This window comes from Brienomyrus brachyistius, chromosome 1, assembly GCF_023856365.1.
Source record: "Brienomyrus brachyistius isolate T26 chromosome 1, BBRACH_0.4, whole genome shotgun sequence".
In the NCBI taxonomy this organism is placed as follows: domain Eukaryota; kingdom Metazoa; phylum Chordata; class Actinopteri; order Osteoglossiformes; family Mormyridae; genus Brienomyrus; species Brienomyrus brachyistius.
In genome coordinates this window covers 11,819,973-11,880,500 of record NC_064533.1, presented here as the reverse complement: position 1 = coordinate 11,880,500, position 60,528 = coordinate 11,819,973, and the positions used below count along the sequence as shown (strand labels likewise).

General features: G+C 47.0%; 3 protein-coding genes across 6 annotated transcripts; 2 read left to right on the top strand and 1 right to left on the bottom strand.

The window, feature by feature from the left end:
* The first annotated feature begins 478 nt into the window (after positions 1-478).
* On the top strand, positions 479-10,466 carry nedd1 (NEDD1 gamma-tubulin ring complex targeting factor). Of its 3 annotated transcripts, none has more exons than XM_049012708.1 (15): positions 479-616; positions 1,283-1,426; positions 2,708-2,802; positions 2,893-3,009; positions 4,335-4,475; positions 4,704-4,933; positions 5,243-5,447; positions 7,084-7,279; positions 7,807-7,935; positions 8,054-8,107; positions 8,241-8,404; positions 8,872-9,055; positions 9,250-9,385; positions 9,467-9,533; positions 9,649-10,466. In XM_049012708.1, the coding sequence occupies exons 2-15, from the start codon at positions 1,291-1,293 to the stop codon at positions 9,751-9,753; spliced, it is 1,959 nt and encodes a 652-aa protein (XP_048868665.1). In that variant the 5' UTR covers positions 479-616; positions 1,283-1,290; the 3' UTR covers positions 9,754-10,466. The 3 variants fall into 3 exon arrangements, with proteins under 3 accessions (XP_048868665.1, XP_048868664.1, XP_048868666.1); XM_049012707.1 differs by having other exon boundaries at positions 1,280-1,426; XM_049012709.1 differs by having other exon boundaries at positions 493-672; positions 1,280-1,426.
* A 105-nt stretch (positions 10,467-10,571) lies between these two features.
* On the bottom strand, positions 10,572-19,750 carry LOC125741146 (serine/threonine kinase receptor associated protein). Of its 2 annotated transcripts, none has more exons than XM_049012710.1 (10): positions 19,515-19,750; positions 19,143-19,321; positions 18,822-18,957; positions 18,098-18,179; positions 17,917-17,989; positions 17,726-17,825; positions 17,013-17,150; positions 16,711-16,847; positions 11,757-11,906; positions 10,572-11,469 (listed from the first exon to the last, which is right to left on the bottom strand). In XM_049012710.1, exons 2-10 carry the CDS (start codon positions 19,252-19,254, stop codon positions 11,408-11,410), a joined length of 990 nt encoding a protein of 329 aa, XP_048868667.1. In that variant the 5' UTR covers positions 19,255-19,321; positions 19,515-19,750; the 3' UTR covers positions 10,572-11,407. The 2 variants fall into 2 exon arrangements, with proteins under 2 accessions (XP_048868667.1, XP_048868668.1); XM_049012711.1 differs by having other exon boundaries at positions 19,528-19,750.
* Positions 19,751-20,364: 614 nt separating this feature from the next.
* On the top strand, positions 20,365-34,435 carry etnk1 (ethanolamine kinase 1). The gene is made up of 8 exons (XM_049010431.1): positions 20,365-20,661; positions 23,751-24,010; positions 25,137-25,277; positions 25,495-25,637; positions 28,156-28,239; positions 28,948-29,108; positions 32,002-32,075; positions 32,380-34,435. Exons 1-8 carry the CDS (start codon positions 20,515-20,517, stop codon positions 32,447-32,449), a joined length of 1,080 nt encoding a protein of 359 aa, XP_048866388.1. The 5' UTR covers positions 20,365-20,514; the 3' UTR covers positions 32,450-34,435.
* The last annotated feature ends 26,093 nt before the right edge of the window (positions 34,436-60,528 follow it).

Genomic DNA, 60,528 nt, shown 5'->3' with positions numbered 1-60,528 from the left:
CTTTCGCATTCTTTATAGTTACTATATTTATCCCACAAGTTAAACTAGGGTTTTCTTTGTAGAAGCGGATTTCTGAGTATATATACATTTGCACAAAAAACTTTAGGCTATTCATGATCTGCTTACAATATTTACAACAATATTATACAAAAACATTTGAACGTACGCATTACCCAGGTTCACAAAAAAGTAGAAGGAGCAGATTGATGATATGTATGGATATTTTTCTAAACATTTCACCATATTTATTTTACCTGGCTTAATATTATGGTTTATTTTTTTCGCATAGAAAATAAATTCTGCTCTCCTTAACCAAAACACAAAACTAAACACGATGACATCCCCCCCCCCAACACACAAAAAAGCAGCAACAACAACAACGCAAAAAATGTTAGAAGAAACTACTTCAGGCTTTATGAAATATGAATGAAGCGGAGCTCTACGCGGATTCTGTTTGGCCCTCCTGGGTTGCCGTACTTATGGTCCTCCCATCAACAGGCGCGGAAATTCTTGCTGGGGTCGGAAACTTTGGTGCTGAATTGAGAGTGGCAGCGGTAGGTCAGTCATAAAGTTAATAATAAAGACAACCGAAGCACGCCTGGAAATTATTAAAAAGGTACAGTAAAATTTATTTAATTTGACAGAGAATCATTCCGACTTTACTGAAAACAGGTAAATATAGTCTATTTTTGCGACGCTCTGTTAGCTAGCAAGCTGTACCGGTAGTGAATCAGACCTAATAAACACCCAAATAACACGCACACGGGAGCGGTACGTTTAATGATATTTGGCAAATTGCACCGTGTATTAGACTTATATTTGGGATCTAGACAACTGGATTGTTATCCATGCAGCGATTTTGTCTAGACTACAAGTTTTTCGGACAACTAAGGTTGTACTAATTATATCAAAAACTGACTTTGGCTTGTTTGGTTTCAGTCTGTGTCTGCAGAGTGACTTGTTTTTGCATGATCCATTGTTTTTTGTTTACCTAATATTATTTAGTGGTGTTGAGCTGCACAGTAAAAAATAGTATTATTGACGCGGTGCACCTGTATAGAAAGCTGGTTATTTGTTAATCACAGGTTGTTTCACATATTTTTCAGTTTTAGTTTTCTGGTTAATATTAGTCGACTTAGCCAGGCGTCTCATTCAAATATATAAAATATGCTGACTACCTAGAAACAAAAAGCAGTTTTTTGTGGGGATAAAAAGTGACTGAGTGATTTGAAAGTACGAATGAGCTGTCATCGATATGTAAGAACTGATGTTATTTCAGCAGCCGTATTGATGGAGGACGTCACGCGGCTTGTGTCGTCGGGCGACGATGTGAAGGTCTGGAGCTCCGCTTCCATGACTGTTCTGGAGCAGTTCAACCCTCACAGTGCCCGACATCCAGTGTCTCGTGTGTGTTGGAGCAGCAACAGTATCCTTCCTTTAGCTCCATACTACATGTTTTCTGTTTTCTAAGTAGGTTTAAGACCTAATCACATAAAACAGAAAAGGTCACTAACAAACGATTTATTACCCGTATTTGCAGATATTTACATTCACACAGTTAATAGACGCTAGGGCTGCACTACATCGCATCAGGTTATCGCCTCGTGATATGTGAAATTTCCGTAAGAAATACTGCGATATTTATAAAACAAAAGGAGATGAAACACCCCGAGAATAAACTATAGCCGAAAAGAATTTATCATCTACCAGTAGAATGTGTCAGGTAAATTTGTGGTGTTGCCGCCAGTTGTGTCAACAGTCGCAAAGCTTTGCAGGCAAAAGCGAAATGATTATTGCGCACGCGCACATCGCGATAACAACGGATGAAAAGATGTGCAGTCCTGCTGTTGTCCAAAGCGACGTGAGGCAAATGGGACATTGCAAACATATATGCTGTCACGGAATCAACCAGGCAAACGTGAAACTAAGCTGAGCTTCCAACGAATGCCTAGGTACAAGGGTAAGCAGTAAGGGAGTCAGAGCGCAACATCCACAGTACTTGACAACTATATAGCAAGAACCAAATAAGACTATTCAATGAGCAGAAGCCAACATATGAACATACAGGGTATGTAAAGAGGCATTGGGCTAGTGGAGAAATCCATAGAACAGATGGGTCTTGAGGCGTTTCTTGATGGTGGAGAGACAGTCCGAATACTGGACATGGTTCGGCAGGTCATTGCACCATCGGGGAACCACATGAGAGTCATCTGGAGTGACATTTCTCACGTGGTGGATGGAGCTCCAAGCGGTGTTGGTTTGCTGACCAAAGGTGGTGAGGTGGTACATGGATCTTAAGGAGCCTTTTGATGAAGATACCAGAATCACAAGACACAAAAGCAAATAATATAATCAAAATGACAAATTTTCAGAAAACAGATATGCAAATATGTCTTAAATTGGCACAAGAGGAAAAAATGTGCAAATGACTGCAAAATGCAAGCAAAATAGTATAACTGCGACCAGGGGCGCCGCTAAGGGGGGGAAAGTTGGGACAATTCTAAGGGCCCACGCCCTTTAGGGGCCCCCAGAGATCTGAATGGGTGTGGTAGGGGGGCCCAACCTCATATTTTGTCATAGGGCCCAAAATTTCTAGCGGCGCCCCTGACTGCGACCACGTTGTTCATGTCTCTTGGTTTACCCAATCTGGTTAGTCGGTTAAAATGAGCTGGTAAGATTGTGTTAGTTGCCATGACTTCCAATGCAGATCGGTATCTGGTGACCGCCAGCAGCAGTGGGGACAAGCTGGTGGTGTCCAGTTTGAAATCATCCCCTATCCCTCTGGTTGAGCTTGGAGAGGGGGTGAGTATACAGCCAGCTGAGGGGGGGGGTTAACAGTGTGCATTAGTTCACTCCCTCTGTGGCTAATCCTGGCTGGTTTCTGTTCCCCAGAGGAAGCAGACCCGCATCAGCTTGAATTCCACCTCCCAGTTCCTTGTGAGCGGTGGCCTGGACTGCAGTGTCAACATTTGGGATCTGAAGACCAAGAAGTTGCACCGCTCCTTGCAGGTACCCATACTCCTGCATGTTTTCCGGAACCGTCAGAAATACCCCCTAAGAGTAGTGATTCATGCTCCTCTGATGGACGGTCTGCATTTACTGCTGCCAGTCACTCCACCTTGGCATTCTAATGGTTAATCTGATCCTTAGATTAATCAAATTTAACACTATAAATCCCCACAGGTAAATTCCACTTCATGTTACTACTACAAATAATTATCAGCGAGATACATTAGATAATTCAGTTATTAGACTAGTATTTAGAAGCACAGTAATGGGCTTGAGTTTTGTGCGTAATAGAAATGATTCTTTGTCACGTGTCTGAAGGAGAAAGTCTGTAAACAGCACCAAATGGCACAGAATTGTTTTGTCCAGTTGTGTAATACAGTAGTAGCCAAACTGGGGGACACTGGTGGGGGCGTCGCAAGATGATTTCCAGAACACGTGAATAAAAATGTTAAAAATAATGGTGGGAATGGGTAGAAACCTCTCCAGTCAATATTTTATTGAATTGGCAAACCAATATTGAAATTTATCATGAATTTTTAATCGTTAATGCTGAAAAGCTTTTCAGGTCTTCGTTTAAAGTAAAGACTGGGGCTGTAAAGGTACGAGTATTTGTTGGGTGCCATTCAGTTACATCATTTTTGGTTTGGAACCCGCAATGGAACTAATGAATATATTTCTTGACACAAGTGAAACCTAAGTTCACAAGTAGATGTTAAACATGGAAAACATTATGCTAAAGTTGGCTTTGAGTTAGTTACAGCTAGTACTGGACAGCTCAGTGACCCTCCCACATCACTTAAATCAGTAGTTCGGGAACGTTTTGGTTTCCCAATAAATTACACCAACACTGGAGAGAGTCAAAGATCAAAGTTGTCTATTGGCTCTATTGTACCGAACTTGGATATGTTGCTAGACACATATACAACATGCTGACTCGTTTGAGACAACATCATCTGAGTGTGTACGACCAAAGCAAGGCAGAAAGAGCCTCTGCAAGTTAGATTCCTCCGCGTGGTTTTTAAGGCCAGGAAATTCAGACTGGGCCAAATAATAACTAGAGCTAAGGGGTGTTTGTATAGATGTATGACCATACTCAGTAGTAGCGAACATATGATATACAGGATTTATATTTATTTTTAATGTGCAAATCAGCATCTGTTTGGTTTTGTTATTCAAACATCTAGTTGCGGTCGCGAATCTCTGGCACTGTTATCTTGGGGGTCGTGGACTGAAAGGTTTGGGTATCCCTGGTGAAATAAACTCGATTTTTTTACTTGAAGATTCACTTCCTTTTGTGTGAAATTGTCTCAACCTGCCCCTTCCAGGACCACAAGGAAGAAGTGACCTGTGTGTCCTTCAATGGCAACGACAACTACATAGCCTCCGGATCCACCAGCGGCGATATCATCCTGCACAGCATCACCACCAACCTGTCCAGCAAGCCGTTTGGTCATGGTGCTATACAGGTGAGAATTCTATGCCTCCATCCTGAGCCTGAAGAACCTGACCTTTGTCAAACTCCACATGGGCATCAACCCCAAATCCATCATAAACAGACTAGAGCAGGTAGACAGGAACAGGTAGAGCAGGAGCGTAAATGATGCCTAAACTCTAGTTAAACACCTAGAAATACTTCATGGCCCAATCTTCAAGTCGGCTACCTGGAATCTGAGCTTTTAAATCTCTCTCTGCAGCCCATCCATGACCTGAAGTACTCGTTTGTGAAGCGGTCACTTTTGGGCACGGTGTCAGACAGTGGCGTGGTTGTGTTGTGGGATGCCAACACGCAGAAGGAGCTGCACTCATTCCCGGAGAAACACAAGGCCCCTGCTTCCGGGCTTGCCTTCTCACCCACCAGCGACCTCCTCTTTGTCACTGTGGGTCTGGACAAGAAAATCATCTGTTACGACACCTCCAGCAAGATGTAAGGCTGGGGGGGGGGGTCTTTGTTCCTGGTTCTTGGGTGTCTTGTTGTGTGGAAGTTAATCAGCACGAGCTGAAGTAGTGGCGAGCTTGAGCTTGATGGATATAAGTGAAGGATTCAGCAGATCCTCTTCATACCGTAAATTTTTATAAGGGATGGAAAAGCTCACCGAATACAGGCATCGAAGGCAGGAAGAAGGAAGGTCAGGTGTCTGGGTGATTTTGGCCCTACTTCCCATCTATGGAAGTAGAAGACTGGGTGCATTCTGTAATCGGCTGCCTACAGTCACATGACTTGGTATGCCTACAGGGTTTTGCGAAGCATGCGAGCAGAGTCCCCTTTGACGGCCATTGACTTCATGCCAGACGGAGCGGGGCTTGCTGTGGGCTCCACTCAGGGAAAAGTGTATCTGTATGACCTCCGGAACCTCAGTGCACCCGTGAACGTGGCCATCGCGCATAAGACCTCTGTCACCTGCCTCAGCTTCCAGCACATCCATTCACGTCATACCAAGGTAGGACCGCCTACTAATAATGGACAAAATGACACTTCATGAACCTTTTGATGTATTTTTTGACTCTACTAGGTGGTGGACTCTGTTCAAAAAAGGGCACGTAGCATTCCCCAGCGCAAACCAAGAGCACCATCTAGTGGGGTCAAAAAATACAGCAGATGGTTCATGAAGCATCATTTTGACAATCACTACCGCCTACCTACCATGAAAGGAAACCTGGAAACTTTTGTTTTAAAAAGCACCCTTCCCAATACACCTACCCCAAAGTATTTTACATATACATGACCAAACACGCAGGACACACTGTGCAAGCATAAAAACTCAGAAGGTAGGCATAATGATAGGCAGATAATGCTGAGTTCTGGTCCAATGTGATCTGCTACGGTTGTCTGTTGACCTTCCCAGCTACAGCCTGCCATATTAATGAAGCAGGAAATCATTGTGGAAATCGAGGCTTTATTTTAAGATCTTGTGGCCTTGGTGTCATGAAGCCAATGCACCAGCAAATTCCAGAGAATACTTAGGGTCATGAATGGGTCATGTATAAAATTGCTAGGCTGTTGGTTGCCCATTGCTTTGGAGCCCTTGCCTTGAAGGAATCTCCATGATATTGCCAAGGGATTAAGTGTTACGGCATGCTTGGCAGTGTCTTCAGTGATGATGACCACTCTGTTTGCTGCTAAATTATCATTAAAAGTGCTCAAGATATTGCTAACATGTAAATCTGAGAGAAAGATGACATCAGCTAGGCATGACCATACGGGTTCAATGAGCTCTGGTACCTATGAACTTCACAGGAAGGGTATGCAGAGGTTGGGTTTCAGTGCACTTTTGGCTAGTAAAATGGTGCAATGAACAAATAGTGATGAGCAGGTGGAAAGAAGTTGTATGAACAGGTGAGACATTCACTTTCTCCATAAGAACTTCCGGGTCATTTCGTTTGGTCCATTATGGTGTGCGGATGCATTCCTGGCATAGTTACTGCCCATTCAGAGAGTAAGATAATGCCACTGAATACACAGCAGCTGTGAGTACTCGTGTGTGTAGCCTGTTCCAAAATATCGCCGTTCTAATGGGACTGGAATCTTTCACAGGGTATGAATGGTCACTTCCTGGACTTTCTAGTGAGCTTCTCTAGCCAGCTGATGAATTATGGGAGATTCTGGAGAAATGCCTCCAGCTCGGGTCTCCCCGAGGCTGTGTAAGAACTGCCATGTAAGAAAGGCGTCTTGCTATTGCAGTTGAGAATCAGGCTCTTGTGTAACCCATGGCAGTGTGTCCTGAAGCTGTTTTGGTAGCCCGAGATGGTCAAGCAGCCTGCACAGACACTGTGTTGGTCTTTCATTTATTTTTGAGCGTCTTATCTTGCCGTACCAAAAGGGTTGCCAATTTTCCCATAGTCCTTGGCCCGGCACTTCTTCATTTCCTCCACATAGAGGTGCTGTTGACCTATACTCTCTCAGCCTGCCGTGTGTGTCACATGACCAAAGTTCGGGTGTGTCTTCCTCTAGCATTGACAGTGGGAGTTTCTCATTCTCTTTGTAAACATGAAACCAAATCTCCCTCCTGAGCTAAAGTCAGTGGTTTTTAGGAGACTCGAGAGGCTGATGTTTCATCTGAATCTGTTTCTCCACAGTCGAGCAAAGTGGGATCCAGCAAGACGTCCTCCACTGTACCCAGCAAGAGGACGTCGGTAAAACTGGAAGATCCTGCTGGACCTGATCCCACGCCTGTCCCTAGCCCCTCTAGTGCAGCGTCGACGTTTTCCATATCCATGGTGACCCAACATGGCTCCCAAGCCGTGTCTGACCAGCACATGGCAGAGAAAGCAGGTCTAACACCAAGTAGATATGCTTCATACACTGTATCATACGTCCATCCCATCCTCTAGTCCAGTGTTTCCCAATCCGAACCTCGGGGACCCACAGATTGTCTGGCAGGGAGCTCGGAGGAAGCAAAAATTGTGGACTGTCTGGCAGAGAGTTCAGAGGGAGCAAAAACGTGCACCGTCTGGATCCCTGAAGACCGGATTTGGAAACGCTGCACTAGTCCATCGTCACACCTTTTGAAAAAGTTCCCTTTAGGCCACATGAATCGTGAGTTATTTAGATTTATTTAGTAATAGAGCTGGCCCTGGGATTTGCCCGTCTTGTTGCGGGTAATCGCATACTCCTGCAGTCGGTGACTCACCTATCCCAGCACGCATTAGTCAGCACTCACACACATCATCTCGTTTTTCAGCATGTGGGTCGTTGGAATGCCGCAAGCCAACTATCCATTCGTGTTAACAATCAGTCTCCCGTAACCTGTCTATTTAGGGGGTGACTTGCAGCTTGATGTGTGCCGCCTCTCCCTGCAGATGGCGGCATGGATGTCATGCTCCGCAAGGAAGATGAGGGCCAGCAAGGTGGGGACCGGCTCCCCAGCATGGACAGGTTTAATAACGTCGGCCGGAACAGCCTGGACATCTTCTCGCCAGTGCGAGAGGGTGAGGCCAGCCGTCTGCTTCTCTCAGCTCTGGAATGGAGATGCCGTCCCTTTTACTGTGTCTTGGTCCCTACAGTTTCTTTTCTCCTGGTTCTGACCCCTTAATGCTTAATTTCCAGACTACAAGGCCCTCAGGCTGAGTGTAGACCCTTCAAGTGGAAAGAAGAAAGATGGTGTGTATATACTATAATGTTGAGAGAGAGAGAGAGCGCAGTTACTTTGATCCTCAGATGGAAATTAGGGTGGGCCTCTGTTGGTACTGTCTGCAATAATGTGAACGCATTTCCTGCTTTCGTGTACGTGCAGAGTTGGACTTCCTGTCACAGTACGCCAGAGTCACTGACCCCCGCAGGACCCCCCTGGGCACACCAGGGAGCATCGGGCCCAGTTCCGTGTTCCAGACCCCTCCTCCAATCAGGGAGGAAGAAACCTCACCGCTAGTACTGCCGCAGATAATGGAATGTCGAACGGTCAGTGGGGAATTTCAACGATGCCTTTTTACATTCAGCATTAAGGGTGGGCCATTGGGTCCTGCAGGCTGGGGATTTAAACGTGTCGGCGGTAGACAGCCATTGCCCTTCTGAGCTATGACTTTGAGTAGGCAAAACCTTCGCCCTGGCGTTTCACCTCCCAGTCAGGTGCCTGTTACGATGCCTCTTCCTAAACGGGGTTGAGTCACCCACTGAATAACTATGGCCCTTCGGATTGTTTTTTGTTATACCCGGTCACTGAGCCGCCCAGTTATAGACTGAACATAAGTGTCTCTTCTGGTTGTTAGTGATAATAATGAAACCTGTGGGATTCTGACTTCAAAAACTGAGACAGCTCTGCTCTAAAACCTGTCTGAATTCAGATTGAGAAGGATTGTCGCACACGCAATGTGGCCTAAATCTTTGGTGGGGCCGTTCACTTTTTTTTTTTTTTGCTTTTTTTGCAGGGTGATAAAGATCTGAGTGAAGGTCTCACGTTGGAGCTAGACTCGCAGGCTGTGCCCGGCAGCACGGGGCCCCCAGCACGTACTCCTGAGGCCACCCTAAGGAGTGGGAGGGAGGGCGTGGCCCCGCTCCGCTTCGACACACCCGTCAACGGGGCCACCCCTGCCGCTGCACGCAAACCTCCAGGTGAATCTCCCCCTGGCGGACCCACCCCGGGCCCACGTGCACACCAGAGGCTGCCTGGAAATTTGCCTGAAGCATTAATACTTGAGGCACTCCTTAGTATAGTGTGAAAGTGTTTTTGTTTGGTGCACAGTGAGGATTTAAGGTGGGGAACGCATCAGACTGAACGACGTGGTGTGTGTGTGTGTGTGTGGCAGGTGTGGAGTCTGTGGCCTCCTCCCTCACTGAGCGAATCGCAGAGAGTGTTGGCGTTGAGGGGGGCGGGGCTCCACTCTCGGCCCTGCAGGTGCATTTCATCCGCAATATGATCCACGAGGCTCTGGAGGACTTTAGGTGAGTCTCCACCACCCCGAAGTCACCACCCACACATCCGTGCAGATGGTGAACTCGCGCCCCGCCCTCCTTACATTCCAGGGATGCCTGTCACAGGGACATTGTGAACCTGCAGGTGGAGATGATCAGACAATTCTACATCCAGCTGGTGAGCCCCCCCCCCTTCCCCCCCCTTCTTGTCTCCTTGCCATCCTCGCTGATCAGCTGTGACTTACCTGTGTGTGTGTGTGTGTGTGGCGGGGGCCATTCCGACTTTCTTTCAGAACGAGATCCACGGCCTGATCGAGAGATACTCAGTGACCGACTCGCTGGTGGAGGAGATCGAGTGTCTCAAAGAGGAGAACAAGAGGCTGAAGACCAACTACTGAGTGGCGAGAGCCTGTCTCTCTCAGCATTAATCTCCGGACCCCCCCCCCCCACACGGGCAGAATATGCATGACGTGGGTAGGGGTGGTGTTCATCCAGCTTCACCTCTGTGCTTTGAGAAGAGAAGGGCTTTTCGTTTTTTTCTCCCTTTCCTCTTTCCTCTTGTGGATGGTCGGCGGCCATTGTGGCGCCTGTCGTTTAGTGACTCACGACTATAGCAAAGTGCCTTATCACTAACACCAGCTTACCGGAGCACCTGTGCTGAGCCTGGGTGAAAGCGCGCGGTGGCTGGCTGGTGGGAAGGGCGGGTGTCGCCCCAGGAGAGCTCTGCTGCTCCACCCCCCACCCCCCCAATTCTCCCAGCCTTACAGGTTATTCAGTATTTTACTTTGAGTTAGCACGGTTTTTACAGGTGCATACCAGCTCCCTGTTGGAAGGGAGCCAGGGCGACATAAATTTACACCTGCGAAACAAGACTATCAAACACCCCCCAAAGGGCTTTCCTCACTCAGTTTTCACGGGTGTCCTGGTTTGCAAAAAATAAATAAAAAATGTTCTAAACAGCAGCTAATTAGAAGGTCACGCACCTGTGGGATTGGATGTAAGGGCTACAGACCTGAAAGTTTGAGAAATGTTTGCGTGTGTGTGTGTGTGTGTGTGTGGGGGGATGGATTATGGACTTGCAGCAATAAATTATCAGGTGTGTATGACCTGGTTTTTCTCTGAGTCCCCTTATTTCACATGCATCATGGGGGAAAAAAAAACACTCGTGTTTCCTAGCAAGGGTGAAAGGATTCATCATTAATGAACGACGCCCAACTACAGTCAATGACATTTTTATTTAGTGGTATTCCAGTAAAATGGCGAAAGGCACACCTCACAGAACAGACGGCGCTTTGGGAAACACGGGACGCAGAGCTCTGCCAGTCACTGGTTCAGCTAAATGTGACGGTCAGACTTGCGGGGGTGGGGGGTTGTGCGGAAACGAAACTCACGGACGAACAGAAGAATGCAGGTAACGATATTTTAAGAAGCAAATCCAACTGCAATGGCAACATAGGCAATTTTTTTTGTTTTTGTTTTTTTTCTTAAAGGAGGGGGGGGGGGGGGGGGCAGGGTAGCTAAGAACCAAAACTAATCCTGCATTTTGTGCCCATTTAAGTAAATTTCCTAGTAAATTTCTCAATAAAACAAAAACATCACAAAGCTCTTCTATGGCCGGATAAGTTTTCCAAATACTCATGAGAAGACGAGAGACGACGGGCCCCAGAGTGCAGGGGACAGACCGATCGTTTGACCTTCACCCAAACAAAAAAAAAGTAGGCAGCTGTGTCAGCGTTACGCTCACAGGTCTACTACTTTCCTCCGGTGCAGACTGTCATGGAGCGTGCCGCTGTGACTCTGTGTGTGTGTCCTACATAGTGTTTTCAGCGGTACTCAGACTCCCAGGTGAGCTCAACACAAATTCGGCCCCCGACGAGGAGGAACGGCCTCGTATTTTTCTGAGGGTGGTGCCATTTCTTTCTTTTTTCTTCTACTTCACCAGGCCCTCCCTCCTTTCCACCCCCTGGCTCACACGCTTTCCTCTCCACCTCCTCTCTGTCCTCGGCATGCGACTGGCAGGGTGTTGGGGATGGGGGGTGGGGATGCAGGGGGTCAGGCCTTGATCTCAGTGGCGGGGCAGTACAGCGTGTCGGAGTTCTCCGAGACCAGCTCCTCTGTGGATTCAAAGCCAGGAGAGATGGTGAATTCCCAGCCAAACTAAAAAAGGTACATCTCATTCTGTCCAAGCACTTTCCTCTAATAAACCCAACCCATGTTTGTCTCTTCTAAATAAAATTACAAGCAATTTGTCTCAGGGCAAGTTGGACACCCACATGCCTCATTTTCTCTTTACGTAACACTCACAGACACCCGCACATAAACGTCTTACTATTTGCCGTCTACACCCACAGTAAAGTTGCCTGGTATGTACCAAACAAACGGCGCAGTGCGGGACTCTCACCTGGGAGGACGCACTTCCAGAGTCCGTAGGTCTTGCCCACCGCAGTCTGCCACAGCCGCAGGGTTCCGTCCTCGGAGCCGCTGGCGTACAGCTCGCCATCCGGGCTGAACCGCACACAGTGCACTGGCCCAAAGTGGCCCTTGTACGACTCTGTTGGAAAAGGAGCAGTACTGGTGTTTTCGACCATGTCCGCGGAGGATGGGGAGCCCCTCGGTTAATAATGGTGATGCCTGGGCTAATAGGACCACAGACACCCAGGGGGAGCAGATAGGATCAGCTTTTGAACTGCTAAAATGTGTAGCATACGTGTGACTTAGCACAGCAATGGAAACTGTAGACCTGACTGATGTTTCAGTTGCTGTTCATAATGGCTCATGATTAAAAAACCACCCCACCAATGTGTTTCCGATTTAAATTTACAAAATTAAAAAAAGGCCTGATTACTTTATCCCGCTTCACACTGGCCATCCACCCTGGCGGTTATTGGTAACAAATTGCTGTTTTCTGGAGCATCACGGGGAACACTGCGTACATGTTTAGCAAAAGAGAAAACCTGGGAGAAGCGAGTCGACTCGCCTGATTCCTTAACGATGCCACGGGGGGGGGATGAACTGCAGAGGCCGCAGTGCCGGGAGACTTGCTGTGCTTCCAAAGGCACTGGCTTTGTTTAATATCTGGCGTTGCCTCTACTGCTAACCTGGGATCTCCATGATTGGTCAACTCTCCCCCAACCATATTTTTAAACAGTCTTTTAGGACTCAACAATAACATAATCGGAGCCAGAATACAAACCCAAAATAACACTCATATCACTAGGGACTCGTAAGATGTTATACAACAACATTTAAAAGTGATTTCACAAGGTTTCTGAAATGGCCACCTATTGGACTCCCTTCATGAATCGACATTCTGGTCCAAATATGATCTTTCTTCACTCACGTAAATCTGGCTTTTCATTACAGAAAACATTCCTGTATCATGCCACGCCCCTTTCTGCAAAAATCCTGGATCTCAAGACGTGGGGTGGACCTCTGCAGAAATCACTGATTTCACAGACCAAATCAATAAGTACTTGTTCCACGATGGTGGATAAGGACGATGCATCAAAATCTAATTTACTCTAACCCTTCCTCTTCAATTTGTGAAGCAAGAGAACCACAGCTGTCTCTTCGACTTTGTTGACCTGCTTTCTGATGTCACCATTCATTCTGAAAACCCTCAGCAGAACGAACCCCTCAGTTCTGACGTTTATTAATAATGTGAGAAAGGTTAACTTTACTCCTGCTAAAGGCAAAGACTAGATCATGGGTTACAGTGGCATTATGTCTCCTCTCTAAACGCCATAACAGTCAGAACTAGCAACCATTTGCTGTGGTTAAACATTCACAAACATTTGCCTGCCTGGACCCGTTCATACAAAGTTTTCCTTGTCATTACACTGAGAACGACTCTACTGCACATATTTGTGGTTATGGATCAGCGCTGGGACCAGTAATGTTACCACTCTGCATTCCTCTCCTTGGGAAGATCATATGAAATTCACTCTCATTCCCATGCTGATGGGGCACATATCTATGAACAAGACAAGGGATGGTGGGCAGGGTGCAGTAAGGTGACAAGCTACTTCATTTACAGAACAATCTGCTTCTCCTCAGCTCACCACTGACTAACAATTCCCAACGCACCGGTCCGGGACTGTTCCCTGTTACTCTAGTAGGCTGGAAAAAGCTGGGGGTTTTGAGTGGAGTTGGTTAATTTCCAAAAATAAACAACATATTTGTAAGCCACGCCTCTTTTTTTACAGCCACTGACAAACCTGTGTTCTAATGATCGCATGTGGGGAAAAAAATAAATAAATGGGAAAAATTATTAAATTTGTCCTGCCAACCAATCTGCCGCCCAGGATTGTGCACCAGCCAGAACTGAATTGAGAACGACCCTGAATTTCCGGTTCGGCTTGCGGTTGGAAACAGGATGCAGAATTGCGATTCAAATTTAAATGTAAGGAAGCTGAATTAATATGGAATTGAATTACACAAACATGTTAATATCGCCAGAAGTATTGCGACACCCCTCCAAATCATTCAGGTGCTATAAGCAATTCCATAGCCACGTGAATATAAAAATCAAGCACCTAGGCATGCAGACTGCTTCTATAAACATTTGTGAAAAAATGGGTCACTCTCAGGAGCTCAGTGACTTCAAGCATGGTACCGTGATAGGATGCCACCTGCGTGATAATTTCATTCATGAAATTTCCTCCCTACTAAATATTCCATGGTGAACTGTTAGTGGTATTATAAGTGGAAGCAATTGGGAACAATAGCAACTCAGCCACGAAGTGGTAGGCCACGTAAAATCACAGAGCGGGGACAACGCATGCTGAGGCGCACAGTGTGCAGAAGTTGGCAACTGTCTGTAGAGTGAAAAGCTACAGACCTCCAAACTTCATGTGGGCTTAAAATTAACTCAAGAACAGTGTGTAGAGAACTTCATGGAATGGGTTTCCACGGTTGAGCAGCTGCATCCAAGCCTTACGTCACCAAGTGCAATGCAAAGCGTCGGATGCAGTGATGTAACTCTAGGGCAGTGGAGACATGTTCTCCGGAGTGACGAATCACGCTTCCCTGTCTGACAAGCCAATGGACGAGTCTGGCTTTGGCGCTTGCCAGGAAAACGGTACTTGCCCGACTACATTGTGCCAAGTGTAAAGTTTGGTGGAGGGCTGATTATGGTTGCTTTTCTAGGGGTTTTGCTTGGCCCCTTAGTTCCAGTGAAAGGAATTGTTAATGCTGCAGCATTCTAAGCTATTTTAGACAATGTCATGCCCCCAACTTAGTGGGAACAGTCTGGGGATGGCCCCTTCCTGATCCAGTATGACTGTGCACCAGCTCACAAAGCAAGCTCCATAAGGACATGGATGAGCGAGTCTGGTGTGGAGGAACTTGTCTGGCCTGCACAGAGCCCTGACCTCAACCAGATAGAACACCTTTGGGATGAATTAGAGCGGAGACTGCGAGCCAGGCCTTCTCATCCAACATCAGTGCCTGACCTCACAAATGCTCTCCTGAAAGAATGGTCAAAAATTCCCATAAACATATTACTATACCATGTGGACAGCCTTCCCAGAAGAGTTGAAGCTGTTATAGCTGCAAAGGGTGGGCCAACTCCATATTAAAGCCTATGTATTAAGATAAGAAGAACTTTATTTATCCCGAGGGAAATTCTTTAGCCGAAAGTTTAGCGAGTCTTAATAAATAAAATAATTACTATATCTATACTAGTACTATAAACTAAAAAACTAAAAAAGCAATGCAAAATGCAGAGAGCACGCCAGGCAGGCTGCTGTCCGGGACGCCGCAGGAAGGAGATCATGAATGGGACGTCATTAAAGCTCATGTGTCTATAAAGGCAGGTTTCCCAATACTTTTTAGCAATATAGTGTACACAGTATATACTATACCACTGTTATAAAAATGTCATGTTATTCCAAATGAAAGAACATTTGACCATTGTTTTGTGTGCCATGGTGGATCTTCTCATAGGAAAAGTTGAATGTCCACCCCCCAAAACTCAGTTCTGGCTATAATGACTAAAATTTCCAACCAACCAGATGTTTTTTAAACATCTGAAGTCAAACTAGTCCCTAACCTTTCACCAAAGAGTCACATATTGTGACAGTATACCTGTGTCACTCAAGTCTGACTTGATGGGATGGAAACCACGTTTTTATGGCAACTGGGATGGAAACCATAGAAACCAAACTAATTTTCTAGATTTTGCACAACTTGTCTGCAAATATCTTGCTATACCTGCTTTCTGTACCTGTCGAGAGAATCTTTTGTGAACTATAGATTCAGAATGATGCAATTTAAATAATAAAGCCTTTTGTTGCCTGAACAATGAGTCATGTGCAGTGGAATACATCGTAACTGCATTTACAGTCCTCTCCATTTGTTCCCCCCATTGTTAGAACCAAAAAACTCGTCTTACATGCTCATTACTCTCCCAGAGCTGCTGAAATTCCTAACGCCTTTATAAAGGCCCTGCTCATTCCTCCCATCTAGCTCGAGGACAGTATCTCGCTCGGTGGGTTTTGGGTCAGTGCCCATGTCTGAAAGGTCAGGGGTTCAAATCCAGTGACTCACAGAGTATCACCCTTGGGCCCCTGGGCAAGGCCCTTAACCCCACCTGATTCAGGGATGCAGACTGGTCCCGCTCCTGGATAATCACTTAATCTGTAATCTAATCTTGTTTTCAATATATTGTACTCTGTCGAAAGATAATTTGTCGATATGGGTTTTCCAAATCAGTTCAGAATTCAGGAACAACTTTTTAAATGATATGTATCCGGTAATACTCATACTTAATCCTTAGTGGTATTTTATGGTTTAAAAAGCCTACAAAACCAAAGATTCTTTTGTTCAAGATCTGAAAATGTAATGCGTGCCTCAGACCAGGCTACCAACAGACACGAACATCACCCTTTCGGTGCTATACGAGAAACTAGAAAATATGAATACATTACGTACATCAATATCTCTTCAATGGTTTCAAAATGTACATGTTAATAACAGACATTTAATCTCCTAGTCTGGTATTGAAAGTTCTGGTACATGCTGAACTGATATGTCTAAATGCCTTCTTGATAATCTTACAGAGTTGATAACACATTTAATGTGAATAAATCCTTTAGGAAGACTGTGACAGTGTCTGTTAGCTGATATAAGGGCAATTTAACTTCTACTGAAGAGCTACCATTTTGGTCCACTGTGGCGATACTGTATTTTCTGATGTCTACACCGCCATGATTTCTTGGCCATGTTCCAGCCGTTCACTTTTTGCTTATCCTCCCCAGTAACTGAGTTTGAACTTCCAGCCCAGGAAACCCATTTGGACACGTACCAGAAGTGACCCTGCGCTCCGACGCAGCCGGTTAGGACAGGATACTCACCGAGCTCCTCCTTGGTGCTGTAGTCATATTTGTAGAGCTTGAAATCGTCGCCACCAGCCACAAAGAAGTCCTTCTCGGGATGCAGGGAGGCGGAGTGGATGGACGTTGGGGCATCCACAGTCTTGATCAAGTCAAGGCTGTTTAAAGGAGTGGAAGAGGGTCACGACCCTCCCATCGCTGTGCAGAGCTGCTATAACAAACCGAGGCCGAAGAGTTTCGCCCTTTGATCTAGTGCCTTCGTAAATGACACACTCAGCAAGACCTGCCAAACTAGCATGGCGGACGCCGCTCCTCCTCCATACCTAAGCGCATCGTAGAAAGCGATGGTTTTCCCATAAGTGATGACCAGGATTTCTCCATCTGCGATATACTCCATGCTGCTGACAGCTACATCAAAGGCAAGGGTTTTCACCGTCTCCATACTGCTCCTGTCCCACAGGCTGCGGACACAACGTGGCGGGAACACATCAATCATCAATCAATTTCCAAAAAAGGACCAGTTGTACGGTGCTTCCCAATCCAGGCCTTGGGGATCCTCAGACGGTCTACATTTTTGCTTTCTCCCACCTACCAACACATCTGTACCAGGTATTCAAAGTTCTTAATTGGCTGAAAAAGCAAAAATTTGTAAAAGCAAAAATGTGGCCTGTCTGAGGATCCTCAAGGCCTGGATTGGGAAGCACTACTCTAGTAGCTCGTTATTTAAAATAATGGCAGGTTTCTTCAGTCCATTCATTCATTTTTCTGGGTGTTTAGCAAACATATGAACCAACATATTTAGGTTTAAGTTATGCACCTTGGTCAATGGGACAACATTAGAGTTTGTTCTGGTACTTCACTGAGCAACCCTGCGGTCCCTTGCCTCTCATTAGCTTCAGGCTAATGTTATTCCTTCAATCACTGTCAGGTCATCTGTATACACAGTTATGCACCGCCGCATGTGCTAGTCACACACTTGTGCTTGGCACAGGGGCAGAACGTCCCCAGTACGTCCTAGGGAGGACAAGAAGCTCACCGCACTGTTTTGTCCTCCGCAGCTGAGAGGATCTGCTCGTCACTGTTGCACCACAGAGCTTTCTTAATGGCAGAGGTGTGTCCCGCAATCTCCTGTGGATCTAATGGAAACCAAACCCGCAATAGTCATCTACAGGCCCAAACTCCCACACAAACAAAAAACACGGTAGCTAAGCAAATGAGCAGACCTACCAGCTTCAGGTTTGCTGAGGTCAAAGATGCGTAACACTTTATCGTTTCCCCCTGTCAACAGGTGGTTACTATCCTGAGTGCAGAGAAAAAAACAGCGTGTCACACGGGCTGCGTGTAAGAACGTAAACAGAGTCAGTCACCTGGCACATCCTAAAATGAGCTGACCGATCCCGCAGCCTACCTGGGTAAAGTGGACAGACTTAACAATGTGCTTGTGCGCCAGCGTAAGAGTTTCATCCCCGGTCACGGCGTCCCACACCTTACTGCGTCAAAGAGCGAGAAAGGTCAACTTAACACACATACTGAACGCGTCTTGCTTATGCAAGCTGGTGAGGAAGGAAGGCATTCAGTAGGTGTGCATGAGGCGGGGTGCTATTTTGATACATTTCCAAAGCTAGATACAGGATGACGCAACACAGTTTATATCGATATACTTTTATCGTACGTTAAAATCCTCCTTCCCAGTTATAAGCAATATGAGACCTTCAGTTGTGGCATTACCCAGAATTCCAGCATTCACAGCAAAAATGAAACCTCTCACTTACTGCCTCATGGTGGATTTAATGGAGGGGAAAGGTGAGGAATCATTGTTATATCTCACATGTGGGATTTGATTTAAAACTGAACATTTAGAGCACTACATAGAATTATTGTGTACCTCTGTCTAAAAATAACAAGATATTGTTTCTGGTCCACATTGCCCAGCCCTATGTGTAGGTGACTTTAGTTACACAATCAGGTCACAGCTAAACTGGAATTGTACTGTACCAGGGACACATGAATTATTATAAAGGAGTTATATTATTAAACAACAGCTGTATTTAAGTGTAACAATGTTACATAATTTACATGATATAAAAATTAAATTAGCTTGACTTGGATGGTGGAGGACTCTGTATTCTCACGCTGTAAAATCTGCAGCTGCAGTAGCTGCCTTCGTGGCCTCCTTATTTAAAGTGGCCCCCCAAACAGCACCCTTGTGACCCAGGAACGTCCCGATCCAGTCCCCTGTGTCCCCCTGGCGCAACATGGGTTTGCCATCTAGGGAGAAAAAGCAGAGAAGGTAGGAGTACCGTGTACCAGAGGCTAAAGTTACTGAAATGCTTCCAAGAATCAAAGAAGAGAGCTATCAATACACATGAGACTGTAATCCTCTGATCTTGACAACACTACCGTGACAACACTTACTAGGTCATTAAGGCCACTGCGACGTTATGGTGGCATACCTTTACAAGCGCTTATCAGGAAATATCCATAAGGAGTTATTCCGCTGAACGCCAGATCCACCACTGGTCGGGTATGTCCTGAACATGTAAGCGGAGTCTGCCTCATAGCCATAATCCTCCAGAAACACGATCAGGGCCGAATGACGAGAAGCGAGGGAAAAATGGATGCTGACTGTGGCCTACGGTGTGTAACAAATGCAAAAATAAAAAAATAAAAAAACAGAAATCAGATTAATTAAAATATACAGCCTACTCGATTATATAGTGTTAGATTATATTAATATTATAAATGTTATAATATTATAGATCAGTTTGCGAGTAGGACGCCACAATTCACACACGCGCCTGTCACTGATTTTAACGCAAACTCGCCTGGTAAACTCACCACCCTTCGAGGCTCTACAGACCCGAGAGAAGGAAGAAAATGAAGCTGAACCGATACAGCCGTATCCCCGAAACGGGGTCGAACAACTTCAATCCCCCAACAAAGCGATATGCCACTAGCTACAATAAATGCAACTTGTGTGGGGGCCGAAATTGGGTGATAAGGAACTACACCGATCTGACAGGAAGTTCGGTGAGGACAACAATGCCGCGCCGACCGGAAATGGGGCACGCCGTACCAGTCCGTGTAGAAACACGGACGGTGGTATGGAACAAGGCAACGCGGAAAGAAAAGTTCTCAAGTACTGTTACTGCCATTCATTACTCATGATAATGTATAGTAAATATTTTCAAGAAATAAAAATTATTGCCCCTGACTCTGGATGCAACCGACCCAACAACAATAATTCATTTGTATAAGTTAGTTTAATCCTAAAACGAATCTACACATTCTTGGAAGTAAGCATTTGCAAGGCAAATCTGTAATAGAAATAAAAATCAGAAATTCAATGCACACTACAAAATTCACAGTAAGTTTGCTCAAACCTTTGGTACTCAGTGTAATGGTGAACTGTGACAAACTGACGACTTAATCATGTCTAGTTTCAGGATAAATGGTTGCCCTATAGGAAAAATATGCGAACGACATTGGCAAAAACTACATCAAAACTGAAAATGAGGAAACTTGAATTTTAATAATAAATAGATGAGGGAATAAAGAAATGAAAATAAGAACGAAGAATGATGTCACAAATGCGCATTCTTTTCGTGGCGGGCAACGCCTCGCCTGATGCGGTGAGTCACGGAGGACCGGCATGCACCGCGGCTGTATTTTATACAGGGGTGGAATTTTCCAGGAGGTGTAGCTGCTGTTCGTAAGAGGCGCGTACTCAACGGCTTTCCTCAGGACTCCCGGTTCATTGAAACGCACTCGTGATCGCTAGCAATCCTTTCTCGTCGAAAACAGTCCTTTTTTGACTTTCTAGCAATGGCTACCTATATCCACGTACCAGAAGGAGCTCCTGCTGTCCCCAAATTAGATGTCACTGTAGACGAGCAGGATTTCAGAGCAGGGGCGCTGAAACTGATCAAGGAACTGAGACCCAGTTGGAAGCCGTCAGAGGTCAAAATGAAGGTAGTGAACGTTAATTATTCTCCTCCACACATCTCTCATTATGCTGCCAAAGGTGAAAAAGCAGCCGGAGCGTTGTTTTCTGACAGAAATTGTTTCGCTGCTACGCGCTTTAGAGGAAGGCATTGTGTCGAGTACTCGAGTACATTTTTTCGGGGCTGCGTCAGTTGAAGGAAGAGGAGAGTAGGCCCGTATCGACGCAACTAATCCGGCTGCCTGGGTACCGAAGATGGGGCCGTCGAATACGCGACACACAAGTGCCAGTTTCCTCCTATTAGTATTTTAGAATGAAATACCCTGTTTGTTTATTGAATTCATGTTTTATCGAGCCGCTGTACACTTATCTGTATGAGATACGGCGTTTCGCATGAAAATGTCGTCAGCTCATCCCTACAGTCACGTATGCGTCGCAGTGGGCGAGAGCCCGAGAAGGGAACCGGAAAAAAAGCACTTCAGTGGCTTATCCTCGTATTATATACGAAAATTCAAGCATAAATAAATAGTTCGTCATATAACACCGTAAATTATGTTTATGATTCATACTAATGTAGTTTTAAAGGAGCGCTTAAGTATTGAAGTAGGTCAATATTGGGAGGGGGAGGTTATCAGATACGCTCCCGCGGGGGATAAGAATGACTCCGTACATCTAGTCGCAATACTGCTATCATTTAAACACATGCAAAGCTTGAAAAGTGTCAAACTCGTGGTAATTTATTTTTACATTTTAAAAGCGAGCATTAGTGGTCCTGTATGGCTCGGTTAAACTCGTGGCAGGGGTATGCCGGGTGAATTGAGGTCGGAGATGGGTTGTGTGTGCGCTGATTGTGTGACAGCTGCATGCATCTTAGTGTCGCAGGTATGCTTGTGGGGATGAGGCACCGGCGTGGCTGCAGCCTGTTGCTTGTGTCGTGATTTATGTTGGAGGTCACTTTACGGGCGGTTTGTAGTCATTTATGGAGGGGTTGGGACATCGCGCTTGTCTTTCATTCAGGTCTTACACAATAGAGGTGTCAGGTCCATGCCATTAAATATAATTGGTAAGGAGTTAACTGAAAAGGACGGTTAATTTGGCCTCCTTTCATGTTCTGCTGTGGTGCTTCCCCTGTGAACTTTGCTGAAGTCTAGTGAGTTTTCAGATGTAAAATAAGAGAAGTGTTTACTGTGAGGGAGTATGTTTAAACTGAGTACAACTAGTTTGTCCTCAGTTTGTCAAACACCTGGAGAGTTCAAGTACATAAAACCATATTTAAGACCAAAATTTAATCTTGCATTTTTACCTAACTGGCAAGAATTTTTTGGCAGCCGTACTTTTTAAAAACAAGCACAGCGATTACCAGCTCAGCCGTAATCTGGTAATAGTGTTATCCTTGTGCTACACTTGTATGATATTGAAGACGTAAGCTGGACTTAACGCTGTGGGAGTGGCGAAAAGCAACAGCAGCTCCCAACAGGTTTAACCTGAATGCTTGAAATGCCCTTTCCTGAATGTGGGGGTCAGTATTTCTGTTTAGCATCCCATTGAACCGTATCTGATCTCATGACCCGAGGAGCAGTCAAACCTCCAAGACAACAAACAAAAAAAACTTTAATTGCTTATTTCTGTCATGTGTTCAGGAGTTACGCGGTCTCCAGGGCTGCCAATGACAAAGCAATGTGTGGGTCTATTCTGACTGTGAGTCTGCATACTTTAGGAAGTGACAGTTTTGTATCACTCTGCAGTACAGCCTTGCACTTATCATATGACCTGAGTGAAGGCGCTTTGCATTCCGCTTAGTGACGCACTGAAAACGACAATGGCTCGTATTACCGAGGGCTTGGCAGTGACGTGGTTAATCTGGGAATTTAAACACAAGCCTGTTAAAGGTGATGTCCGAAGCCATTTCCTGTGCCGTGACCTGGATGCTGGTGCTCTCACGGTTTGGCTCCCATAGTCTCTGCATTCGTGCCTGGCATGGGCTCGCCAGCGTTCTGATATCCTCCCAATGCGGCCTTGAGCCTCATGACTGTGCCAGTCACGTGACCCTTCGCTGTTGCCTGCTAGAGTCCATTCCTGCCCTATGGCACATTTGTCAAAGATGAACACGACGGGCAGAATCAGCACATGTCGTGCGTTGTTGGCACCCACAGAATAATATTCCTAGACGGTTGATTTTTGCGTAGTGTCGTAGCACGCTCTATATGGCGATAAGGGCTGGAATTCCTTCCCTCTCAAAAATGTACCGTTTCCTGTCAATAAGATTCTTGTCCAGTGAGGGGGGTTAATACACTACCCTCATAGTTCTCATCCAAACAAGCCTGTGGGATTTGCCATGACTGTGGCTGGATGTGGAGTTAAATCTACAGCTGATCCAAGTAATATACTGAAGAATTAGTTTAGTGGGTGCTACCACATAGCTTCATGCGGGATGTTTTTGTGAAAAACCATATGGATCAAAATAATAATAATCGATACTTTATTGATCCCCATGGGGAAATTGTGTTTACGCCTCCTGAACTTGCTCTTTTTTCATAGAGTAAGTTTTTTTTTGCGAAGGGCTGCCACCCATAGCGGCGCCCAGGGAGCTGGGGGTTAAGGGCCTTACTCAAGGACCCGCAGGCTGAGGCTGGATTTGAACCTGCCACCTTCTGATGACAGGCACACAGGCTTAGCCCACAGAGCCACATCCTGCCCCCTGTGCATACAGGGGGAAGGCAAACAAGTTTAAAATGAAGGACATGTCCCCCATCAAATCAAAGTAAAGGGTTTTGTTTGTTTTTTTGTTTTGTTTTTTTTGAAAGTGGTAGAAGTAGAATGTCATGGCCAGTAGGGAAGGTGACTGGCAGACACATTGCAGTAAAAAGGTCAGCCATGTTTCAGCCTGTTTCTGAACATTTATTAAGCTGCTCTCCTCTTGTAAAAGTAGGCAAATGAAGGCGATAAAAATACTACGTTCCACCATGGGTTACAATGTAGTTATCTGCTGTGGTTTCAGGATTTAAAGGAGTGGTTAGCAGCATCTGTAAATAGGAAAATATGAAGGCTGCACCACCTGTTGGACTAATGCCAAACTCTTTTGCATTTTTTTTTTCTTTGTGCTCTCTCCTCTGTTTAGTCTTTCACCGATGGAATCACCAACAAGCTGATTGGCTGCTATGTGGGCGGAGTCATGCAGGACGTCGTCCTGGTACGCATTTATGGCAATAAGACGGAGCTGTTTGTGGATCGCGATAACGAGGTGAAGAGCTTCCGGGTGCTGCAGGCCCACCGGTGTGCCCCTCGCCTCTATTGCACCTTCAACAACGGCCTGTGCTACGAGTTTCTGCAGGGCACCGCCCTTGATCCCCAGCACATCCGCAGCCCACCCATCTTCAGGTATGCGGACTCGGTAAAGGCCCTGCCGGGTTTGAAAAGCAACAGTCGCATAAAACCAAAGACACACTAATTTACCTTTCGCACGATGCACATCATATTTCACCATGTGCTAATGTCCACTGACGTCTGGCAGCGTGATGTTAGCGTCAAACGCTAGCAGATTTAAGCATTTGCCCGAGTAAATTTGCATTACGTTCCGTTTCACTGTTCTATTGTAATTTTAAGTAGGTGGTTGTAAATTTTCAATTTCCCGGTTCTCAGGAATGCGTCGTGATGCCTGACACTATTAATAATGAATATATAGAATATACCCTTTTTCCTCCAAATAATCCATGCATATTGACTCAGAACCCCGGTATCTCTGTGCATTTTGACCAGTCGGACTGTGGTGACACAGCCAACCCGGTCTGGTCACGCTTTCGGCCTTGGTATGCAGGGCCGAGGCAGCCCTGGTACAGCTCACGTACTTTACAATGCAAAACCGCCAACTGGCTGTGCGACTTGGTTCTTGGTGGCAGCGGACAATCGCCATAAGAGATCCCAGCTACTTTTCCCAAGAATTCTGCCTGTACAGACACGCCTGCCTTCTCATCAGCGCACGTTTATTGCCACATGGATTAAAAAACGCCTGCGGCTACACTCATGTTGACACGTGTAGCTCTGATCCTATAAAGCTTTGGAGAGACACACAGAGGTGTGGTTTGCTGCACACACACTTACACACAGTCGTGTAATCATACTGGACAGAGGTTTTAGTAGAAACATGGCTCATGTAATCGATCACATTTTGGGGACCGCTCATTCATTTGTGGGAAAAATGCTAATTCTAACTATGACAACCTTAAAGCCTACCCAGCCCTAACCATAACCCTAAGTAACCAAACAAAATACAAGAGTTTTTGCATTTTTAGTTTTTTCATTGCAGTCACGGATTTTTATGAAATAGTTTTCCCTCCTGGTCCCCATAAGGTAAAAAAAACAAGCTGGTATTCATCACGTTGTGGGGACATTTGGTCCCCACAAGGTAAGGTATACCTGGACCACACACACACACACACACACTGCAGTGCACTGCTGTGCTCTCTTGAGTTCTGTGTGATGACGTGGTGGTGTTTTCCTCCCTCAGGTTGATAGCCAGGCAGATGGCCAAGTATCATGCCATCCATGCCCACAACGGCTGGGTGCCCAAGTCTGACCTGTGGCTGAAGATGGGAAAGTATTTCTCCCTGGTGCCTACTTACTTTGAGGACCCAGCCAAGAACCTGAGGTACAAGGTTTTTTGCCTAGAATGCAGGTAGAATGCAGTACGGTGATTTGAGGGCACAGATCTGCTGGGGTGTTGTCCCAAACGGGCCTTTCTGTTTCATCCTGCTCTGAAGAAGAATGTTTCTCCATATAAGACCTGGAGTAAAATCCATCATAAAAGTTGTACCGTTTGCGTGACCCTTATGCTCTATTTAGCCGCTTTCTGTAATGTCTGCCAGGTTCAAACGGGAAGTTCCCAGTGCCATGCAGCTCCAGGAAGAGATGTTGTGGATGCAGCAGAACCTGTCAGTGTTGGGCTCACCTGTGGTTCTCTGTCACAACGACCTGCTGTGTAAGAACATCATCTACAACGAGGCCGCAGGTGAGGCTCTACCTCCCGGGACTCCGCCCCTGTCCACACCTGCCTCGCGCTGCCGAGCCAGGTCGCCGGGGCCAACCGCGGGCCCTGCTGCTGGAGGGTTAGAGCTGGCGCCCCGGATTGGCATGTGATGTTGTGAGGGGGTGGAACATCCTGTAGGGTAAGACTGGACAGAGGTTTTAGTAGAAACATGGCTTTTTCACCCTTCACCTGCTCTTAGCTGTGGGCTTCCTGTTTTCTTCATTACGGGAACAGAGACTACAGTGTCTGGGAACTCATGCAATGCTGTGGTTACACTAGCTCCTCACCTTCTGTCAATAAGGGGAGCAGTTTAAGAACCTGCTCTTGTAACATTAAGACTCTGCTTTCCTGGGGGAGCCTGAATTGCTCCTGCTAAAAGTTGCCTATTACAAGTTTAAAACATTGGCCAATCATGTAAATGATAATGGAAAATAGATGCAAGGGAGGGAGATAAAGGGGATGGGGGGCCCCCTTGTAGCAGGTGAAGGGAGAAGGGTTACCTCAGATGTCTTGTTGCTGGGACTCGCTGCTCATGGTTGGTGCACAGGGAGAGTCACAGTTCGGTTTGGCCTGATATGCTGGCTTGGCCATTCGTAGAGCCTGCCAGAAAAGTCCACATCCTCCTTAAAAAACTTCACTGAAGGGCTTTTTCTTGTCAGCAATGCAGTGGCAGGATTTCAATGGCTGTAAATTATTATTTGTGGCGCTTTGGGAATGTTTGTATGTTTTTATTTTTTTTATATATTTTTTTTGTGTAATGCATTTGACCACTAATAGCTCTCTGCAGAACAATGCAAGTCACTCTTACACCCATGTGGTACGGTCCTTGGCTTGTTTTTTGTTTTGGGGCGCTGGAGAAAATGGGAGGGGGGGGAATGTTTTGAAGATCCAGTCAGTTTTGCAGGGGGTTGGGCGGGGAGGGATCGAACTCATGGCTCCTTGTGTCCAGATGTTTTTCTCTCCTAGGAGTGACACCGCCGCCTGCTGGAAGGGTGAGATGGTTCTGAGCGGCCACGCCCCGTTTCCGTGCCGCAATCTAACCGGCTACGCCCAGCTCAGTGCCAGATAGAAACCCGACCAGGCCCAGTTCGAACGAGACTTGCGCTGGTTTAAATCCCTTTTTGTTTTTGACTGCTGTTTTCTCAATGCGGTTGTGCAACAAGCGAGGGCCTTGCTTGCTCTGTCGGCTGAGGCTGCTTTTGGCTCCTAGTCAGGTGACTCAAATAAAAGCTGCAGTCAAATAAGTTGTAAATCCCTCAGGCTGAGAAAACTGAAACCTGCGGCAGTGTAGCCTGCACAGGAAGCCCTTTGCTCATTTTCATACGGGCAGTGACCTGAGCCGATTGGGCGCCCTCTCGGCCAATAAGAACGCAGCACCGCTGGGGGCGTAAGCTGAAGGGACGGGAAGTGTGAGGCCATAGCGAGGGGAGGGGTGGGTGCGGGGAGGTGGGGAGGGAGATGCGCGGCGTCTCTGCAGTGAAGCTGTTTGTGTTCTGTGTCAGATGTGAGTGTGCCCAAACCTCTTCATCTGCTGCACAGGGCTATAGCCACTGACTGGAGGTGTTCTGTTGTGTCCCGCTAGGACCGCACCCGGCCTGGTAACCACCTCACATGTCTCCTTCTGTAGACCAAACATGGCAAACTTGTAAAGCCTACATTCAGCCCCAAATTCGCACTGACACCCAGAGACACACAGTCACAGATTAAGCTGCACGATTTGTAATTTATGTAGGAGCAGAGAGTAAATTGCACATATGGTCTCTAGTCTCATATTTAAATGTCAGAGAACAGCAAAAGAAAAGTAAATTTATTTAAATAAGGGGGGGGGGGTAGATGGAGATTCTGTCCTCCAGAGAAATAAATTGCAGCAGATTTTTTTTCCCAGTACTTTTTCTCAAATCAAAAACTTCAAATCTGAGGGGTAAGACTTTGCATTTTGAAAACACCCTTTTCACATTAACAGTGCAAAGTCTTTCTTCTGCTAATTGGTGCTGGACCTAATTTTCTACTAGAAGCCACTGTCTGGTTTCCTCTGTCTCCATTCTGCATGCTTCATCGTGGCATTGCCAGTGTAGCCCTTGCTTATTTGGAATGCTGCTCTGTTTTAGTCGACAGGTACACCCTGTGAGAACATTAAACGTAAAGCCACCCAAAGTGTGTTAAGCATCTTGCTTATTGTTTCCTCCTTACGCCTCTTCTTGAAGGCCTTGCCCTCAGCCCCGGCTGGGTTGGTGCCTTTCCTTTCCTGGACTTTGTGTGTCCGGCATGCTGTGTGTGACTTGCCTGTAGCCCATATCCTCTCGTTAATTACCCTTTTCCCACAGCTCCTCTTCCTCTCAAAATGCAAACTCTTGCCCCAATTGGAAACTGCCAAGTAGAGCATCAGTGAAGAGGCATCACACTCAGTTCGCACACACAGTATGAAAGTTAATTTCTGGGGCTTTGAAGATCACGCCCGTGTCTAGCGTGTAAAAGATTCTCATTTGTTTGTCCGCACCAGGTAACGTAAAGTTCATTGACTATGAATACGCTGGCTACAGTTACCAGGCCTATGATATCGGGAACCACTTCAACGAGTTTGCAGGTAAGTCTTGTTCTCTGTCCCCCGCCTCCTTCCTCCTCTAACTCTGCCCCCTGTTTGCCTACTTGTGTTACAGCTCCCCACCTCATGCTATGTGGAAAGGTCATATTCGTTAAATCCGAGCCTTGTAACGCTGCCTTGTTTGTATGGTAGCCTTGGCGAGAGGCCTGGGATGAGTCTAGCCACACAATCCTACCCATGTTCTGGTCTTTTTCCCCCCCTTTTTTTAACCTCTTGGTGTGGTACCACTAACTTTATTTTCTCTCCTCTCCCCTTTCCTTTTTCCCAGCTTGTTCAGTTTTTTAGTTATCGTACCACACTCATAAAATCAACTTGTCAACCAAGACAAGCTGTTCTGCTGCTCTGGAACATTCTGTTCCTCATTTCTGAGGTGCTGAAACCTCTTACCCAGTCTGCATTTTTTTTTGTGGCCTTTTCCTGAAGAAAAAGCTTTTTAAGGAGTTTCTGTTTCACATTCTGAAGGTGTCCTTTTAACTTCAGCCGTTTGGCCCACATTTGGCCCATCTGTTAAATGTTCAGTCGCGCGTATGTTTGAACTACCTTTTAATATTTGTGGTGTCAGTTTTGATGGCTATTCTGATGTGAGACCAGATTGTGTACCAGTGATGTGTAGGTGATTTAAATTTTTTTTTTTTCTTTTAATTTTTTTAAAGTGATCCTGCCCCTTTAAGAGGCTTTTGTGTTTGACAGGTCTCAGCGAGGTGGACTACAGTCAGTACCCAGTGCGAGAGCTGCAGGCTCAGTGGCTGAGATCTTACCTGGAGGCCTACAAAGAGTACAAGGGCCTTGGAGTGGAAGTTTCTGAGGCCGAGGTAGAAGTCCTGTATGTGCAGGTTAATCACTTTGCCCTGGTGAGTATGTCCAGTATAGCTTATGCGCTGTTCCCGCCTGGTGGTTCAAGTGTTATTGTAGGTCGGGGTGTGTGTGTGTGCGCGTGTGAAATGGCCAAGTGAGCGCTGCTGCAGTAGATGCGAACACGGTAGCCCTGTGCATTGCTGCCTTGCAACAGCAGAACTGACCAGCTGTCTAATTTTTTTTTTTTCTGCCCCAACTTTTATTTAAGAAAGAAAAAGAAAAGCCCCCCCACTCCCACAGCTGACGCTGGTTTAGACTAGCGGATGTGGTTTTGCTTCCTGCCCCGTTCACTGAGTTCTGTGCTATAGCTGGTGTTCATGCACAGATCGTTGAGCTGGAATCGCAGGCACTGTTGCATGATTGTAAAATCCCACCTGGGTCTTTGCCTGTGCTGGCTGAGCATGGGATGAGTAACTCCTGTTGGCGTTAGCTAGTGGTGCGCCGGTATGGGAATTTTTTAATATTAGCGATGCAATGGGCTAACCTGTTAGCTCCACAAATCTGTGGTGAAACGGATGTTAGTGACGTCATGAATGTGTGTAACCGCCGCATCACATAATACAAGCAGGGAGACCTCAGCAAGGTAGTGCACGCTTGGGAGACTATATAACAAAGTTCTAAGTGGTGAATGAGCTGATAAAATCCATCGTCCTCCGCTGTGCAAATCGACTGAGAATCCAATGCAATCAGCTGCGTTATTTTAGTAGTTAAATATTTAACTCTGGCGCTGCTAACTTTGAATATGGACTGAATTCTAAATATCGAACAGCAGTATTGGCAAAGACTGACGTATTATCATCCAATACTGACATGGTTAGCTGTTGGTTAGCTCTCTGGACCAATCATTTTTCATCCTGTCCTCAGAACATTTTTGTGTAATAAAACTCCCACGGGCGCATGTGCCTACTGTGCTAGGTGTTGGTCTGTGCTCGGCGAGCTTTGGGTTGTTGACCTATGTGGGTTGCCGGCCTGTGTGAGCGTGTTGGACCCTGTGGGCGCTCCAGGCGGTGCAGGCCCTTTGAAGTGCCAAATGATGGTGCCTCAAAGGGAGGTTGTGCTTGTCTTTGATGTTCCTCTGGTCCACCCTCTGCCCTTTTGCTCTCACTGCTCCAGCACTTTCTGAAGTACAGGCAGCAGGAAGACACAGGAATAATCTTTAATACAAGAAACTGATTAAACAAAAGTGTATGTGTGTTTGTGTGTTGTTTGGGTAGAGGATGAATGCCGTGTGGCACATCCATGCAATTAAAGGTTTGGGTTTTGTTATCCATTGTGATGAACTTCCTTTTACTTGTAAATGAAGATGAAGATGAAGCACCCTTGGAAATCACTGTGCTGTTTTGTCCCGCTGAAAAATCAAGGAGAAATACTTTGAAAAGAGCACTTTAATCTTCTTGCCTCCACGATTAGACCTTGAAAAGAATACAGGCACAATGTGAGGGGGGGGAAGAAGCAATTGTAAATATCTTGCATGAATGCGACAATAGCTTTGTTGCAGAATGCGGTCTTCTACCAATTATTTTTAATTGAAATGGAGGAAAACAGTGCGCGTTTCAAAACAAGCACGAAAGTCTTTGGGTTGCACAGCACCTGACCTAAGCAGCTGGCTCTATACACAGACACACACACACAAAAACAATAGGTTTTAGTTTTTTTTTTTTTTTTTTGCTTTTGCATTGCTTTTAAATGTATAGGCTACACCAAGGGTTGTGGAGAGCAGCAAGTTTAATTCTGCACTGTGGACTGCATACTAGGAGACTAGCAGTGAAGCCAGTGACTACTGTTTGCCGTTTTAAAAAGTTAGCCATAAAGAATTACTTAACCTGTCACACTTGACTGTTCATAACTGTAATCCTTTGTGGTTCCTGGTTAGTACGCTTTTTAATTAGTTTTGGGGAGTGCTCAGAGGTTGGGAAACCTTGGTGTTCACATCGACGGCAGCATTCGGCTTGGCCCGGGGCTGTGCTGTCCATCTGGTTTTGCTCTGCCTGTGTATGTTGACCGGCTTGCTGCGGATTGCAGTCGTATGACCCAAGTTTGTGGCTGTGGTGACGGTTGCTTTTAATTTCTATCCAACATGGGCTTTTTGTGCTCTAAACTCCACTTTATTTTTTTCTCTTGTTCTGTAGTTGAGGACAGTTACTGGTGAGAAATGCCAACTATGTTGGAGATTGACTTTCCCACGTCGGCGTATGTCTGACCTTTTTTCCCTGTGCCAGCATGCATGTTGCACAGCTCTGTTATCTGTGGTTCTTGTAGTATTCTTCATAAAAAAAAAACACAACTAGATAGCTGTGTAACACTGGCTGAGCCACTTCACTGTGGTGGCAGTTTGAGTCTGTTCACACGGCTCCTTTCAGCAGGTGGGACCGTCGCTACACAACCATGTCTTTGCAAGTCATACCTACCTGGCCTGGCATTACATGCCAGATACCATGTTTTTTAAAAAAAAACGCATCTTTTTTTTTGGGCTGCAGAGTTTTCAGCACCGCATTCAAGTTAATTCTTGTAGTTTTTAATGTTGTAACAAGAGTGGTGGGAAAACCTCATACTATCTCTAATTTTATCTGTTTCTGCAACTGTGATGCATCATTCTTGCCCAGTGGTTTTAGCTGCGATGATCTTCACCCAGATATGTAGAGGTGGAACTGAATATTGAGAGGTGATTGGTTCGGCCACATTTCCCCCGAGGACTGTTGGGTGAACCAGTTTTGCAACATGGTGCTTGTTATTTCGTGTGATGTAGGCAGCAAGCTTGCGGCTGCACAGCCCACTGTTGCTTCCCAGCGGGTTCAAGCGGAATTCGGGTCTGAGCGCTGGTCAGGACTCGCTTCCAGCCTGATGTTTTTATTTATAATTTTTTTTGCTTCTCTCTCTCCCTTCTTCCAGGCTTCTCACTTCTTCTGGGGGCTGTGGGCTCTAATTCAGGCCCAGTACTCCACCATTGACTTCGATTTCCTGGGGTGAGTCTCTGTCCTTTCGAACACGCCACAGCACCTTAATGTTTAACTTCAGCGCATTCCAAGGCAGGGTTCCAGCTAAGCTTGTTAGCGCACATGATCTTTCTGACGTGGCCGGGGGGGGCTGGTTGGCAGGCGAATGGCTTCGCTGAATGGGGGAATGTTGTCTGCCATGTTTGCTGAGCTTAATTCTCACTGTTCCTCCCCCCTTCAGTCAGCACCCAAATCCATCTTGTCATCAGGTATTTAAGAGGTGTGGCCATGTTGGAGGTGTTGACAGGCCCTGTGCTTACTTGCTTTTGCACAGGTACGCCATCCTGCGCTTTGGGCAGTATGTGAAAATGAAGCCGGAGGTGACTGCGCTGAGCTTCCCCTAATGAGACTACGACAGCTCCACTCTGCTGTTCCACTCACTTGTAGGGCTCCCCCTAGTGGATTTCATGACCAACGTGCGAATGCTTCCCCTAATGTGACATGACTGCATTCGCTTACCCTGTTCCCTGTCGCTGCCCCCTTCCTGTCATGGTTCGTCCTGTTGGTTTTCAAAGCCATGTGATGCACTGCAACCTCCCTGTCCCTGTCAGTGCAGGCAGTTTCACTCCCGGCACCCCCCCGCCTCCCTCCAGCCCCCCCCCCCCCCCCCCCCCGGATACAATGTGAAATGGCCAAGTGAGCGCTGCCTCGCTGTGCGGACCTGAACAGACTGGGTGTCAGACCCAGCATGAAGGTAGAATGAAGGCAGGGTTGGTGTTGCACTCTGGTCAGATGTTACGACGCAGCTCGGTTAGGATTTTATTTTTAAATCATCCCGTAAACGACATTTCTCTCATGTCTGCTTCCTTAGAATTTTTTTTTTCCTTTGCTGTCATCTTCAGACTGGCATAGCTGTGTTAAGACTTGAGATTCGCAGACCAAAGACTTGTGAGTTTCATTTTTTTTTTCCCTCCTCTTCGTCCCTGAAGTTGCTCGTGATTTGCCGAGTGCCGCCTGTTTTACCAGCAGCCTGTACCAGGCTCTCTTCCTGTCTCGCGACTTTCTCTTACCCTGGTGCTAGGTCGAGAACTCTTCACCACGGAGAGATGGTCTATCGAAGAACCTACACCAAAGCTTTTTGGTTTTTTTTTTTTTGCTTGTAAATAGTGCACATAGTCCATTCTATTTGAAAAGATAATGTATCATTTGTACCTTTTGAAAGTGGGTTTTTTATATAAATATACACGGTTTGAAGTGACTCTGTTCTCGAGCTCCTCCGTCTGGAGACGGAGGGGATGCATGGTGTCTGGATCCGGTGCCTTGAGGAGCGAGATCGCCAGACGGCCTTTCCGCTCTCTGCGGCAGCGCCGCGTGTGACGCGTGCAACGCTGCAATAACCCCCGTGCCCAAAAAATCCCAATCTGACGGACTGTATCCCCACCTTAGGGATGTCCCCTTTGCCTCTGTAGCCGCCTACATTGTGCAGTCTCCCTGTCCAGGAGGCTAAAAGCTGAAGTGCGTGTGAATGGGCCGAGACGGCACCATGCTGACCTACCAGTCCTTGCGTTCGGATCACATTCTTTACACGCTATGGAAACACGGCTCATGTTTATGTTTTGGAAGCTTTTTTTTTTTTTTTTTTTTTTTTTTTGGGAAATGTTATATTTTTGTCAGTAACTCGTATGTTAGGTGACTAAAGTTCCTTGCCCACCTTCCCTGTTTCTGAGAAGAAAACTTACTTAAACAGGATGAAAAGGATACCTGGGAAAACTGATGTTTAATACAGCGTCTTGCAGTGTCCGTGGTTCCACCAGTGGCAAACCGCTCGCCACATTCCAGAAGGCCCCGCCCCCTTTTTAAAATCAATAATGGGGACCTCCGGCTGACGCCATCCATCAAGATTGCGGCATAGTTGCCACCCTTGTGTGTGAGGCTGTGAGCGACGCCCATCCCTTTCTGAGAATACATTATTTTCATGAATAATGTAGTGTAGCCCAGCCTTCGATGCGGTTTCTTTATGTATACAGAGTTTCGTCTGTAGGGATCCGATTCTGCTGTACTGGGACTTCATTAAATCCCCTAACTGCACATATGGCTGCTGTTTGTGCTGGCTGGACCCACATAACCTCAACTTCAGATCTCGTTACAACAGTAGTGTGTATGTGTATTTGTGTGTGTGTGTGGGCATGTGTGTGTGTGTGTGTGTGTGTGTGTATATACAGAAACACACATTTTAAAACATGCAATATCTGCTCTGTCTTTTGTGAATTACTGTAAATAGGAAATTTTTTTTTCCCTTTTTTTCTAAAACAAAACTAATATAAGCAACCTTGATGAAGCTGTAAAAGTGTGACAAGTGCTCCAAAGTGAAATAAAGGTTTTAAAAGGTCTCCTCCTGCCTGTAGGCTTTCTTTCCCACCTCCACACACATCTCACCCTTGTTTATCTTGTCCACTGTGCGTCACGAGCCCTAATTGGTAGAATTAGGGATTTACAAAGGTTGTTTTATTTTCTAATTTCCTGACGTTGTTTTTACCCAGCGACTTGCGTATTCTTCACTTGTTTACTCTAGGACTGCATTTTTCTTGCACAGTTCTGCATTAATTCCAACCCTCGAAGGCTCGGCAGTCACAGGACTGTCACTAGTCTACACCCTTAACGCTTCCTTATCTCTGATGTGTAGCAGTTCTGTGGGAGTCGCCATGATTTTTACGGACGGATTCCTGCCTTGGGCACGTGGAAGATCAGTTGGTGGATGGGTCATTTACGGATTTCTAACCCTTCTGCATTCCAACAGAGACCGGTGTCTGGACCCTATCACCAGACTGCGTCTGTCCTATGCCAGCACTTGATGTCCTTCTGCAGTCCATAAACATGCAGTTAGGTTAACTGGTGTATCTATCCATCCATTTTCCAAACCGCTTATCCTACTGGGTCGCGGGGGGGTCCGGAGCCTATCCCAGAATCTATGGGCACGAGGCAGGGAACAACCCAGGATGGGGGGCCAGCCCATCGCAGGGCATACTCGCACACCATTCACTCTCACACGCACACCTACGGGCAATTTAGCAACTCCAATTAGCCTCAGCATGTTTTTTGACTGTGGGGGGAAACCGGAGTACCTGGAGGAAACCCCACGACAACATGGGGAGAACATGCAAACTCCGCAGATGTGTGAGGCAACAGTGCTGACCACTGCACCACCATGCTCCCCCCCTGGTGTATCTAAATTGCCCATAATAGTTGTGTATATGTATACCCTGTAACAGACTGGCATCTTGACTGTGGCACATACTGTAACCTTTGTGTTTGATGACCTTGATCAAGATAAGTAGTTGGAAGTCAGAAGGATGAAAATATTCTAAAAGGGGGGGGCAGGTGGAACTTCCTACATTCCTTCCTGTGCTTCTACCTAGCTTGGCTTATTTACTCTGGGATCTCATGTTTACCATCCATATGGCCGGTTTCTTCTATTCAAACAAAGGTGGTGCTGTTTGTGGTCCAGCGCAAAGAACGGAACCTTCTGGATCCCTGTGGGCAAAGAGCACAGGCGCACACGGACAGGCGGACGCCCACAGATCCGCCGGGAGTCTCCCAGCCAGCCGTCTGGCACGTAATTTAATCTCCTGCCGCGTCGTATGTATGGGTTCGCTTCCATGGTAACTTAACCAGGGCACAGAGCAGGTGGGCGTGTGTGGCGAGGGCCACGAAGGTCGAAATGTGCAGGGAGTTGCTGCAGGAGAGGGGACATGTAACATACTAATCAGCTTAAACGAGCTTCTTGCTCCAAACCAGTTGTCTGCATACAGAAGGGAATTCTGGGATAGTGGGAGTGGCCAAAGTGGTGCCCGGAGTATAACAAAAACCATGATTTTTTTTTTTTTTTTTTGTGATATGGGTAACATGATGGTGGAGTAGGTAATACCCAAAAGTGTATCTTTAAGGCTGAGGGGGTTCAAGCGACCCATGCTGTTCGTAGTGAAGTGGCTTTCCTCAAAAGAGGTGCACTTGGGTGAATTGGTGTTTCTGGTTTGGCCAGAGAGAGTGTGTGTCCCTTGTGTCGGACCAGAATCCCATCCAGGATGTGCCCCCCTCTCTCTGTTCCAGCCAAGCAGCTGGAAGATGAATGGATTGTGACCTACGGAGCCACACCAGTGAGCACTGGGCAAGACAATGCTTCGCCTACAGATCCGGACTCTATTAGCCCCGTTAGAGTAACGCAGCGGCAGGTGGCGGCATGTTTAAGGACATGGACTTGGAAACTCACTGGCTGTATCCTTCTGCAATCCCAAAAGTGGCCTGCAGGTGTTCCCTTGAGCCACCTACAGTACCCAAATCAACCTGGTGAAATGACCAGTGATTCAAACAGGATGAGGACGACCAAACCCGCTCGTTATGAAACGCAAGTAATAACATTGGAGTCGGAAACAAGAGCAGCCTTGACAACAGGGGGCAGACAGTACCCAGATTAAAGGATAATTCTGCAGCGAGCCTAAGCGGAACACGCGCCGTGGCCTCTGCCTTTGGGCATGCCATTGCTCGCCGCAACGTGTAGCTTCATTTCTGCAGAGGTGCGTTTCAGGCTACAGCGTAGAGTGTGCGGTACAAGTCAGCCTCAACTCATTAAGGATCAGTTCTGGGCCGAGCCGAGCAAAGTACGGCCACGGTCCTCCAAGAGAAGGTCGGCACTGTTAGATATATATATATATCTCAAAAAAGAACTGACACAAACAACCCAGTAAGCTGCAGAAGGTCAGGGTGTTTATTCATCTTGATTAGATGTGCCAACCTAATTACTGGTGGAGGAAACGGTAATTAGCACAAGTCTCACCTCGTTAATCATGACAGGCTGCTTCACACTATTTTCATCTGATAAATGACTCTGTTTAAACAAGGGGATATTTATATTACTGTTAATTGTACACAGCTTGTAACTTCCATTTTTCCTCCCAAAGTGACCTCATTACATTTTGTATTGTTCAGCTGTACAGTATTTGCCGGTGCGACAAACGGCTCAACGGCGGCGGTACTGCGTTCGAAACCAGCTACGGCTCGAGCTCTCGGAATAATTCATACAGATAAATCTAAATCAATTACAAAGGTCAAGTTTACCACAGAAAAAAAACAGATGACTGAGTAGTTGAAAAAATAAAGTGTAAAAAAAAACTCAAAACTTTGATAACATAAGAGAACGCTGAAGCATCTCAGGGCAGTTTGTTATTTGTCCTGGAGGCTGTTAATCAACCGGGCCTCTGTCTGTAACCACAGCGCGATGCTAACGCTAATGTGACCCACACGCTAATGTGACCCGGGGAGGCGGGAGAAGAAAAAAAACAAAAACAAAACATCTGTTATGCACATCTGGGATGGAGCAGATTTACATTTCAAGCCATATGGATAAAGTCCACTGGAGCGTTTAAGGGAGCGCGCACAGTAACTATGTGTGAACACAATCAAAGGCACGTTTGAGGAAAGTACTACGTTAGATTAGTGCTAGATTAGCGTTTCGGCTGTCTGGGAACATGGGGACGCACCGCCAACAAGCAGAGAGAGGTCAAAAACACTGTGTGCTTATGCAGGCCTTTGGACTGCAGTGTCCTTCAGCGCAGTGCGTGATAACCTCACTGCTCGTTTTTTGCCTTGTGCTGATAAAACAGAGACGTAGCAGTCCACACCTTTAAAGATGATCCCTTAATTGTCATTTGCACAAGTACATCGGAATGCTCTGCACATATCCCATCTTGTTTTCCTTCGAGACATATGCAAACATGTATGTAGTCAAGAGCAAAGTCATTAATCTGGTCTCCCGGGAGCATTTTGGCAAGGGGGGGGGGCATTAAGGTCTTTTGCTCAAAGGCGCAACAGACATGTGACTATTCTGCAAAGAATGGGACTCAAACAAGTGTCCTTATGACACAGCAGTTTAACCTGCTGAGCCAGATCCCCTCCCCCGACTCGAAGGCAAGATACGTCGTTCCCCTGCTGGGCAATGTGAGGCGCTGATTCTTCTGGAAACATAAGGCACCGCCCTGCACCCTGCACCCTCGCCCCACTAATCTCCCCTGTCACCCAACTATGAGACAGAAACTCAGTATGGGGGCAAGGGGCCGCACCCAGGCTTATTGCCTGCGGGTCTGGAAATGAGACTGAGGCCTGAGTCCGTAGCACAGGTGTGGTAAGGCTACCATAAATGGCTTAAAAACATTAAGGGACGCTTATCCTGGGCCTTCACATGCAGATGTTCCCTGCAGACACACACACGCTTAAATGCGTACTGCTGGTGACACGCTGTGGAACACGTCCAACTCAGCGGAGAGCTGACAGATAGCGGCGGACGTACAATCAGGGTTGGAATGCTACAATACTGCGGCAAAGTCAATACAATCAATGCGACGTGGCTCAATTAAGTCCCTCCCCTTCGCTGCGACCCCCAGTTTGGGCTCCCCCTGCCAGCCGACCTTTGACCCCGTGTTGCTAAAGGCAGGCTGCAGAGTGGGATGTGAGCACAGAGAGAGGGGTGGGCCAGGCCACATCTCCAGGGTCTCAGCATACCTAACACTGTTCAGGAGCAGAGAGACCTAAACAAATTAGATAACGCGGCAATGCGGAGGTGCACCTGTGTTTCCGTTCCCCTGAAGCTCCCACACAAACCCGGCCTGATCAGATTAGCGATCCAGAAAAAAAACGTCTTCACAGCAGAGTTATTTCTGTGAAGGTAACTTATCAAATTACATAATGTGCAATAACAAGGAGCCACTGGCATTAGAGATGGAGGGGTCTGAGTAGGCCTATGGGAAGCAATTCATACCGGCAACGTTCAGCTGGAGAGGTGGGCGATCATGAAAGTGATGTCAGCGGTGATGGAATAGTAAAGGCTCATGGGAACTCCAGGTGAAGACAGTGATGACATCACCGTGGAGAAATGTGGGAGAGGGGCGTCTGGGGAGGACCCCTCAGGTCACTTTGAACATTGATGGGAACCACTCTCGTTAAGACATCTGTTCAAAGGGTTAACATATTGGTTAGACAAAAAGAGGACATGTCCGAGATCAGAATATTAATGAGTTAACCGGCCAATCATGTCATGCTTACCTTATGAATATTAATAAGTTTCCCTAACCACTTTGTAAACGAAAATTCGCAACCAGGAAAACCCACATGTACAGTAACCTTACAGTTAACTAGTTACACGCAATTGACACAATATACGGGTGTTTTTCAACAAAAGTCACAAAACACTAAGTTAAAGTTACATTTCAAGCAAACCACATGATTTCACTGTTCACACCAAAACAAAAATAAAGTGCCAATGGTTTCCGGTAGCTGACGTCACTCACGAGCAACGTGCACATCGGCTAATGTTTAAAGTAAATGTATGCATGAGCCGTATATTGAAACTTCATGCCATTTCTTTCACTTGCTACTGCACTGTAACTTGCAACACTGAGTCATACAGGTTGTAGGGCTAAACCCGGAGAAACCACCCGGCAAGGGCCCTAAAATTAGCACGTGTCTGGGGAAACCCGGACTTATGGTAACCCCGTTGGCTTACCTCAAAGACATCTGCTTGCTGCCGGAAGTGGCCTGGTGAGCGTGTTAATTCGAATGGAAAACGAGTTACTACAGTGACCACTGAACACATCAGTCTATTGAATTTCAATAAAATGCCCTTATCTCCCATATCGCTGTGTGCGCAGTAATAACAAAGAGAGTCCTGCCGATGTGCCGGATCAGGCCTTGCTGATGAGTTGAGACGACTTCGGACTCCAGGGTACGCGTTTCTAAATGTGTCCAGCAGGTGGCAGCAGTAAGCCGAGTAACAACTAAATCGACTAGACGTGCGCCTGGAGCGGACCGCCAAACTCGGGGACGTGCACAGCCACTGTCCGGCAGAATCCGTAGGCGCGTGTCATCAAAGTCCACCTTATTTAATGACTAATTAAAACTCGGGGGAAACGATTGTTGTGAAAGACACAATGTCAAGTCTCACTGATAATATCTACATTTGATATGAGAATTTTAAAAAAGCATATGTTTTAAAAGCACAGAATTTGTTTTGTAGATCCCATTAGACCGTAATTGGGGGGGAGGTTAATTGCTTCCTGCATAAATGTAATTTTTTTGCAAAGCAAAAGTGCGACAAGTATGAGGACCATATGGCGGTGAACGTGTTTCTTTTTGACCTGTCACAGGGGTTAGAGAGCGGCGGCGGCGGCGGCGGAGGGTAGCGCGAGGCGCCCGGGATCCCCCAGCTCGCGCGCGCGCGTGCGGGACGTCCTTCCAGGAGCGCGCCTTGGAAGGGAAGAAGTGAGCCCGCTATGCTCGGGGTGTGGAGCGAAACCCTACGGACACCAGCTGCCTCTGTGTCGCCGGCGCTTTACTGTCCGCTTTAAAAACTGAGTTGGGATCAGATTGACCCCCTGAAAATACGAACCGTTTTTCATTTTGGCGTAACGAGAACAACATCACATATGCAAGAGCTTTCAAAGAAAGGGTCCGAGGAACAGCCTGGTAATATCCAGTCTAAATCACGATTACCTTCCCAGATAAAGGGAAATTTTAAAAAGAAAATTACATTTCTAAATAATCAATAATTTCCCCCGTGCTGTATTTAAATTAATATGAAAATAATAGTAATTTAACAAAATAATTCTTTACAGAGTAGCCAGGTCATTTTTTAAAATTTAGTATTTTATAATACAAATAATATTATATTGTAATAAATTTAAAACACAATATGTCACTTGGTCATTATAAAATATAATTGTTTATTGCTTTACTTTTTAAAAATGAATTACTCTGGAATTACGGCCAACAGTTAATAATAAAGCCAGCTATAAGAATAAAAGCAATTCTAATTATTATAATTATCACAATAATTGTTATTAATGTCATTATTATTGTCATCATTATTGTCATTATTATTGTCATTATTTGCATCGTTATTATTATTAGTGTCAAGATTATTGTCATTATTATAATTTGTATTATTATTAATATTATTAATGTCATTATTATTGTCGTTATTATTATTATTATTATTATTATTATTATTATTAATATTATTATTATTTGAGGTTGTAGTAATAGGTATTAGAAGTATCCTAAAAACCAGCAGTGGTATCTCATAATTATGTGTTGTTTTATTCAGTAATATTGTATAAAATTACTTAGAAATTATACAAAACATTAAAATATTTTTTTAAAGAATAAGCATTATTATTAATTTACAAATTAGGATTTCCAGTTTTGACTATTTTTAAAATGCTTTTTCTGTTACACAGTTGTTAGTGATTTGCGTTTCCAGCAGTCAAATCAGTTTCCAAAAAAATTTTTTTTGGCTGTATAATCGATCCACTATAATACTGAAAATTATTACTACTACATAGGCTAAAAATGTTTCAAACATCAAAAATAATGTTAATCATAATGATAAGATGGTCCGATAGTGATTTAAACTTTGAGTTTTTAATTGTATGTACTTGATGTTACACTTTATTTAAAAGGTTATTGATATTAATGTGATGTTTTGCACCCTTCCTTTTGGAGAGGACTGTGCGATGCTGGACCATTGGAGAGACTCCCAAGACATGGACAGATTTCCGCCATAGTAACCATGGTAACCTGTCATCGGTACTTGTCCCGTTCCCCCCCCCCTCCCCCCCCACCAAGAGCCCTGTGGGAGCATGCAGGCCCCTCAGTTTCACACACCACCATCTTGATGCATATCACAGCATAACAGTCACATTCTGTCCCAAAACGCACCACAACATACTGTAATTCCATTCGGTCACAATTTATATCCCAAAATAAGTATTTTTGTCAACAATATATATCACAACACAATTCCATTGTGTCCCAGTACGTGTGTGTGTGTGTGTGTGAGGGTACCATGGGGGGTGGGGGGCTAACTACAGTGTGTAAACAGCTGTGAGTTCAGGGATCCCAGCTCAGTTGAGACCAGCTCACACAGGACAATGGGCCGTCTGTACTCCAGAGTCTCGAGACTGAACCTCGGCGCCCGATTGGACGGCGCTGGGCCCGGAAAAGTCTGGGGCCGGAGTCGGGAGCCAGTCAGAAACGTGGACGTGCTTCAAGGCCACCCCCCGTGCACCCGCCGCGTTCACTCGCCCATAGCCGAGCCTGGTGGGCAAACACTCGGGGCAGTCAGTAAAAACTGAATCGGGGGGAAGGTGGCGAGGAAATCACATGAAAAGCCCAAACTGGAATCACGACCTCGCCCTCTTCCCATTGTCGCCTTTCAATATTTGGCTTCAGTGATCCAGGTAGACAAGACCCGTGAGAGGCTGCATTCAAAGGAAATCATTACTCTGGCAGCCAACGAGCCCTCTGTGGTTCAAAGTGTTTGTTTACTTCTCTTTAGAGGAGTGCTACCAATTTTGGCTTCAAGGACACAGAGACGGGGGGGGGGGTGGGGGGGGGTGGGGGGGGGGGGCTCTGAGCAGGAGTGAGGATGCGTTTCCTTTTAAAGCTGTTCATTACTTGAGAAGCGCAATTGGTTAGGTTCTCAGTGCACTTGCGGTTGGTGCTTTTCCCCGGTGCTGGTACATGGCAAGAAAATGTGGGCGGTCCGCCGCTCTGTCGGCTTCAGCCTGATGCCTGGAGTGAGGTTTCGTGTGGTGCGAGCTGAGCATGTGAGAAATGATTAGGCCCGTAACAGGGTTTCGCTGTTAAACCGATAACTGTCATGCGTAAGGTGGTAAAATAAGAAAAGCAAGCTGCTTTATCAAGGTAATCATACAAAAAAACTACGTTCCCGGGAGCATAGCAGCAACTCCCTCAGTTATGTTGTGATGCCAAATTCTCACGTCTGTCTTCGACACACAGTTGGTTCCCAAAAATCTTCAAATCAAGCAGAAAAACATTCATCTTTGAGGAGTGCGAGGAGCTTTTGTGTGCCTTGTTTGATATGCAGAGATGGACCACCGAAGACTATTCTATAGACGTGCTACTGGTTTCGATCACATCGCCAGTCCCTGGCCGGCTGGACTAAAGAAACGCTTTTCCCAACAAAGTTTCAGTTTCAGTGCCAGTACTTCTAATTTATCACTGCCGGCCTACGTGCCGTCGGTGTTTGCTGGTGATGCCTTGCTGAGAAGGTCGGTGCCGTGGTCTCAGGATGAAGAATGAGTTAGCATGCCAACATGTGGAGTCCTCCGCCGAAATTCCAGCCACTTGCTCCGGCACTCAGGGAACAGGGAACATTCCGGCACCTCTACCTGAAACATAATGAATCTGCCCCACGTCAAAACGGCTTCCATCGGGCCTTTGCATGTCTACTTCTGTACCCTTAGAAGCAGGAAGAACATCACAAGACCTGCAATCCAGCAGAAAGGCAGCGGATCCTTTCTTATGGCACGAGAATCGGTCTAATCTAAAATAATTAATATGTCCTTGACAAAAACAAAAACAAAGACGAAACGATGCCAGCGGTGCGGCGGGAATGAGATGCCGGATAATTGCTTTCAAGTTCCCGTGCTGCTCCTTGGGTGAAGATTTGTTCACATGAACGCTGGCTGTTGGCCTTACATTGGTTTTTCCTCTTCTCCTCTCCCTTCTTCCTACTGGCTGTCCCATCGCCTTTTGTAAACTCTGATGATTTCTCGACTGCTTCGGAGCTGTTTCGATCGCGCGCGCAGCCATTCGTCACGTGTCTTCGCTGTGTCTTCTGAAGCTCTTTAAGGCCTGGTAGCTAAACGCAAACACCGAAATTACTTTTCCTGTGCCTTTTAGCCAGTTTTTCTGCAGCTAACGTGTCTTTTATACTAGTTTATTTATTATTTGCTAGAGTGGAGCAATGACTCCGACAAAGAGAACAGCACATGTTATTCTTCGGAATGTAGGGTTAAAGTCATTTACGACCTTTTACAGATCTAATGTTTAACTCACTTCAGTGCTACAAAAAAAAATCCTTGCACTGGTAACACTTACTAGCCATACATTAAATACTGGGTCTCTTGGCATGACAAAAATATATTAATTGTGCTGATAAGTACCTGTGAATTTCTTAGCTTCCCGGCATGCTATTGGGTCACAGGGATCACCTGACCCCTCTGATGACCAATCCACATAAGGCGCTTCTCCTCTGGGCTAATCTGTAACTCTCCAGCATCTCCGTGGGCTCTGCAGCATCTCATCCAGGCATCGCTCCAGAAACTTCTCCCAAACTGTCAGATAAATGGCTTTAATACATGGCAGATTTGCATTACAACTTTCCATTAAATCTCTGTGTGTCACTACAGTTCATATTCTTAATTATGCCTCCAATCTCCCTCAGGGAAAATAACGGGGGCTACCACTCAACAATCTGTCCACATGGCGTTTAATTAAAAGTTTTCTTAAGAATAAATTGCATTCAATTTAATTAAAACTGTAATGTCATACAGTAGCAAAATAATAGGCATAGCCTCCTACAACACACTACAGAACAAAAATCTGTGTTTTTTTTACCCTTGCTGTGTTTGCAATGGAAAACGTGTAATTTTTTTTTTGCAAAAAAAGAGAAAAGGAATGCAGAACAAAATATGCAAAAGGCACAGATCACCAAAGCCTCCTACGAGTGACTAGCCCTGGGGCTTCAAACATCACCCTCACTGGAGCTATTTCTAGATCCTGCTCTTGGAATCTACACCATGACGAACAAACCTCCGGATTCAGGGATTCCTATTTATCTGGTCGCTACAGAAGCGTTTCATTGGGGTGTGAGGAATAAAAGGTTTAACAGGAACATGAAAAGGTTTTACAGGATAAATTGAAAATAAGATGGGGTGGGGAGGTGGGGGGGGTGGGTGTTTATCCCACGTAAGAATCTGCTTCGTGTTTAGTCAAAAAAAGGAGAAGGGTCAACCTTGCGCCCCAAAATCGGGCATTTCAGAAGCGATGAAATTACCCAGTGTGACCAGAGAAAAATGTGTGTGTGTGTGTGTCTGTTTTTTCTCCTAGAAGATTTATGATCTGTAAATATTTAAGCTATGGATCCAACCAGGAGTGTCAGCAAGATCACATACTGCCTGTAGAGGAAAATCATCACACATATATGGCTGTGTGTTTAGTGGGGATTGGGGAGGACACACCCCCCAGAGTACAGAGACAGCCCTGTATTATATGCATCCAATCAGAGGAAAGGGTTCCATTTTGCCTTCTTCAATGAACACACAAGACACCAGAATCATGTTAATCACTCTCTGGTTCTCCTGAACACCTCTGAGGGTGACAGATAGTAGGGAGGGGAGCTACATGATCCCATTGCACAGTTCAAGCCCCCTACCTTTCCTTCAGTCTGGAAACAACGATGGTTCCACCCAGCAAAGCTGAAAGGCTGCCCCCTATAGGTTGAAAAGGTCAAGGGTCAGCATCTTTAAGCCATGCTGACAGATTCAGAGGTCGCATGAGGTTAGTGATCCTGGCACCGGGATGTTCATCACCTCCTGCCGTCTCTGGGCTGACACACAACGAGGTCCGAGACGAAAACAGGAAGATGCCTCAGCGTGACCTCATAGCAAACCCACTGGCAGGAGACTGGGGTCACGACACCAGCCGTCATCCTCTCGTTGGGGCGAAAGTTCAAAAATAGGCAGAAACAAACAATACTGAAGATCAAGGGAACTTCACATGGTGCCATGACATCACAGCGCTGTGAGGAATGCCGAACAGTACCCCACTCCCTGCCCATTTAGCCAAAAGTGGCGCATACCTGGTAACCTCCGGCCCCCCCCAGCTCCCTGACCCCCATGACCCCTTCTGTCCCACGTGATCCACGCACACGCCCCCTCAGGCCGAGACTGCCCCCTTTTGGGCTGATATGTCACTGCGCATTGGCTATGCTCCTTTCCGGAGAGGTCGGCCCACTGTGCCGCCTCCATCCACTTTGAAGAGGGTGGCAAATTTGCTCAGTTCTTCAAACACAGTGTTTTCATTGTGCTCTGACCTGCCATCTCCCACCAGCTTCCCCCGTCCACAAACAGGGGTGTAGTCACACTGGAGCCCACTGCATCACGCTACACCACATTAGGACCCTAAATCTGAAAGATCCCACACAGAGCCTCTCGTCCCACCCCAGTGAGCGCTGGGAATTATGGGTAATTCCACTCAGCTCTCCATTCAGGGGCATAGTTAGAGATGAATGGATGGGGGGGGGCGGAGTCTTTACTGTGGGGGCTGGTGGCAAACTATTCATAACTTAAGCCAATAAATGCATATTTAATTGATGGGGCTTTCCATCTGTAGTTGCTTATCATACAGAGGGTCGCAGTGAGTCCCGGGACTGGTTCTAAGGTTTTGGAAGGGGGAGGGGCATAAGAGGGGTCATGATTCATACAGAGGGGGACAATGTTATCATTAGCCAATGATATCTTTTGAAAACGGTGAGTGATGGAGGAGGCGGCTTTCCGGGAGCCAATCAGGATTCAGCTGGGACCAGTGCCCTAGTAACCCTGTCCCTGGTGATGTGTCACCCTGGAGGAGATGCCAGTGCATCGTAGGCTACACACACACACACACACACACACACACACTGGCAGGGAACATTCCGGCACCATGCATCGGTGTGAATGCCATCTAAAGACTAGCTCTCAGTTTCGACTCTTCAGGGACCCTGGCTGTCTCGCCAGGCAGTGTGTCAACTGCAGCATAAAACAAACAGCCCTCGCCGCCGGCTGATCGTCCGGGTCAGAACCGGCCTTTAGCCTGCCGTTGTTTTCCCCACTTAGCGCTAAGTGTGCTCTTTGAATTAGCAATTCAGATTTCATTTCGAGGTCTACCCTCGTTATCGTCATTTACCGGAAGCAGAGTGGCACAATTTTGCCTATACGGGAGCTCAAGGCTTCGAGCGTGAAGTACAATGTCTCAGTCATGTGACCAGATCCTTAACCCCCCTGCTACCGCCCAAGGTGTTTAGAATTATGCTTGTCCTGGGTGTGACTTTACTCTGTGTCTGACCTCACTTCAGGTGTGACCTCACTCTCTTTATGACCTCACTCCAGGTGTAACCATGGTGACACCCATATACCTGTCACCCTCACAAATCTGCTACGATTTCTGCCTCCGATTGCAGATCTGATTAACTTATAATGAACAGCGGACACTTGGAAGAGTTCGGTCTTGGAAGCAGGGGTTTTCCAGGGAAATGCAGAACTAGTGGTTGGCTGATTGGCTGACATTTGCTACTAATACTGCTAATTCAGCCCACATTTGATGTCCCCTAGCCTGAGAACACAGAGGTAGAGGGTGGGCTGTTTAACACACCCCGGCTCTCCTCATTTTTCTTTCCTGGTCATTGCATCCACACCTGCAACTGTAAGTCCAGCCTGAAGGGGGCAGTATTCTCTGTGCTTCACTCAGCCCTCAGCAGCAGAGTCTCCCCAGAGTACAGACATTAATGATCTACAGAAATAATAAAGCAATCTCTCAGCAGGAAAATGGACAGACAGGTGGACTGGGCTCTCGTAAAATCCCTATAGAGTCTAAATTGTATGGCAGTCACCCGTAAATGCATGTGCCGATACACGCAGCTAAGGCCTCGGTGTAATTTAATTCTCAGTTTAAACGGTAGTTTAGTTTCGCTTTTCACCATCCTGTATGAAATCCCTGTATTTATAGCTTGCAAAAAAATTAATTCCTACCAATAAAATGCCAGGTTAAACGTTAAACACAATTTTACGAATGCTTGTTGTTGGTCGTGCAGTTTTTGTGAGTATTAATATTAATAGCTTATATTTAGTTGTCTCAGTGACGGATTCCTCGGGGATGCGGCCCGTAGCCCCGGCCTCGCTGTGAAACGGCACTGTGATATAAAGCTCTCGCCTCCATCATGTGGGTATGGCTGCACAACAAAAGGGACAGGAGAATCAATATGTCCAGGCCAAGTCTTCGGGGAAAGCGGCGCTATGTGTCCAAGCTGTTCCCGGGCCTGGGGGAGGCGGCCCACACGACAGCCGGAACATCCGAGGGGATTCCGGATTGTTCCGCCTAGCGGAGTCACTGGGAGCCTGTCTCAGTGGCAGAGCCGCGTGCGTGTGTGTGCATGCGTGTGTTTGTGTGCGTGTGTGTGTGTGTGTGTGTGAATTTGGGCATCATTTCTGCCAAGGCTGGGTATCCCTGCCCGCGTTTATCCATCCTGCCCGCATGTTCTGTGTGTGTCTGTCGTGCAGCTACAGAAGGGTGTGTGTACAGCCTACAGCTCACCCAAGGGCCCGGGGGGGGGGGGGGCCCAACAGGAGGGGCCTGCACGGATCAGCGAGCAGGTCCCTCACTCCTCCGGCACGCGCCCCAGGAGCCGTCGCGGCCCTCGCCATATGCCCTCGCGGCTGATGTCACAAGGAGAGCCTGACACTGGGCCAGGACACCCAGGCTGCAGAGGGGGGGATCTGCTGGATGGGGGAAAGTTCTGGGAGAGGCATGTTTTGTTCGCTAAAGGGTCCCTGCCGTGCCTTATGCCCCCCCCCCCAGCCACCCACCCGTTATTTTAGTTCCACAGACGTGATTACAGCAGTAACCTGATTATGGGCCTGCAGATCAAACTTGCAGCAGATTAGGGTGCTGTGTCAGTGATCAGAAGGTTGCTGGTTTAAGTCCCACGGGGTCCAGCAGACCCTGCTTTCTCATTTGTGCGTCAATTTGAATAAAAGTCTTGGCTAAATAATTTAAATATATCCCAGAACAAAGTCTGTATGCTGCAACTCCAATAAGGCCCCGTTCCTTACAGGTGAAGTCAGTTCCTGCCACATGAGGAGCAGCTAGAAAGGCAGTTCCCATGTTTGTTTCTTTGTCTGGCACATCGGTCCCCCTCCTGGCCGTTTTGGCAAATCCAGTACATCCGACGTGTCATGGCCGACACCTCCGATAAAGAATGAGGAAGCGGGCATGGAAAAGAGCATATACGGTTAATCACGATGGGGCTGCTGGGGGGGGGGGGGCGACGTCAGCCGTCGCTGGAGCGAAAAGCAGCCACTCGATTGGCAGGCAGCGCTACCCGCCACCCACGTCCGCCGCCCACCACACCGCCCAGGTGTCCCCGCTCACTTCCCCAGGAACGCCGCCCAGTCCTGCGTATCCGGCCGCACGTCCGACGCGTCTGCCGTCCTGTACCTCATTCCGTAATTAAACTCGACGAGTCACTCCGAGGAACCCCGTCGGGCCACATCTACTGCCAGAGCTAGACTGTAGGATCAAGGATGCTTCCCGGCTGGAAAACACACCCTTTCCCAAAGCCGAGCGGGCATAGCATAAGAGAGAAACAGAGATGGTCGCATCGTAAGCGCCGACGGGCATTAGGACCCTGTGGCCATTCACAGCACTGACTAATAAGCCTCTCCACCTGGGCACAGGTGTAGTAAAAGCACTGCAATATTTCATGAGGGCGTATGGCGATTTGACCAGGAGGGGTCTGCCCCCGGGTTTCTCCTGTATGTCCTGTTTTGTTTTTCTTTTTTTCGGACATCATCATGGGAGAGTTTTACCCCCGAAGCACAGAAACTGGGTCATGATCAGAAACTGGGGGGGGGGGGGAGGGAGGATTGCATTCTTCACTTTTAATTGGGTGTCAAAATGCCCCCACAGATTAAATAGCAGTGACAGGGAGCGTCGAGGCCTGCATCGGAAGGGGCGTGCGATTACAGCACTTCTAATCTTTTTTGTTTGTTATTGATATTTACTGGTGTCGTCTTCGCTTGGGCCTCGTGGATTAACAGCTGGCTTAAGAAGTCTGGGCTCCTCCCCCCCCCCCCCACACACTATCACCAATAATCACCAAGATTTATCATCTCTCAAGATTTGCCTTATATCCATGGCTGGCATGTATTATAGAAGCCTGAAGTCCATTTGAATGTGAAATAATCTTCCTAATTTACTGAAATATATCAAAACAGATGTCAGATACACTGGGGACGCGACAGAGTGACATTGTCCTGCGACTCCTGAAAGGGCCACGGAGTCACCTTCTCCGAATCAGAGCGACTCCAGATCCGCTACGGAATCGAATAACAGGGAATGAAAGGGCTGCAGATGTAATAAAGGCCTGAGTGAGTGTCTGTATCGGCGGCGGGGGGGGGGCAGTTCCCTCTACGCCCTGTCATCTCCGTTCATATCTAGCGGCCCCCCCTCCCAGCACCGGTTCCAGGAGCTTCTCCAGGCTGATGACCACGGCCTGCTTCATGGCGGTGAAGCTCACAAGGACACCGGAGAGGGTCTATTATATCGCACCGTTTCGCGGGATAAAAGAATGATGGCAGAGGGTGGGACATTCTGAGAAAACTCCTTCGTCTTTCCGGGAAGAGGAAGAAAAAAAAAGAAGAATAGATCAAAAGCACTCGGCTGTCCCTCTGTTCATCGATTCTCCGTTTTCATCTCTCTTTCTCCTTTCTTCTTCATGCACTCCTCTCCCTCCCTCTCCGTCCTCGCTGTGTGCTCCTCTCTGCCGAGGCGCCTGCCAGACACCGCCGCCGCCTCGCATCTCGTCTGTGTGATCAGCGCTTTCCTTAGGCTGCGTCTCCACCCCCCCCTTCCCCCCGCACCCCCCCCCGCGTCTCATCTCACCGGCCCTCGTCTCCAGCGCGCCAATTCGCCGCCTGTATCGACTCGAGAGCCATGTTATGTAATGCCAAAGCAGATTGTGTTTGGAGGGCAAGCAATTAAGGAAAAGGAGCTGTAATGCAATTTTGGCTGCGATATTTACGAGGATGGCGGAGCCTAAGCGCACAACATGACAAAGTCAACTCCGCCGAGAATAACGATTTAGCGCCGGGATTCAGTGGGACGGATTCTGGCACGTCCGTAATTACGGAAGGCCAAATGTCAAGCCTGCTTGCTGTCAGCTTGTTCTTCTGGAAGTTTATCCGTGTTTTATGAATCTCATTATAAGTCATTAAACTGTTCTCGAAATTCGGCAGCTTGGCATGTGGGCCTCCCGGGCCGGAGGTCGGCTGGGCCATCTGACGGGTTCCGGCATGCGGCGAAAAAAAACTCAAAAGGCTCAGCCGAAGTGCCGAGGTGCAGGGATGCGATTTTAAGATCGCCGCCTGGTATGGAAACCGGCCGTCTTCCATCTAACACCTGGTCAAACGACAACAGTCAGAAATATTTTTTTCATTTACAATGTACAAAATAAAACTGTGTATCTGGGATGTGTGGGGGCAGGGCCGGCTAGGGGGGGGGGGGGCTCGAACACCTGCCCCTTCTGATTGAAAGAACCCCCGTTTGAGGTACTGAGTGCCTTATTTCGATCACTGATTTAGCAGACTGAAGAACCTCTGCCTATATGGGAGTTCCAGGCTCCCACCTGGCGTCCACCTCTACCTCCTCTAAAGGACGGAAGGGACGTGATGTGCACGTGTGACGGTGACACATAAGGTTTTTCTCCGTTAGGATGATCACACACTGAGTGTCGCGCGTCTCGGGGGTCGCGTAACGAGGACTATCTGCGGCGGAGACGATGTGGTCGTCCACAGCTGCCGCCGCCTTTGTCGGGGGGGGGGGGGGGGGGGGGGTGGCAGCACCCCGCAGATGGAGAGCAAAGTGAAGGTGAGAAGGCGGCACGTCGCGTGTGGGCTGACACCAGCAGGGGGCGGCGATATGGGGTTCGATACAGGGAAAGCGGCGAAGCGCAACATGGGGGGGGGGGGGGGCAGATATGGCTAATTTTTTTCTGAAACCGCACCCCAAATAAGAGCTGCCCCCCACCAGGCTCCTGGCCTTTGGCTCTTTCTGAGTGCCTCTTACTGATTGTCTTCTAACAGCTATAATGTCATCAAGAAGAAAATTTGACCTAACTGGTTCTGAGGACCACTGTAAACCCATACACATGCGTCACCTCCCCAACCACGAGACCTGCAGCCCTGGGGGAAAAGTGTGAAGTACCTTCAAGTTTGAGTCTGACTCCCGCTCCAGGAAACATCATACACACCACAGCGCTATTCGCTATGTTTGTCACTCATTATTTATTAACCGCTTGGCACTGCAGCGTTGCCCAGTAGGGGGTGCTCAAGAAGCGAGGAGAACACAAGTGACGGCACCTGCCTTGGAGGGCAGAGCCCAGGGAGCCATGCCGGTGAAATCAGGCACCGGCAGTGAAGTAGCTAATAGCATTAGGGGGAAGACGTTTACTTGTCGATTAACAAAAGCCGGCGGATTTCATCTCCGTCGCGACCCCCAGAACTCTCCCCATTCCTCTTGGGGACCAGGGAGGTGCGGAGGAATTAGGGGTGGAGTCAGTGGTGGAGATTCAGCCTTCTCATGCAGGGAAACAGAGGGAGTCCAACACCAAAGCAATCCGTAGACAAAGGGTCATCTCTACGTGGATGAAGTACAGCCACAGGGGACACTGGGATGATGACCCCCCGCGGCCAGTGTCTTAGATCCCGGCCATTCATTGGCCTTCCTCCCACAGTGTGGTCATGTGACCAGCAGCACAGGCGCTTCGCCATGTGCTTTCACTGCTCTCCCATTGGTCCCACCCAGGGGCCGTCCCTCAGAAACATGTTAGATGCTGAATCTGAGATCTTAAAACCGACTTTTAATTTTGGTGTGACCTGGGCCTCCTTTTGAATGCAGATTTGGGAAATATCCCTTTCATATCGCCATCAATGAATGCAAATCCTTTTCTACCAGCGTTTTACCTTGCGGACAGTCCCTAAAAGGGAGGGATCATTTCTTCGGGATCTGTTGTACAGCGGAAGAGATCCTTTCCAGAGGCGACAATCTGACTTTGAATTTCGACTCAAAGCCGGCTTTGTCTCCACAGACGGTGAGGAATCCTGCCTTTCACAGCCTCTAGATTACATGCTCTACTTAAAACGGAGGCTTAAGAGATGCCCTTTAATCCAGATTCACACCAGGACGCGTGAAGCTGTAAGGTGGAGGGGGGGAGGAGGGCACACACACAACCTTTTTGGACAAGGCACCGCCCCCCTGTTCATGCCCCGCCCCAATCTGCTGTCCATCACGACTGACTGAATGACTCCGCCTCCACATTCTAGGCGCCAAAGCCAACTGAGGGCGGCAGTGGGTGCTCCCGGGGGAAAACTGACAGCCAGACTCTCACCCATGAGTGGGAAGGGCCGAGACCCTGCACCCCCACTCGCTCTCGTGGGACTGACCCAGGCCGACACTAAGCCGTGGGACGAGACGTTTCACTGCAGTAAATTAGTGCTGGCAGGTGAAGTTAAGCACATTTTTCTGCGGTTGGTGTGTGAACCGCCATTGAACCCCCCCCCCCCCTGCCCCCGCCCCCGAGGGCAGAGCAGCTTCCTGTCTCACACACAGGAGCAGAGTTACTGTGCTTGCATGGCGTCAGGGTCAGCGTGACAGCTTGGGTAAGGGTTAGGGTTAGGGTCAGCGTCTATGATCTACACCTCTGTCCCACAAGCTGATGCACACGAGGGCAAGTTAGTGCTGCCATGAAAACATGAGTTTAAAATTTCAAAAGTGTGACATGACCCACAGTGCACCCTGGGGGTTTTCACAAAACTCCCCGACTCCCTGAATTCCTGTGGGTCTGCGAGCAGGAATTGCAAGCTGGATATCACACACTAGGAGGGGGGATCCAGTCTTAGACAGAACTGACGCTACACATTCTTTTGCCTTTTAAAGCTAAAAACCTCACTATCATTTAAAGCCGGCCAGTGCAGAAACCAAAGGAATGTGGGCACGTGACTGGTTGGCCCCTAGTCCAGTCGCATTCCACGAAGGCCGAGCTGACCGGCCCTGCCCATCCGCTGCAGTGCGTAGGAATCTCTGTGTGAAAGCCGGGTCCCTCACACCTCGGGGGGAAAAGCTCCTTGGCTGAAGCTTTCTGTTCCTTTCTGTTCCTGTTCCATTCAAGAGCTGCTGGGAGAATCTCATCCCTCAGCAGAGCGCAGCAACTGAACATTACATTGAAGGTCTGTTTTACGCTAACGTACAGTAATCTTTCCTTGACAAGGCAAAATCAAATATGGCCGGCCCGTGCATAACACAACTTCTTATTATTGACGCAATGGTGCAGGGCTCTACGGGAGATATATCGCAAACTGGATAGATGTCGATATTATCACCCATTTCCCCTGCTGCAAATAAGAAACTCAGTGGTCCCCACTGGACAAAGAAATCCTGAAGCCCCTTCCCCTTCCCTAATTGGAGCAGAAAATATCCTAGAGGAACCTCTGGTTGGCCCTTAATTTTGTGACCATGCATTTGTGGTAGAGAGTCTCTAGCTCTGATCACTTCTCATTTGGGGTTCCTGACATATCATTTGGGGTTCCTGATATACCATTTGGGGTTCCTGATATATCATTTGGGGTTCCTGATATATCACTTGGGGTTCCTGACATATCATTTGGGGTTCCTGATATATCATTTGGGGTTCCTGATATATCATTTGGGGTTCCTGATATATAATTTGGGGTTCCTGATATATGTGACTCTAGGCTTCTCTCCTAGGAGGTGCAAGGTGAGAGAGACCAACCAGTCATTCCTTATAAGCTACACCCAAAATGAGCTACACCGAGGACTGGGTTGGGAAACACTGGACTTTTACTGTGTAACTCTTCCCGAAAGATTTTCCACCACGGAGACTCTGGTGGAATCTGTTTGCACAGATGGGGAACGTTCCGGAAGTCGATATTTGCCCTCACGATAACTTATGGTCATTCGTGGGCGGAGCAGAATGTTTTACTGGTTTTAAGTTTATCATCTATGTTGTACACATGCTCCTCAACTTTACGACGGTGAGACAACAATTCTCATTCAGCAGTCATCAAAATTTGAATTTCGATCTATTCCCGGGTTGGCGGTATGCTGTGCGATACTTTCTACATCCAACTAGCCATGCTTCCAACCTCTATAGCGACCACCAGCATCTCATACAGGGTTTACCAACATATTGTACAGCGTTTTTGTTTAATAATAATACACTTGTATTCATTTATTGATTTTTCAGTTATTAGTATTTAGCTAGTAAATATGCACTTACACAGTGACAGTAGTTGTTTACTTATTTACATTATATATGTCACATTCATGATATTTTCCACTTACGATGGGTTCGTCAGAAGGTAACCTCATCGTAAGTTGAGGAGCGTCGGTATGCATCTGGTGGATATGATGCCATTTGTTCACCTATTTAAGCACTGAGGCTCACTGAAAGGTGACCTTGCGTCAAATTCACTTGTCCGTAGATCAGAAGTTCCATGGGTTTGCTTCTTGTTGTCAAGTAAATTAGCATTAGCATTAACTTTATCGCTTCCTTCAATGGTTCAATAGTATGCAGTCATTGGTGTTTCACAGTCACATGGTGTACTGTGTTCCAGTGAGTACCCCAACCTTATGCTTTCCCACCTGGGAAAAGGATAGACGGTTAGAATAAGGATGGAAGGCAAAGTCAGACTCCACCAATCAGAGTGCATATAGCATCCGCAGGTCCTTATTGCATGCCGGATCAGAGCTACAGGTTCATCAGGTAAACGACGCAAACGTGATCAGTGGCATTTGAGCTCCGCCCTCTGACTGCAGGAACAGACTCACTCCGCCTCACACGCGTGCCCGCTGGGCTTGCACCTCCAAGCTCGTCTGACCGCACAGCGGCGCGACTGCGACGCTCCAGTGGCCTCCAGCAACACCATGTCATCTGGTAGACAGGCCCCTGCGGAGTGGGGGGGGGAATATTCACGGGAGAAGTGGGTGGTGGAAGCGATAACGAGAGGCCGTCCGCTCTGCGTGCCTCTCTGTGAAGGACGTCGTATTCCCTCACAGCCGCTCGGTCGTCGCATCGCTTTTTAAAAGACGTCGCACCGTTTTACATACTTTCCCTGGTGCAAAATGATTACTTTCAGGGATGTATTTGAAGGAAATGGAGACAATGACAAGTCTCCTCATAAACTCATGAGTCTGTCAATGTTACTATTACTTATAAACCCCCTGGGGGTGATCCTGACTCTCTGTTTCACTTATGCCGCTTATATGATGTAAAGTGGCCCAGACAGCCAGCTCTCTTCCTCGGGGCCTGTGAAATCACATCTACTACAGGCACACAAGCCTTTATATGGATACCTTCATAACGCAGTACAAAGCATCCCTAATTCTTATACTAACAATTAGAATCATTATGAAGGTATGTATAGTGCATTATAGATGAGAGCTTCATAGAGCATTCATAATGCGTAATAAACATGCTATAATGTTTTTATGACTTTTTATAGATATTCAGTCATGTGTATAATGCTTTATGAATGCATTATAATGCATTATGTATCTGTTTATAAATTACTAAAAACATGGCCTTAAGTAAAGTGTTGTCCATATTTTTACTTGCAAAAGTATCATGTTTAAAACAACAAAAAATAAATATTGAACTAGAGGAGTAGGACAGATCAACATCGGAATAGAGATAACAATAAGGCACAGAAAATGATGAGAGAGAAAGAGGGAATGAGAGAGAGAGAGAGAGAGAGAGAGAGAGATGCGTAGGGGAAAGCTTGGGCTGGAACAGACTGCGAGGAAGGAGTGCAGAAGAGGAGAGCATGAATATGAGAGTGGGGTAGGCTGGAACGCGAGAGTGAATTTGGCATTCGGAGTGTTTGTCACCCTGGGGTTCCTCAAGCCTGATAGAGGGCGGCGGTGGTGGCGGGGTGGGGGGGGGAGGGCTGTCAGGTATGCCTCTCAAACCCTTGCACGCTGTAAGGCAGGATAAGAAATCGCTCCCTGGAGCAGAACTGTTAACCTTGTCAGCACCAGTAATAACATTTAAAGACGTTAAGCTCGTAAATTGGCGAGTCTGGACTGCAGAGATATTATTTATGCTTGTCTCGGATTCTCAAAGAAGCGGCTTGATGGGCAAATTGTGTTTAATTCTTGGAAGAAGAGTTTTCTTTTTTTTTTTTTTTTCTGCGCCGCAGCGTGATATGAGATTAATCCCTTGACAACCTTTGCAATACATTTCAAATTGCTCCCAAATGTCAGTGCAAAGATTCTTTTTCTTTTGGGGAGGGAGAGAGGGAGGACGGGGAGGGGTGCATGGAGCGGGGCTGGGTGCGACGTACCCCCCCGTCCCGCTCATTTCAGGTTTCCGCTGGCTGCTGGTTGGGATTTTGGACGGGGGTTGGAGGTGGACAGGTAGCTGATGTGAGTCTCTCTCTCCTTGTCTTTGTTGCAGCTTGTGCCGTTTTGTTCCCCCCTCCATCAAAAATGGCATTTCCTGTGCCTCCCTGAAATAGTCCCCCCCTCCCCCGTCATGGATAGAGCCCACTGAGGTAGTGTTGTCCATCCCAGCGAGAGACTCAGCGAGCCCCATCTCCGCTATGCAGAACAACAGAAGGATCTCCCGTAATTCACCTCGGTCCGCTTTCAGATCCTTAGGCCACGTTGGGCTCTGTTTCCGGGGGACAGAGTCTGTGTGTGTGACCCCGAACAGGCTCCCGCTGTCGACACAAACTTCCCTCTTGTGATTTCCGTGTTTGTTTTTTAAACGTTTCCCATCGCTGGCAGATACGTCGCTCGTGGCCGTGTCTATTAGAGGAGTCAGGCTCAGGCGGTAATTAGATTGTGAACGTCTCCATAAAATGGACGACTTCAAAGGGCAAAGTAAAGAATCCATTATCGTTATCAAGCAGGCCGCCGACTTTTCCGGGCGCCTCCATGGTGCAATAAACACCTAGCAGTAGAGACAAAATAAGCAGCTTATTAGGCAGTACAGGCAGCATGTGGGGACGAGCGCAGCGGAGACACACACGGGTATGTCCTACAAACTCCAGCGTCTCTGTGCAAAGCTACACACCTATATCCATACATTTCCCAGCAGACTGATGAATGCTGCGGCCATTCTAGGGCAGCTTATTACATTATCTACACCAAGGTAATCAGAGTAGTGGTTTAAGGTATAGACTATTAACCTGAATTTTACCCATGTGTTCTTGGAATTTTCTGAATTCCAGCCATCTTCCAGCTGATTTATTACAAGATCACAGTCGTGGGGCAGGAGGGGGGGGGGGGGCTGACAGAGGTATACATACTCTGGGCACTTTCACCTGAATACATACACCTAGGAGTAGAGAGTTAGTAAGCATAAGAGGAGATGCAGGCAACACTCAGTCATCAATACACCCGCATGTGTTTGGATTGAGGGAGAAACAGAGTGAAAACGCAAACACCACACACCAGGAGCAGGTGGGACTCGAGCCACCGCCCTGAAGGTGCAAGGCCAGCAGCCTGCTCCACTCGACAGGCTTTCTCAATTAGCAAGGTTAACTCAAGCTATAAGTAATGGCCAATAAGAATTTGGGTAAGAAGCATTCCTATTGGACAATCGGGACTTATACTTTAAGATAATCCAGCTAACTGAGAAATCCTCCTTCGTGGAACATCCCCCAGGCCAAGATCTAACCTGAGTTTCTCTATTAAATATTAAGGCAATAAAGTAAATAATAAAGAATGCATCTGTATGGTACTCAGCTGAATCTATCCATCTTAACAAGTACCAATCGGTTTCTCTGCCCTCAATCTGTATTAGCAAGTGTCCAATATCTTCACCAAGCTAAAGGCATCAAACATGCCCCAAAAAAATCACATGGCTTCCCACCTGCCCGAACAGGCTGAAGCCGCCGCAGATGTCACTGATGCGGCTACACTGCAGATAGTGCAGGCTTTCCAGGTACCCGTGCCTTGCAGGCTGCAGGATAGCGTCTACGCTGCCAGGGTGCTGGGCGTCTGCCGGCGGGGGCGTCTGCAGCGAGAGCCGTCAAAAGGCTTGGATGCCGAGGACAGATGGAGCGGTGCAAATGGATGTCTGCTGACAGCTGACCGCAGGAAATGGAACAGGAAGTGACATATGACTTCTGTTTTCAGCAAATGCTTAAGATGATCTACGCAGTCGTACTTCAATATGTACTTTTCCGAAGACAACGATCATTTTAGACTTTTTTGGGCCATTTTCTTTGGTCCCTGATCAAACACACATGCTCATGTTTTGAGTGACTGTGAGCATCACATTAGGTCACACACCTTTGAGGATGGTATGTGTTTGGAGAATCACATCCTTCTTGTTTAAAACCATTAAAATGGAGCAACCTAAGGTAGCTGTTAAGCAGAGTCAACCTTGAATGTGTTTAATACAATGCCTGCTCTAAATGACTCAATATCAGCCTTATGGATTCTAAAAAAGGGAACCAACTAAGACCATTACATAATACAAAATGACGCATATGGACACGTAAAGCTTTGCCAAGACTGGGAGTGTGAGTAATTTGCATATGAATTTGGAATATTGACTCAACCGCCGTTAATTCCATGAAAATAACCCTGGTAACACCACAAGCTTGAAGACCTGCATTCGAAGTGGATCCGTTATGTCCCGTGACCCAGACAGCGATGAACGGCACAGGACAGGAGTCGCTGGGTGCAAACGGCACGGATGACTGGTGCAGTGTGACTGGTGCAGTGTGACTGCTGCAGTGTGACGTCTCGGGTGTGGTCTGGCTCCGGATGCCTGGATGGACAATCAAACTACATCCAGCGACATTTTGCCAGTGATCCAATCTCCTGGTACCAACAGACTGACCTGGCTTGTGAGTCACACCACAGAGAGGTTCTCAGAGGTGATGGAGACCCTGACCCAGTTTGAAGACTTTTATTTTGACACTTTGTTTTGGAAAAACTCCTAAAGTATGACGTTCAAGGGCACTGATTAGACTAGAAGCCGGGGGAACAACATTTCTTTGATTTTAAAATGCATTTTTTTACAGCTACGTATGTGATTTATGTTTTTAAGTAACAAGTTCATATATCTACAGTGGGTTGATGCTCTATCCTGGGTTATTCCCTGCCAGCTTCCGATAGGCTCTGGGCCCCCACAACCCTCCATAGGACAAGTGAGTCTGGAAAATGAATGAATGAAGGAATGAATGAATTAGTTCAAATATGGCTTGACTTGGAAGTGTATTTCACACAAGAAAATCACCATTAGACCTTTATTTGTTTGTGTCTTCACCATGCGCATGTCCAATGGCAAAGAACACTGCTTAGGTCATTAGGCAATACGTTAGCTCGCTGTTAGCATGCTGCTAGCACGCTGTTAGCTCGCTGTTAGCACGCTGTTAGCTCGCTGCTAGTGGCGCTGATGTACTGCCTTTCTAGGGGCTACTTGGCAGTGGGCTGGGTTGTGCCTTGCTGTTGTTTGGCCCCCACAGTGATAAAAAAGAAACCCTCATGCCACACTGGGCATGTCGCCTTCGTACAATAACCCAAATATGCCCTGCACTGGACAGCCAGGCCCACATTCAATGGAAAGCTGGGAAAATGTGTTGTGAGTAATATGGTGACAGGGCTATGCTGCTCTGAATGCTACAGCGACCGCATGCATGGAGAATGCGAGCGCATGGCCCTCTGCGTCGAAGCCTTTCTCAGAATACACCTGTCCGAGGCCTGTGCCTCCTCTGCGCTCCTGCTGGTGATTCGCTCTGATGTGTTTGCGCTCACGCTCACAGCCTGAGACGGTCTGGAG

What these genes read in the sequence shown, in the direction of transcription:
- etnk1 (XM_049010431.1), top strand. Translation starts at nt 20,515, where the DNA reads ATGGCTACCTATATCCACGTACCAGAAGGAGCTCCTGCTGTCCCCAAA. An exon ending in GACCCAGCCAAGAACCTGAG is followed by an intron (nt 25,278 to 25,494) that starts GTACAAGGTTTT and finishes AATGTCTGCCAG; the next exon opens with GTTCAAACGGGAAGTTCCCA. An exon ending in CATCTACAACGAGGCCGCAG is followed by an intron (nt 25,638 to 28,155) that starts GTGAGGCTCTAC and finishes TGTCCGCACCAG; the next exon opens with GTAACGTAAAGTTCATTGAC.
- nedd1 (XM_049012708.1), top strand. Translation starts at nt 1,291, where the DNA reads ATGGAGGACGTCACGCGGCTTGTGTCGTCGGGCGACGATGTGAAGGTC. An exon ending in AGTTGCACCGCTCCTTGCAG is followed by an intron (nt 3,010 to 4,334) that starts GTACCCATACTC and finishes TGCCCCTTCCAG; the next exon opens with GACCACAAGGAAGAAGTGAC. An exon ending in AGATAATGGAATGTCGAACG is followed by an intron (nt 8,405 to 8,871) that starts GTCAGTGGGGAA and finishes CTTTTTTTGCAG; the next exon opens with GGTGATAAAGATCTGAGTGA.
- LOC125741146 (XM_049012710.1), bottom strand. Translation starts at nt 19,254, where the DNA reads ATGGCTATGAGGCAGACTCCGCTTACATGTTCAGGACATACCCGACCA. An exon ending in AGTCTGTCCACTTTACCCAG is followed by an intron (nt 17,990 to 18,097) that starts GTAGGCTGCGGG and finishes CTCTGCACTCAG; the next exon opens with GATAGTAACCACCTGTTGAC. An exon ending in CTGGAAGTGCGTCCTCCCAG is followed by an intron (nt 11,470 to 11,756) that starts GTGAGAGTCCCG and finishes TTGAATCCACAG; the next exon opens with AGGAGCTGGTCTCGGAGAAC.